We start from the raw sequence: 72,089 nt of genomic DNA on the forward strand, positions 1-72,089 counted from the left end.
CATGTGCTTGGATTGTGACCGTTTTGCTGATTTACTGAGTAACATGATGAAAGAGCATTAAAGTGTCAAGTTATTGAGTAACATAATTTATTGAGTAACATGATGAATAAGCATTAGTATAGAATTACATCTTATATATTATGTACTCCTAATGTACTCTATATAAAAATTATTTATTAAAAATATAGCAAAATAACATATTTCAATAAAAAAATTATTATTAAAAAATTATATCAATATTTTTTATATAAATATTTTATTAATTTTTTTTCTTTTGCAAGAATAAATTATAATATCATCGAGATATGATAAAATAAACATAAATATTTGGTTTTATTTTCTATTTGGTTTAAATATGGTCAATAATAAAATATAATATATATAGACATATATACACATATATAGATTAGAGTCATATAATATAGATTATTTAACATAACTTACATTATCATACATATATTTATATGAATGATAAATACATAAAATATTTAAAATATAGATCTTGTAAAAAACTATTTTGACAAACAAACGTATTGTGCGAAAAAAATCAATACTCATTATTCTATTTTTGTTAATTTTTGTTATTAGCTTTTTTTTAAGAAATTACGACAAAAACTTTAATAGAATGAAATTTAATTGCTGATCAGAGTATAATGTACTAAGAATAAAATAGTACAAAGTACAAACTAAAATTAACATAAACTTAAATACAATATAATTTAAATGAATATCTCAAAATATAATAAGATCTAAAAAAATTACTGATGATGATTGAACATTTTTTTTTATCATAATTATTCTTTTCTTCTTTTCATACATGACTAGAAAATCAACCTTTAGCATAATCATTATCTATTTTATGAAACTATCTAAAAAGTTATTCAAAGGTTGAAAATGTTAGAGTTGAGTAAGAGAAATAAATAAAATTAGAGAAATAATAAAAAATTTTTAAAAAATGTTGATTATTTGAGTGGAAGATTGAGAAAGAAGTTATGTGTAAATTTTTTTGTAACAATTAGTAAAATGTATAACTGCAAGGTTAGTTTTAAATTATGTTGGCAAAGTTAAAATAGAAAAAAATTGAACACTAAACATCATGTACTCACATTATATATTGACTGGCGGCTTAACGGGACTGCCGTAGTTGTTTAGCCACTTTTGTATTGAGTTAAAAAAATATTTTTATATTTTTATTTTTTAAATTATAAATTTAATATCAATAATTAAAAATAAATTATAAAAAAATAAAATATTTTAAGTTATTTAATATATATAAAAAATATAAAATAAATAAATTTAAATTAAAAAATTAAGAAAAAAATTTTGTTGTTATTATGTATAACAAAATCAAGATAAAAATTTATTAACATTATTTACAAATTAATTATTTATATATTAAATTTATTTATTTTTTCAATTCTATATAATTTAAAATAAATTTAAAAATTTATATTTATATGCAAAACATTCCTTTTCTTATACATAATTTTAATCGACAAAAAATTATTTCTGTAATCTAATATTGAACATCTTTAATTTTCTTTAATTTTATTATTATTTTAAAATTATTAATTTTTATTTTGATTATATTATCTCATCATATTATACACTATTATTTTCTCTTATTATTTTTTTACATATATAATTATTATTGTCTCGCCGTCACTATTATGCTGCGTTGTTTTAGTTTTTTTTTTCTTCTATTAACCCCAACCGCAATCAATTACCACCATATCATATTACCATTATCACAGCTCTTATTTTTGTTTGTTGATTCATACATATCTATTGTATTAACTTTTCAATTGTTAAAGATTTGTTAAAAGAATTATTTTTTTTGTTTGATTTAGATATCTAGATGTATTACTATTATAAAGATACTTATTTTTCATACTTACTTCTTAAGTCATATTTTATTATTTTAAAAAAATTAAGATATCAAGCATTCAAAAATTTTGTATAGAATAATTAAATTAAAAAATTTATTAGTTATTTAATTTATTTAATATATAGAATAATTGAATTTAAATTAATTTAGGTATAATACTAAAATTATTATATTATTACTATGTGTAACAGTGATGATAAAAAATTATAAATGTTTATAAATTTATTTATTTCTCAATTATATTTAATTTGAAGCAGATCTAAAAATTTATATTTAAATCACTCTTTCTCTCGTATAATTTTAATAGCTAAATAAATTTTATTTTTTATAATTTTATATTCAACATTTTAAATTATCTTTAGTCTTATTATTCTTTTAGAATTTTTAATTTTGTTTTCATTATTCTTTTTTTATCATTATCTGTTGAGTTAAGAAATTAACTAAATTAATTAGTGATGACAAACATTATTTTTAGGCAAAATAAATAATTAGTGTTGATTAATTATAAATTGCATATTACTAATTATTTATTGTTGCGGGCCAAAATCTGAAGTACAGCCCAAATGGAATGGAAAATAAAACAAGGCTGATGGGTTAATAAAATAAACAAAGCCCAAAAGGAAACAAACCGTGGAATCAAATGGGCCAAGCAAATCACTACCCGATCCAAGCCCGAGTCAAATTCAGCAAGCAAATCTCTCTCTTTTTCCTTACCAAAAGCAACGTTCACTTCTGCACCTTGGTCAGAGACTCAAAAAAGTGAGATAGAGAAAGAAAGAGCTTCATCACTAAGCAAATTGTCAAAGAAGCAAGAAAGAGAAAGATAAAGCTTGAAAGGCAGATGTCAAATTACCAAGTTCAAACCAAATCAAGATTAGGTTAAAGGCAACACATTTCCTCTTGCATGCATCAAAGCTTCTTCTCCTCTTCCCAACTCTCTGCTCGGTCCAAAATGGGATACAAAGGAATGTTGATCTCTATTCTTCACTGCTACAAATCCACGGTCACAAGAGATTCTTGGGGACCAAGTTGCATCTCTATGGTTCAGATTTGGTTGACCATTGGAAGACAATTTCGGTTACTCCTTCATGGCTTTCGGTCAAGTTGGATAAGTGAGAAGCAAAGTTTCTAATCTAAAGTTTAAGAAGAAAAAGTGAATATGTGGGTTGGTGAAACTCAAGGTGTTGACCTTGGAAAAAGAACCCAGCAACATGCAAGGAGTTAAAAGAAGACTTTCTGCACATTTAGAAGCAATGAGAGAAAACCAGAGTTTGTGAGTTGTGTTGTGAAGAAAAGTTCATCTACTTGGATAATGCTTTCTTTCAAAGAAGCATTCGGCCAATACTGAAGAACTCAATCTGAGGTTTGCGAATCTGGTTATGCACATAACTAAGAGGCTGTTGATGAAGTCAATCTCCTTCATGTTTTACAGATTGTGATGTACTTTTCTATGTTTATCTTTCTGTAATTTCTTGTGAGAAAAGACATTGTGAGAAAGCTCAAGTAAAAGTCATGAGTGGAAAAAGACTGAGTGATACACTTGAGAGAAAAGCCTAGAGTTATTTTCTGATTTCTTAAGGTTGGTTAAGTGTCTTGTATCTTGTACCTGTTAGGTATCCCTTTCTTAGTTGAGTTAGCACTAAAAGTGAATAGTTAGGTGTTAGCATAGCCAATGTCAAGTTAGGTTAGAACTTGAGTGTGAAATTGGTGTATGTAATACTTTTAACTATAGTGGAAATTCCTCCATTGTTGTGGAGGAGACTGGACGTAGGTTACATAGCACAAGGCAATCGAACCAGGATATATGCTGGTGTTAGCTTTTCTTTTCTCTGTTGTGTTTTGTTTTCTGATATTCATGAGACAAAAATAAATTGTCTCATAAATTTCCATTGCTGAGTACAAACAGAATCAGAATTGAAAGTTTTGATTTAAAAAGGTTATAACAGCAACTTAAAAGGAAGGCATAGATTCAACCCCCCTTCTTTAAGCCTACCACAACCTTCAATTGGTATCAGGAGCTAAGGTCTCAAGAATCAAGCTTAACCACTTGGAGCAAAGATCCAATGACGAACAACTTGGGCACAACCACAGTTGCCTACACCCTCACTGAAGGTCAGTCAAACAACCGGCCACCTTTCTTGAACGGGAAGAACTATGCCTACTGGAAAGAAAGGATAAGGATCTTCATCCAGTCCATTGACTACAACATATGGAAGATTGTTGTGAACGGTCCAAAGATCCCAACAAAAACAAGTGCTAATAGAATGGTAACTCCAAAAGAAGATGCTGAATGGAATGAAGATGATAAGAAAAAGATGGAGCTGAATACAAAAGCAATCAACCTTCTTCACTGTGCTATCAGCTTTGAAGAGTACCGGAAGGTGTCTAGATGTAAGACAGCCAAAGAAATCTGGGAAAAACTTCAGGTTACACACGAAGGCACTAAACAAGTCAAAGAAATGAGGATTGATATGCTGCGAAAAGAGTACGAGATGTTCAACATGAAGGATGGAGAAAGCATTGATGAAGCGTTTGAGAGATTCTCAATCATAATCAACAACCTTGATGCTATAGGTACAAACTATGCAGAATAAACCTTGGTGAGAAAACTCCTTAGAAGCCTCACAAAAAAATGGAAAACCACTGCCACTGTCCTAACCGAGAGCAACAACCTAAGCCCCATAACCTATGATGAGCTTAGAGGAAAACTCCTTGCCTATGAAACCACACACACAAACACCAACTCAAAGAAAAAGGGAATAGCCCTTAAGTCAAAAGTAGAACCAAAAGAGAGAGTCTAGTGATGGTATTTCAGATGATGAACTCTTATTTTTTGCTAGGAGATTTAGAAGGATGATGAAGAACAAGGGCAAGTACAAGGGTTCAAGCTCAAGGGAACATAAGATGGACTTAAGCAAGGTGACTTGTCATCATTGCAAGGAGGTTGGACACTTCAAGCTAAACTGTCCAAAGCTCAAGAAGGAGGACAAAGGCAAGAAAGAAAGGAAAAGAGTGCTCATGGCAGCTTGGGAAGATCTTGAGAATGACTCAAATGAGGAAGAAGATTCTGAAGGTGAAGACAAAGACTGTCTCATGGCTGAAAACAATAACTTTGATGAGGTAAATTACTTTGACTTGTCTATGGATAATTTACATGCTATTATTGATGATCTCACTTCAAACACCTCAAAACTGCTTGACAAGTACAATAAGTACAGATCTAAAAGAGATGTGTTAAGAGCTGAAAATGATTTTTTAAAAGAAAAATTGAAGGAAACTGAATGTACTTTGAACATTATTGAAGAAAACATATTTCTAAAATCTAAACTTGAAAAACTAAAAGGAAAGCACATTGTGGATCCTTCTCATGAGTTAATTGCTAAAAATGAAAGATTAAATGATATGATTAAAAGGCTGAATGGTGACTTAGCAAAATTTGCTCAAAGTTCTAGTAACTTGGACAAATTACTTGCAAGCCAAAGACCATTATTTGAAAAATCTGGTTTAGATTATATAGCCAAGGAAGATGCAGTTTTTAATGATTCCTCTATAAAATTTGTGGCTTCTTCATCAAATATTAAATTCATCAAATATTAAATTCACACCAATCAAATCTAGTCTTGGACATGTTGCAACATTTGAAAAAAAATTTGATGAGGTATACACAAGTGAAACTGAACATTCACCAAGAACTGAACCTAGTTCAAATAGACCAGGTTTGGGGTACATTTCGAAAAATGAGGTTGCTTTCAAGAAACCACTTTTTTACAACAAAACCTCATATTCGAAAAGTCCAAAAGTTCAAAAAAATTCTGGTGAAAATATTTTTACAAAGAGGAACAATTTTAATAAAAATCAATTTGTCAAAAGAAATGCACCTCCTCCAAAAACCAGAAAATTTCAACCTTTCTATCATTTCCAGCAAAGCAACTCACCTCAATTTCAGTGATACACATCAGAAAATCATTGTGTAAATTGCAAGAAATTTGGTCACTCATATGCACAATGTTTCATTGAAAAAAGAGTTGTATGAAATAAAATTTACAATGTTGTTTGTGATTTGAATGCACTTGGACAACCAAGATGGATTAACTTCAAAGGATCCAAATTAATTTGGATACCTAAGGCTGCTTGAAACTCTTCATACAGATTTGCCTAGCATCCAAAAACAAAAAGGACATGTGGTACATGGATAGTGGATGCTCAAGGCACATGATTGGAAGGTCAACTTATTTCATCAAACTAAACAAGTATGATGGAGGTTTTGTGACCTTTGGAGATGATGGTAAAGGTAAAATCATTACTGTTGGAAAAGTAGGCAATAAATAATCTACTTTAATTGATGATGTGTTTTTGGTATGTGGCTTGAAACACAATCTTTTGAGCATAAGTCAACTGTGTGATTTAGGATATTTAGTGATTTTCAAAAGACTTGAATGCTGTGTTGTTGATGAGAAAACAAATGAAGTGCTTTTTGTTGCCAAGCGTTTTAATAATGTGTATGGACTTACTCTTGATGAGCTAAAGGATCAAAATGTAGCTTATTTTCACTCTAAAAAATCTGAAAAGTGGTTATGGCACAAGAGATTGAGCCATGAAAGTATGTTTCAAATAAACAAACTTGTAAAGAAAGAATTAGTAAGAGGTCTTCCTTTGATAAAATTTGACAAAGACATCACATATGATGCTTGCCAAATGGGAAAATAAACAAAAAGTTCTTTTAAATCTAAGGAAGACATCTCTACTAAAAGACCACTTGAGTTGCTACACATTGATTTATTTGGTCCAACAAGAACTCAAAGCCTAGGTGGTAAACATTATGGTTTAGTGATTGTGGATAACTATACTAGGTTTGGTTGGGTTTTATTTCTTGCACACAAAAATGAAGCCTTTTCGGCCTTTGAACCTTTTTGCAAGAAAATTCAAAATGAAAAGGATTTAAAAATCTCTTCTATAAGAAGTGATCATGGAACTGAATTTGAAAACAATTTATTTGAATCCTTTTGTGAAGAATTTGGAATATCTCACAACTTCTCTTGTCCAAGGACACCACAACAAAATGGTGTTGTGAAAAGAAGAAATAGAAGCATACAAGAGATAAAAAGAGATATGCTTTGTGAGAGTAATGTTCTAAAATTCCTTTGGGCTGAAGCAGTTAACACGGCTTGCCACATTTTGAATCGAATAATCATAAGGAAATTTTTGAAGAAAACCCCTTATGAACTTTGGAAAGGCTACCCACCAAGCTTAGACTACTTACACATCTTTGGATGCAAATGTTTTTTTTTTAAATAACAAGAATAATTTAGGTAAATTTGATCCAAAGGCGTATGAGTGTTTGTTTGTAGGATATTCCACAACTAGTAAAGCATATAGGGTTTATCATCAAGATGCTAGAATTATTGAAGAGTCCATACATGTTACATTTTGTGATACTAACTTGGTACAAAGTATTTTGGAAGATTGTGATGCAGAGAATCAAGTTCAAAAGGACAATGAAACTGCTCTGAATAAAGAAAATGGAAATTCTGGACTAGCTGAACCAGATGCTGCAGCTGCGGAAAATTCGAGAGACAATTCCATTTGTCTCATGAATCTGAAGGAAATCCTGAAACCAGCAGTACCCAAAATCCCTTGGTGACTGAATCTGTCTCCAAGTCTACCAGACCTCGTGAATGGAGATTCTTGAAGAATTATCCTAAGGAATTTGTCATTGGGGACGTCTCTCATGGAGTGCAAACTAGGTCTTCCACTAGAAAGACAAATGAAGGATCAAACATTGCCCTTCTTTCACAAATAGAGCATCAAAATGTCAAGGAAGCCTTAGTGACCCTTCTTGGGTTAAAGCAATGGAGGATGAGCTTCTTGAGTTTGAGAAGAACCAAGTGTGGACTTTGGTTCCAAGGCCAAATAGAAAGAAAGTGACCGGCACCAAGTGGATATTTAGGAACAAGTTAGGAAAAGATGGCAGCATTGCAAGAAACAAGGCAAGGCTTGTGGCACAAGGATATGACCAAGAAGAAGGAATAGACTTTGATGAATCCTTTGCCCCTATTGCCCGAATAGAAGCCATAAGACTTCTCTTAGCCTATGCTGCATTTTGTGGTTTTAAATTATATCAAATGGATGTGAAATGTGCATTTTTGAATGGTGTGATAGATAGAGAAATGTATGTGGAACAACCACCTGGTTTTGAAAATAAAGAGCATTCTGATCATGTTTTCAAATTATCTAAAGCTCTCTATGGTTTAAGACAAGCTCCTAGAGTTTGGTATGAGAGACTTAGCTCTTTTCTTTTGAAAAATGGTTTTCAAAGAGGCACCATAGACACAACTCTATTTATCAAGAATTCTAATGATTCTTTTATTCTAGTCCAAATATATGTTGATGACATTATTTTTGGATCAGCCAATGAATTCCTTTGTTCTGAATTTGGAAAACTCATGACAAGTGAATTTGACATGAGTATGATGGGTGAACTTAATTTTTTCCTTGGGCTGCAAATTAAACAAACTGAAAATGGTATTTTCATTCATCAAGAGAAGTATGCCAAGGAATTAGTTAAGAAATTTGGTATGAAAAATGCCAAACCCATGGGAACTCCCATGCACCCTAATTCTAAATTAGATAAGGGAGAAACTGAGAAAGATGTAGATGAGACTAGGTATAGAGGAATGATTGGTTCTTTTATGTACTTAACTTCCTCTAGACCCGACATTGTGCAAAGTGTTGGATTGTATTCAAGGTTCCAATCCAAACCTAAAGAGTCACATCTTTCAGCAGTTAAAAGGATCATTAGATATGTTCATGACCCATCCAATTTTGGTCTTTGGTATCCTAAGATTGATGATTTTTCTGCAGTTGGTTATTGTGATGCAGATTTTGCTGGTGATAGAGTTTATAGAAGGAGCACTTCAGCCCTATGTTGTTTCCTTGGAAAGTCCTTAAATGTTTGGTCAAGCAAGAAGCAACCAACAGTGGCCTTATCCACTACAGAGGCTGAGTATATAGCTGCTTCTTCTTGTTGTTCTCAGCTTTTATGGTTAAAAACTCAGCTTGCCGATTACAAATTAAATGCTGAAAATATCCCCTTACTGTGTGATAACATGAGTGCCATTAACATTTCTAAAAACCCAGTTTTGCACTCTAGAACCAAGCATATTGAAGTGAAATTTCACTCAATAAGAGAACATGTTCAAAAGGGGATATTAGCATTCAATTTGTTAAATCGGAAGAGCAATTGGCAGACATTTTCACTAAACCCCTGCCTGAGGACAGATTCTGTATGCTTAGAACTAGTCTTGCAATTTTGAGCTATGATTCATTGTTTGAAAATTGCTAATATGTTTGCTGCAGCTTTTTGTCTCATAAACAGGTATGAGACAATTCTGGGCAGAAGAAGAACGTTCCCCTTAATCAGCGTGATCTGGGCTTACTTCAAGTGAAAAATGACTTGGGCCAACCTCAAAAATCAGATTTAGAGTGGTCCAATATATTTCCTTAAAACCAACCACCTCTGGGCCCAAATATGAATGTTACATTTTTGTTTGGTTGTTAACTATTGTTGGGCTGTGTGTTTAATTTTTTTGAAAGGATTTTCATTCTATGTTTTTCTGGTCCAAAAAAGATTTCAATTTGATTTCATTTTTAAGTTTTTCAAAATTTGAAATTAATTTGTTATTTTATTTTTAAATCAAATAAAATCTTTTTTTAATGAGGTCATGTCTTTTCAAAGTCAAATCAGTGGTGATACAGTTGCATGGTGTGAGAAATTTTCTTTTGGGTATGGTTACCAACACTCCCTCTCTTCCCTCCATAACTTCTCCCCAAACCCTTCAGTTTCTTTCCAATCACTCTAATGCTTCTCTTCCCTCAAAAGCATAAATCTAACCAAATGGAGAAGAAAGTTATTGCTAAAAGAGCACTGCGTGAAAAGATCCATAAGCTTCCAGGATATCCTAGACCATCAACTCGCTCTCAAGACCCTACTTTCACTCCCTCAACTTCTCCTCCTACCTCTCCTTCTCGCACTGCTCCCATGGCGCGGACCAAGACCATGACACGATTTCCAGCCCCTGCCAAGCCAACGCCACCACCAAAGACGACGCTTTCCAAACCAAGCTCCTTAAAACCTAGTTCTTCAAAGCCAAGCTCCTCCAAGGACAAACGTCCGGCGGTTGAGGAACCAGTTCCCAAACTAACACAACCCAAATCCAGGTCAGTTCCTGTGCGCTCTCAACAAGGTAAAACTCGAGTCTCTCTCAAAACTGTTAAAGAACCAGACATTGGACCTTTTGATCACAAAGTTTATTTTTTGACCTCTCATTTGAACTATAATCCCTATAGATTCAAATCTGCCATGAATCATGACTTCTATGATGGGGTTATCAAGTATCGTACCCTGTGTCCATATTTTCTAGCTGATTTGCAATCTTTGAAAAGAAAAGGTTTTCCATTTGTTGATAACTTGATTTTTCTGGACTGAAATTATCTTTTTGACATCAAAAAGCCTGTTTATCCCTTATTGGTCAAAGAATTTTATGCCAACATGACTTATCATGAAGGCACTGCACACTCATATGTAAAGGGCCGAGACATAGTTTTAAACAATGAAACTATCAGTGATGCTTTGAAGTATACTGACGTTAGGTCTTGTGCTTACACTTCGGTTAAGTGGGATGAAGGTGTTGGAATTTCTTACCATGATGCATTGGCTCACATTTGTGAACATGTTTCTTTGATTGATGGCATTACACCCACCCACAAAGCCTTAGGATATGAACGTGCTCAGTTGCACCGTATTATCAACCACATCATTCTCCCTCAAAGTGGTTCATATCAAAGGGTTTCCTACACTGATACTCTTGTTTTATATGTCCTTCTCACCAAAACTGAAATTTCATTTGCATACTTGATGGTTAGATATATGTTTGATTCTGTTAGAAGTAAAAAGGACAAAGCACTTGCTTATGGCATGTTTCTAACTTGTATATTTGAGTATTTTGGTGTTGACTTGACCAATGAGGAATATCAAAATAGACATTCATACCTAAAAGGGGGTGGTTCAGTGAAACAGCCCAAAGGACCTACTCGATCTGAACGGGTGATCTTAGATGATGAAGATGATGACTTTATTCCTGAGGAATCTCCTTCTCTCTCCACTGAGGGCACATCCATATCTACTGGGAAGAAATAAGCTCTGGTGAATGTAGTCAAAGATGTTGTTCAGGAGTTTGTTTCCCAATCCAATCATATGATTGCCATGAGCAAGGAACAACGGAAGCTAGCCAGCAAGCATGAGAATTTCCTAAAGAAGTCAAGGGATAGAGTGGCTGTGTTCATGACTTTCATTGATAACCTTCAAAAGGATGAAGACCCTACCATTGATGTTGAAGAGGAAGCTGACTCAGAGGGGAATGGTTCTGATGCCTAGAAATTGTCTCACAAAAACTGCTGCTGCTGCTCTCCTTTTTGTCTCATGAATTATGTTTCTTTTGCTACTGTTCAATTTTTTTCATTTTGGATGACTGTAATAACTCTTAATACTATTGAACTTTTGGTAGTTTAGTTAGTACTGTGCACTATGAACTGACTTTTTTCTGCAGGATCCAAGACACTGTTTGTTGATCATGCTTTTTATCCGTCCTTGATGACAAAAAGGGGAGTAATAGCAATAGGATACTAGATGATGATAAATGTGTCCTATGATTTTTTTGGCTTTTTGGCATTGATGCAGGCTACAAGTATTTCTTTTGGGATTTGTTGTCTGATTGCTGCATTAAAACTTGATTTCACATGCTGAATCTCTTGGCTACTAATATTAGCTTGATGTTGGGCTGATTATGTAATGTTGTCTGCTTGATATCCCTTAGACAAGATTAATGTGTACAGCTCTCTATTGTGTTCTCTTTAAGTACAATGTAAAACAGGAACAAAGAGGAAAGCATAAATCTAGGGGGAGCTACTCTTGAAAAGGAAAGGAGGAGCAACACTAAAGCAAGTAACATTAAAGGGAAGTTCTCTAAATTTATTAAATTTTAATTCCTTTTGGTTATTGCTTGATTATGTTTGTCATCAAGGGAGAGATTGTTGAGTTAAGAAATTAACTAAATTAATTAGTGATGACAAACATTATTTTTGGGCAGAATAAATAATTAGTGTTGATTAATTATAAATTGCATATTACTAATTATTTAATGTTACAGGCCAAAATCTGAAGTACAGCCCAAATAGAATGGAAAATAAAACAAGGCTGATGGGTTAATGGAATAAACAAAGCCCAAAAGGAAACAAAGCTGTGGAATCAAACGGGCCAAGAAAATCACTACCCGATCCAAGCCTGAGTCAAATTCAGCAAGAAAATCCCTCTCTTTTTCCTTACCAAAAGCAACGTTCACTTCTGCACCTTGGTCAGAGACTTAGAAAAGTGAGATAGAGAAAGAGAAAGCTTCTTCACTAAGCAAATTGTCAAAGAAGCAAGAAAGAGAAAGATAAAGCTTGAAAGGCAGATGTCAAATCACCAAGTTCAAACCAAATCAAGCTTAGGTTAAAGGTAACCCATTTTTTCTTGCATGTATCAAAGCTTCTTCTCCTCTTTCCAACTCTCTGTTCGGTCCAAAATGGGATACAAAGGAAAGTTGATCTCTGTTCTTCACGGTTACAAATCCACGGTCACAAGAGATTCTTGGGGACCAAGTTACATCTCTATGGTTCAGATTTGGTTGACCATTGGAAGATAATTTCGGTTACTCCTTCATGTCTTTCGGTCAAGTTGGATAAGTCAGAAGTAAAGTTTCTAATCTAAGGTTTAAGGAGAAAAAAGTGAATCTGTGGGTTGGTAAAATTCAAGGCTCAAGGTGTTGACCTTGGAAAAAGAACCCAGCAACATGCAAGGAGTTAAAAGAAGACTTTCTGCACATTTAGAAGCAATGAGAGAAAACCAGAGTTTGTGAGTTGTGTTGTGAAGAAAAGTTCATCTACTTGGATAATGCTTTCTTTCAAAGAAGCATTCGGCCAACACTGAAGAACTCAATCTGAGGTTTGCGAATCTGGTTATGCACATAACTAAGAGGCTGTTGATGAAGTCAATCTCCTTCATGTTTTACAGATTGTGATGTACTTTTCTATGTTTATCTTTCTGTAATTTCTTGTGAGAAAAGACATTGTGAGAAAGCTCAAGTAAAAGCCATGAGTAGAAAAAGACTGAGTGATACACTTGAGAGAAAAGCCTAGAGTTATTTTCTGATTTCTTAAGATTGGTTAAGTGTCTTGTATCTTGTACCTGTTAGGTATCCCTTTCTTAGTTGAGTTAGCACTAAAAGTGAATAGTTAGGTGTTAGCATAGCCAATGTCAAGTTAGGTTAGAACTTGAGTGTGAAATTGGTGTATGTAATACTTTTAACTATAGTGGAAATTTCTCCATTGTTGTGGAGGAGGCTGGACGTAGGTTGCATAGCACAAGGCAACTGAACCAGGATATATGCTGGTGTTAGCTTTTCTCTTCTCTGCTGTGTTCTGTTTTCTGATATTCATGAGACAAAAATAAATTGTCTCATAAATTTTCGCTGCTGAGTACAAACAGAATCAGAATTGAAAGTTTTTATTTAAAAAGGTTATAACAGCAACTTAAAAGGAAGGCATAGATTCAACCCCCTTCTCTAAACCTACCACAACCTTCATTATCTATCTAAGTATGTCTTACTACCACTCTTATATTAGCTTGTTCTCTCTTTCTTCCTCGGTTTTTATTCTCTTTCTATCTTCTCTTCAATCGCAATTAGTTACCAACATATATTAGTTCATAATTATTACACTTAAAAGTGAATACTACTTTAAAAATAAAAGTTCAAAAAAAATCTTGTAACTCTTATGTGAATCATTTATACTACTATAAATATAATAAATGAGTAAATTTAACTTTTTTTTATTATGAATTTTTTTATTATTTAATACATTCAAAATCACATATTTTTATTTATGATAAAATTAAAAATTAAAGTTAAATGACATTACTAATTTTTGGTTTAATAAAATTAAAATAAAGTACAAAAATAAGGATAAAAACTAAAAAAATAGAAGGCTCTAGAAAAGGATAATGTTAAATTTTATGTTATTATGTATGAGAACAATGATTTATTTTATTATATTATTTTTGTACCAAATAACAAAAAAATTAAATTTTATGTCCATTTTTTATTACTTATGTTACTTATCTATAGTTATTTAAATTATACTCTATAGTTATTGAGTCATGTTTTATTCCAATACAAAAATAGTTGTGAAGTCATTTTTATTTTTTTTAAATACATCCGTTATATCATAATTTTAATAATTAATGTAAAATTTAAAAAATTAAATATGTATTTCATTAAAATTTAAAAAATTAATTAGATATGTATTTATTTTGATTACATTCAAGAGTGAATTATATATATTCTTATAGTTAAGAAATAGACTTAACTTATTCTATAATAAATAGTTTTTTAATCATCAAATTTATAAAAAAAATTTCATCTTTTTATTTATCCTAAAAGTTAACGTTAAAACTAATGTTAATACCTTTTTATTAACAGAACTAAAATAAAATATAAAAATAAAGTTTGAATAAAAATAAAAATACAATATTTTAAAATCCAAAATATAAAATGGTTATAAGATAAAAAAAATTACTTAAATATAATTTTTATAAGATATTCCATGAATGAACTCATATGAATGAATATTATATGTAAAATTTATTCTGTGTGAATTCTTTTAAAAAAAGTATTGTCCTATTAAATTATTGTACTTTTATTCTTTTAAAATTATATCCATAATAAAAAAAATCTGCATGAATAATTTACATCCAATAAAAAATTCTTGATAAAGTTGCTGTAAAAAATATGTGAAATTTTTTTTTATTCAAACAGAAGTACGATAAAATTCTCTAGGATAATATTGAAACTTAAATTTAGATGCCAATTGACATTATATATTAAGTAAGTACCTATAGTGTTTTAGAAGAGTATGATAAGAGAAAAACTTAAATTTATTCCTTAAAAAATTATTCCTATTGAATTATTTTATTTTTATTCTTTAAAAATATATCCAAATAAAAAAAATACAACAATAATTTATATCCAATACAAAAATTTTAATCAGATTACTGTAAAAAAAGGATAAATTTTTTTATTTAATATAAAAGAATTTTTTAATAATAAATTTTTTTTAGGAGCAATATTGAAACTTAAATTTAGACACAAATTATCCTTATATTAGATTTTATGTTATATCTAAGTAAATTGAAAAAGAATTTTGGACACTAAATTTGAGTCGAAGTCCCCTACACTCACTCGTCAAAACACAGTATGCTAGGAAAATATATTCACACCCTTATAAGGCATGCTTCGTTTCCCTCCTCAATCGATGTGGGACCTTACAAAATCTATGTATTGGCATTATATATTATTATAGATTATAGATTATAGATATTAGGTTTTATGTTCTATCTAAGTAAAGTAAGAAGGATGCAGGAGAAAATGAATAAGAAAAGAAAATTTTTTTTCTATTATGCATTATAAATAGTAATCTGAGATGATAGATAGGAAGAGAAGAAAGAGATAATTATAGAAATTTCATGATTGTGAATTAATGAGATAAAGAAAAAACTTGAATATATGTGATAAGAGAGAAGATGAAATAGTAAAAAAATTTTAATATGAAATAACTGACATATAGTAGGATAGATTATTAGAAAGGGTAAAATTAGAAAAGAATTTTGAACACTAAACCTGTGTATTGGCATTATATATTATATTATATTATATTATATTATAGATATTTTATTTTATAATTTATATATAAATAATAATATTATTATTTATAAATCTTGTTATCCTACCATGATTTATTAAGAATATTATACTATATTTTAAGACGTAAATTGTGGTAGAATAATTGTTTTACAAAAACATACAAATCACTGCGGCATGTTATCACAATTTATTTACAAATTCAATAATATTCTTTAACACATAAATAATATAATGATAGAATATATTAGTAAAATTTTAAAGGGTCCATCTACTGTAAAGATGTAAATCTGTACAGATTTATAGATTTTTGTTTTATTGATTTAAAAGCGTATCACTAAAAAGTGTTACTTAAAGAGAAAGTGTTACCCTTAATCGTTAACTTGGCTCTGATACCAATTTTTAAAGTCGTCTTTTCTTTTAAATTCTTTTTCGAAATTTCTATTAACTCTTCAAATAATTTGCCAATTCATAATAAAAAGTATTGACCGTATTACTAGTATTTATAATTCTGATTTTTATAGTTTTTCAATCTTGTTTTAGTTTATAATATTCTTTTTTGCATGGATTATTGTATATAAAATCTTTTATCTGTTTGTATTTTTCTTTAATATAATTTCTTAAATCCTCAAAAACTTCTTTTATTTCTACACTTTCTGTTGTTTCTAAATATCTTTTTAATTTTTCAACTTCATTTTCCATTTTTTCTTTTAACAGCTTTAATTCTTTTAAGTCATAATATGGTTTTCCAGGCATTTATAAATTTTTTAAGTTTAACTCCAACTTGTTTATATTTACTCTTATTTCCATCCTTTTTATTATTTTGATCTGAAGATTATTTAATTCCCTTTTATACTCCTTTATTTTACTTTTTAATTTTTTCGCCCTTTTCCTTTTTATTTTATTTTCTGGTCTTTCAATCTTTGTATGCTCCATTATTTATCTTAGAATTTCTGCAAATTCTATCATCGATTCATCACTATTTTCTAGAGATTCTATTAATTTTTCTAGCTCTTCAACTTCTCTTTTTAACTTGTCATAGATTATTTTTAGAGCTTCAAATGCTCTTTGATTTATTTCAGAAGACTGTAAATAATTCAACCAATTTTCTCTTTCAAAGAGCTCTTGTTTCTTGTCTTGATAAGTTACATATATTTTTTCTTTATTTATTATCATAATTTAATGTTTAGGGTTTCATTTAATTTTTCGACCTTTTTTGTTAATTCTTTTATTTCAGAATTTTCTTTTTTAATCTTTAACTTGGATAAACTTAAAGGGCTATTAATTTTAGATTCTCTTATTTGAAAATTCGATGAAACTAATTTTCCTGATGGTTCTTTTAATAATAGAACTGGGTTTTCAATAGCTTTATATTTTGGTATTTTTGTTTTTACAATTTTCTGAAATAATTCATCAACATAAATTCTTTCTCTGTTTTTAAATATTATACTATGATGGCTATTTGTTAAAGCATAATTTATTGCATATGTAATTGAAAAAGGTTCATCTTCTTGTTCCATTAGATTCTTTCTATGAAATTTATAAGCCAAACATATAGATCTTCCAAGGTTTTCAGTTGATAAAGGTATAGCATATCCAAGATGGGCATTGAATTTAACATTTACGTTTGCCAAGTTTCCATGAACAATTCCAATTATTTGATCTATTGGGTCATCAGTAATTCTTTTGTCACAGATTGCTAAGCTTATTGGTGAATTAATTCATTTCATATATGTAGATTTGATTAAGACTTGTATAGTACTAATATGAATCCATCCAATTTTAGATCTTTTTTGTTGATCCTTAATTTTCTCAATCTATTTACTCAATTCTTCATCATTTATCAAAGCTATTTCAAGTTCTCCATTGGCAGATTTTATCTTTATAGGGGCTTCAAGTTGAATTTTTCCATAGTATATTATATTTTTTCTATTAAAAACTTCTTTTAAAAGATTTTGTTTATTAAAATTTTCATTTGATTTGATATTTAATTTTGTTTTTAGAACAGCCTGTTTTTCATTATCTAATAAAGCAGTTAATCTATAATAATCAGATTCTTCTGTTAATTCTAAGCTTTCTAAATAATTCATAACTAAGAGATTAGGATAAAGGCGTACCTTTCTGGAGAAAAACTTCGTTTATTTAGTATATTTTACATAAGATGTTTTTATCTCCAGAGGGGAGATTGTAGATACTAACTCCAGAGGGGAGTTTAGAATTGGTTTTCCCTAAAGGAATTCTTCTTCAGACTATAGAATCGCCTCAGCAGCTTCCTCCTTGCTCTCCTAGCATATGAGTACTCTTAGCCTCCTGCTTTCTATTGTCTGATGCCTTCTACAATTGCCTAAGCAACCTATTTATAATAGTTGGGTTTGATGGACAATTCCCATCCTTACCCTTCTTATGACGTCATTGCTTACGTCATTGTTTGCTATCTTGCACCAGCTACATTGTTGGTGCTTTATGACCTAAGTGCTTACGTCACTATGCAATAATGTTGAGAGATGCTTCAGATGTGCTGTCCTCCTCTTTCATCATGTGACCTTCAGATGTATTGTCTTCTTCCTTTATCATGTGGGTTGATTCCGTTTCATTATTGCTTTCTTCATATATCTCTGAGGCACATAGCTGGCACTTGTGGTCTTCTCTGTCTTTTATTAAATAGCAGAGATTCTTCTTTATCCCTTCAGGGAGCTTTTCTAAAAGTCCAGATAAGTTGTAGAATGCTGATTTAAATTCCACCAAGAGTCTCATCTCTCTTTCTTCAATTTCATTTCTTTTACTGGACACAAGTAGAGTATTTCTACTTTTATAATTAATCCTTGTGTGAGATTCCTTCGTTATTTTTTGAGTTCTTTCAAAGACCCTTGCTAATGTGCTGGCTAGCCTTCCTTCATGACTGTAAATTGTTAAATCTTGAATCTGATCAATTAGTTGAAAATTTCCTGGGAAGACGGACATGAATATTACTTGGTGTGCTGGAACCAAGCATTCTTCTTCTTCATTAAAAATAGGTTGACTGTTTGTAAATTTTAGGGATATATCCCTTGGATTTACATCGTCAATCATATTTTTAAATCTCTTTACTGCATCAATGAATCCTGCAGGAAACTCACTAATAATTTTTAGATCATTAAAAATTAAAATTGTATCAATTAATCCATACTGAAAAAACTGATAGGTGTCAGATGGGGAAGCATCTGGAAATATAATATAACCAGCTTTGTTAGCTGTTCTTTGGCAATAGGATAATATCCCAAGATTGCCCTTTTTTCTTCAGTTCAATTCAGGACTATGTTAAGGGTTTCTCTGAGATTTGATCTACAGACCCTTTTCTTTTCCTTGATTTCAGCCCTTGTAGGAATGTTTCTTATGATTCCTGTTCTTTGGGCTTGAACTGGAGCTTTATCTGCTCTTTTTAGGGTTTGCTCTGGATGAAGAGCTTCATATTCCCTGAAGGATTCCTTTGCCTCTTCTAGTGTTAAAAATCCTCCTTTATGAATTATCCTTGATTGATGTGTGAATGGTGCTGCTTTTTCTCAGGCATCATATACTCCTTTCATGGGGCCATTATAGATTACATAATATTTTTTATCTTGGGTGGATTTTTTAATAATTTCAGCAATTGTTTTATTTTCTGAAATTTTCTCTTCACCTGATTTGTCCACCATGCTTAGCTGGCTGAACTCTGATGGTTTTGCTTGTTGTGTTGATTTCATTGCCTCAATGGCCTTCTTTAGGGATTGGATCTGTGTCCTTATTTGCTGACAATGCTTGCATTTTTCGAGCTCTTGCTCATATTTGTGAATTTCTTGATCTAATGCGTTGTAGATGAACTCCATTCTCTTGTTAATGTATCTGCAATAACATTTTTGTCACCCTTAATATATTCAATTTTTATTGGATATTGTAACAAAAATAATTGCCATCTTACCAATCGTCCATGATTATAATCAACTTTTAAATTATATCGTATGAAACCTGTTAGGTAACTTGAATCTGTCCTTAATGTAAATTCTCTGGGTAGTAAATCAATTTTCCATTTCTTAAGAGATTTAATTGCTGCTAGAGTTTCCTTTTCATGAGTGGTATATCTCTGTTCTGTTGGTGTAAAAGTCCCTGAAATATACCTGCAAAGTAATTCCTTTGGGAAATATTTAGAATCTAGTGATTTTTTTTCTTGTTCCAAACTTTTTATAGTTTTCTTAGCTTTTAGACATCCTGACCAGGTTATGTCTGAAGCATCTGTTTCCACTATTAAGTAGTCATTTTCTTCTGGAATATAAAGTTCTGGAAGTTTTTCACATAATTCTTTAATTCTTTGAATTTGCATACTATCTTTTTCATCTCATTTCCATTCTTTTTTAGTACTTATTTTTGGAAACAAGCTTTTAGTATATTCTGTTATATTCTTTAAAAATCCTTGATCAGAAATATAATTTATACACCCTAAAAATCTTTGTAATTGTTTTCTATCTTCTATTTTATTAGGAAATAAATTTACCTTTTCTAAAATATTTGGTTGAAGTTTTAGCTTTCCTTGAGTGGATAGAATTAATCCAAGAAACTCTATTTCTTGTTTTGCTATTCTTGCTTTCTTTTTGCTAAGAACTAATCCTTTTTCTTTACATCTTTCTAAAACTATTAATAATTTTTGAAGATGATCTTCTTTATCCTGTTTTGTAAAAATTAGTATATCATCAATGTACACTAAAACAAATTCATTTAACTCTTTTAGATTTTCTTCCATAAATCTTTGATAAATACCTGGGGCTTGTTTTAATCCGAATGGTAATACATTCCATTCGTAGAGCAACACACTTGTCGATTCTTTTGTTGGGCAAGTGAAAGCAGTTAGTTTCTTTGTTTCTTCGTCTAAACGAAGTTGCCAATATCCTGATTTTGCATCAAGAGATGAAAACCAAGTTGCTCCTTTGATTTTTTCTAAAATAGAATCTTTTCTTGGAAGTTTATGAGTATCACCAATAGTTGCTTCATTCATCTTCTTATAGTTAATAACCATTCTTCGTTTTCCCCTTTTAATTTCATTATTGTTTTCGACATAAAAGGCTGGAGCCGCATGAGGACTTTTACTTAATCTTATAATTCCTTTTTCCAAAAGATCTTTACATTCTAATGAGAACTCTTCTCTATCTCTTGCGGAATAAGAAATTTTATTTGGAACATTTATCTCTTTTGTAGGATCTTTTAATTTAATGCTTACTAATTCGTTATTTGTATTCTTAATATCTAAAGGATTTTCAGCACAAATTTCATCCAAAAGTTCTTCTATTTTTATTTCAAGATTATTCTTTGGAATATTTATCTGAAAGTATAAATTTAAATAACATGTTTCTAATATAGAAAATATTTTAAATTTTAAGATCTTATCTATAGTAGTAGTTGGTATTTTTATACGTTTTGATTTTTGATTTATTGAAAAATCGTGTGGAGCTTTTAAAACTATATATGTTAATTCTTGAATGAATGGATGATATAGTTTTAAAAAGTTGTTGCCTATGATAAAATCCATTCCAGAATCTAACATATATATAGATGGAACAATGAACCTATAATTTTGAATAAAAATTTCAGCCATCTCTGCTTTTTTGTCAATTTTATGTATTGATTTGTCAGCTATTCTAACTCTTAATGGTTTCTTTAATTTTTTCCAATCAAGTTTTATATTTGTACTAGCAAAACATTGTGTTGCTCCAGTATCTATGAAAGCATTTATAAACTTTTCTGTTATTTTTATAGTAATAAATGTGGCATTATTACTCAATCTCTGAGTCTGTTTCTGAGACATATTCAAAAATATAGTCTAAGTTATCATCAGATTCTTCTAATGGTTCCATGAAACAAGACTTAGCAATTTCTATTTGTTTGGTAAGATCATTTTTATCCTTCTTTTTTGGACATTCATTTGCATAGTGTCCTTCTTCTTGGCAATACCAACACCTTACAATTTTCTTTTTTATTTGGGCAATAGTTATTTTTTTGTCTTTTGTTTTTATTGTTATTACTCTTTCTAAAATACATCTTTTTTCTCCAGTTTGGATAGTATTTTCTTTTTCTAAATTGATATTTTCTTTTTCTTTGAAATTTTTTATTAAGACCATATTTTTGAGGTATCTCTTCATTATCCTGACAGCAAATTCTAATTATATTTGCAAATCTTTTTTGAGTCGCTTCTTGCATACAACGTTCTTTTATTTCCTCTCTTATTGCAGAGGTTGCTCCACCAAAATTATTTTCAATTGTCCCTCTATTTATTTCTCTTATAAATCTTCCCATTATAAATTCATTAGCAGGATATGGAAGCTTTGTTATATACATACTAAGATAATGATTTTTATCTTCTTCTTTTAATTTGTAATAATGTATTCTATATTCACATATATAAGACTCCACATTACATAAATCATATATCTGAATATTAGCTAAATGGTTTTTTGCTTCTTGATATTCTTTATTATAGACTTCTTGTCTATGATCTATAATATTTTTTCCAAAAAATTCTTTATATAGAATCATCATTATATATAATATCTTATCATAAGCTATTGTTTTTGTTGCTAATTCTTCTATTATTTGGTTTTCTATTGATGTCATATAATCTCTTATAGTTCCTTTAGTATGAAACCCTATGTAATTCCAAATGTCTTTTCCAGACAATTCACTAAATTTTGGATTAGTAAAGGCTTCTAATAAGAAGGAATTCAACCAGTTTTCGAAAATTTCTTTTTCATTCTTTTTACAGTCTAAATCGAGCATTCTTTCTCCTTCCATTTCCTGAATTTTAGGGACGTATTTTGATGGTATTTTTGTATACTTTGAATCTTTATTTATAAACCCTTTTTTAAAAGTATAATTATCAAAATCTGTTTCCCATTTAAATTGAGATTGATTATCCTTAGATGTTCCAGCTTCATTTTTTACTTGTATTGGAATTGCTGGTTCTTCGTCGCTTGAATAATCTAGAATGTGTTCTTCATTTTCTATATTTTCAGAATTTACTAATTCTTCTTCTATTTGAAATCCCTGTTTCATAATATTATTTTCTTGAGCCATTTTTAATTGTTTAAAAAGCATTGTAACTTCTTCTAATTTTTCTTCAATATTCATAATTTTAGTGGTGGTTTTACTTTTAAATCTGTTATGTTGATTATATTTTGAAATTTTTCTTCTTTGGGATTCTCTTTTTCCTTATTTCTTTGAAATTTTATGGATACTAATATTTCTTCAAGCATATCTACTATAGAATTTAATTGTGGGTTAAAAGTATGATAAAGATGTGGGGAATCATTTCCATGGTAACATTTTTTAGAAATTCTGTGTGAAAAATAAGTTTTTTCAGGTTTTTGAAGTCCTTCAATAAAACTTATAGTAAAATAAAGATTTTGAGAAAAATCATTTTGTATTGATTTTAAGAATTCGGTGTCATTACAGTTGACATTAGTTAAAATCATTAATTTTTGATCTATTAATTTTGATAATTTAATTATTTCTTCTCCTAAATCTTCTAATTTACTTTTTTCCATTAGGTGATGCTTTTCTTTGTGAAGAGTTACGATTTTAAGTGAAAAGTGTGGCTTTAAAATGTGTGGTTTGAATTTTGCCACGTAAGCATATCTTTAAATCTGTATAACTTTTTCCTCTGTACACTATAATTCACCAATTTTAAAATTGTATATAAAACTCACCAATCTAACACAATTTATGTACAAAAGAACAAATACTCAATAATCTATCATGATTTATGTATAAACAACCAAGATCTAACACATCAAATTTTATTAAGCAAAAATTAAACAACACATAAAAAATTAACACTTATGAATAATATTCCTGTAAAAAAAGTATCCTAATGATAATATGAAGTTTTAACTAATAATATAAAAATTTTCCTAATGAAAAAAAATTCATAATGCAGTTCATACAAAAGAATTATATATATATATATATATATATATATATATATATATATATATATATATATATATATAATGATCCTAATATTTCATTTTTAAACAAAAATAAATAAAAAATATTATAATTATTTGCAAAGAAGAATTTAAAAAATACTATTCTTTGACTGATTAATATCTCCAACATGTATGATCACATTTGTGAAATGAAAAAAATTAAACTTACTGAATTTTCGATGTATCTACAAACACAAAATTTTAACGATTTTTTTCTGCAAACCATAAATATTTTTCTAATCATAATATTTCTATGATCTTAAGTTTTTTAATAATCACATAAAATTCTTCTAATAATAAAATCTTGGTATTATAGTAGTATTTTTAATCTGAAAAAAAATATACTCAAACATAATCCAACAACTAGTTTATCATGAAAATAATTAGACAAAATACGATATTTAAAAATACTAGATTGCGAGTAATTTTAAACTTTATTCCTGTTAAATTTATCCAGAAATACAATAATAGTATAATAATCTTCATATACAATATTAGTATAATAGTCTTCATCATAATTTTTTTCATTAGGATAATTTTTATGCTATTAAAATAAAATTTTTAATAAACTTTTTATTATTATTTAATATTTTATTATTATAAATTTATGAATGTTACTTTTTACAAGAATGTTATTCACAATTTATATTTTATGTTTTGTTTGATTTTTACTCAAAAAATTTGACGTGCTAGATTTTTATTATTTAATTTATACATAAATTATAACAGGGATATTGAGTGCTTGTATTTTTTTTAACATAAATTATGATAGACTAATAAATTTTATGTATAATTTTAAAAATCTATTATTTTATTATTATTTAGTGATAGAGCACTACAATTGATATATTTTTGTAAAACACATCACACTTCCACGATTTATGTGTTAAAAGATACTATAATATTTTAAATAAATTATGCTGCTTAGCTTAATATAATTTATCATCAACAAATAGCAATATTTATTATCATGTAGCAATTATATAAATTATAAAAAATAACATATATGAAGTTAATATTTTAAGAACTAATTTGAATATTAACTCAACATAATCTAATAAATATAATTTTTTAAATTTATTTTAGTAAAAAGCCTGGTATTTATTCTCATTTTTCTTTGTTGAAACAAATTTTTATCACCTACTTTAATTTTTCAGTATAACCTCTAAACCCACAACCCACACATTGCTAGTTATTAGCTTCCAAATGGATTGGACATAGAAGATTGGTTCAAATTTTGTAAGCTCACAAAAGGATGGAAAGATGTCACGCCCACCATATGCCTCTCAAGTTGCAGTTCATAACAATGATTTCCAGTTATTTTAACCATTGATTTTAATTAATATATATTATATATATTTTTTATAATTTAGATCAACGGTTAAAATAATTAGAATATTGGTATTCTCCATGCACTTAAAACTCTTCCAATAGTATATAATACTGCCAATTTTTTTATTTAATTAATAAAAGAGGCACGTGAGGTATAAGCTCCAAATCTTTCGGATTATTTTAAGCGAGAATGCAAGAGATGTAAGAATAGGTTCCTTTCACTATAAAGCGATGAATCATCACATACATATACATGGGGATGGCCTTCACTGAGTAGCCATTGCTGACCATGATGCTTATCTACTCATCATTCTCACTATACTCAGGTGCATGGTGATTCATTTTGAGAACAGCTCCAATTTGCATGCATCATAATATTACTATTTTTTATGGAGAGTCAAAACCATCAAGTCCAAGTTTCCTATTCATCAGGAGAATCCCTTAGAGGAGGAACATCCTTCTTCAAAACATGTTTGAACGGACTCAATGCCTTGTCAGGTACTATATCTATCATATCAAACTATATAACTTTGTGCCAGCTATATTAATTATTCTAATCTCTTCTCTTTCTTTTCCATAGGTGTTGGGATACTCTCAATGCCATATGCAGTGTCTCAAGGAGGGTGGATGAGTTTAATTTTGCTCCTCATTGTTGCTACTGTGTGTTGGTACACAGGATTGCTTCTTCAAAGGTGCATGGACGCACATCCATTAATCAAATCCTACCCTGACATAGGCGAGGTTGCTTTCGGTTACAAAGGAAGAACCATGGTAGCCATCTTCATGTACTTAGAGCTCTATTTAGTTGCGGTAGAGTTTCTCATACTAGAAGGTGACAACCTTGAGAAGTTGTTTCCAAACATGGATTTCAAGATTGGTAGCCTTAGAATTGGAGGCAAAGCCGGTTTTGTGTTGCTAACTGCGCTGGCAATACTACCCACAACATGGTTGAAAAGTTTGGGAGTTCTGGCCTACATTTCTATTGGTGGGGTTGTGGCTTCTCTTATTTTGATTGCTTGTGTTGTGTGTGTTGGTGAAGTTGATGGAATTGGGTTTCATCAGAAAGGAGAGTTAGTTAATTGGAAAGGGTTGCCTTCTGCTGTTAGTCTCTTTGCATTTTGTTACTGTGGACATGCAGTCTTTCCTACACTGCGCAATTCCATGAAAGATAGAACTCAATTCTACAAGGTATTAACTTTTGACTTTTCCTTACCATTACTATAAAATAGTTTAGATAATTACTAAAAAACAAGGTGTACAAAAGAAACAATATCACTCGTTATTATAAAACTAAATAATTATATAAAATAATTATAACAAAAAAATAATTAATATATGTGATTTAAATATTTTTAATAACCACTAATATAAAGTTTAACAAAATATAATTCACATATTTTTTATTTATGTGTATGTATAAAATTATTTATGTATATGTATATATTAAAAAAAACTACCATAATATATATATATATATAACAAAATTAATATATAAGGTTATGAAAAGTTCTATTCAAATTTGACCAGAAAAAAATGATTTACATAGAAATGGTTCTAATTGATAATAAGATAAGTTGATTATTTTTTATAATTCTTTCAAGTGATGTTAGGTCTATTTTATAAATATTTTTTGTTCATATTTTAATGTTTTTAATAACCGATAACATAGAATTTAATAAAATATAATTCATATACTTTTTTATTTATGTATATGTATAGAATTTTTTATGTATATATATATAATTATTTCACAAAATTAATATATAAGGTTATGAAAAGTCTCATCTAAATTTGACAAGAACAAGACGACATTTGTCATTATTCTTTCAAGTGATACTAGGTCCAATTTATAAATATTTTTGGTTCATATTTTAAGTTTATCTGATAAGTAAATCCTTGCATGCAAATCAATTTTATAGATTTATAAGTGCTAATAGCCTTTATATTTAATTTATTTTATAGTGTGATAATAACCAATATATTTATTGATGGATTTAATTATTACTATATTATTTATGATCATATTCAGTATATATGTCTGATTTATTGAAAAAAAGTAAATTATTAAAATCGATTAATAACTATTTTAGAGTTAATCGATCCAATTAACACTAAATTAAAAAAAACAAACAATATATAACATGTTACTTTTTTATTAATCAAATTATTATAATTAAAAATAATTTAAAATTATAATTTCAATCTTATTATGTGCATAGCACGGGTAATTATACTTGTTATTTTGCTAAATGCAGGTTTTGATGGTATGCTTCATCACAAGCACTATAACCTATGGGTCCATGGCTATTATAGGGTACAAGATGTTTGGAGAACATGTGAACTCTCAAGTAACCTTAAATCTTCCAACAAAAAAAATAAGCACTAAGATAGCAATTTACACAACATTAATTAACCCTTTTACCAAGTATGCTGTTATAATCACCCCAATAACCAATGCGATTGAAGAAACATTACCTCTTTTATATAAGGGTAGACCTGTTGTCATCCTCATCAGAACAATCATTGTGCTAAGCACCTTGCTTGTGGCATTATTCATTCCTTTTTTTGCCTATGTTATGGCGTTTATCGGAGCATTCTTGAGTGTGGCAGGTTCATGGATTTTTCCATGTTTATGCTACTTGAAGATGAATAAAGCAGCTCAAAAGTTTGGAATGGAATTGGTTATTATCATAGGAATTCTGTTTACAGGGTCAATTATTGCTCTAGTTGGTACCTATATCTCCATAATTCAGATAATACATGACATCAAGCTATGAAGATGGAGAGTTCAAAGTTTCTAAAATACTAATTAAGCAAATCTGATCTATTAATCATGTGTATAGTATCAAATCAAATAATTATAATAATGGGCCATACGGTTAGTATTGTATTTGAGCCCAGAAGTGTTTGAATGGATGAAATGTATGTTTGTCCCAAAGCTAGCTCAATAATCTTCAACATCTCAAAGGTTCTTTATGATTGTATTTAGCAGGAGATTAAAACTGAGACATAGAAATTAAGATATTTGGTATAAAATGTACTACTCTTAATATTATATTTAGTTTAAAATAAATATAAAAAATTAGAAACAAATTTAAAAAATTAAATAAAAATAATTAAAAAAATATTATTAAAATTTTAGTTTTCGTCTTTAAAAATTTTAATACTTTGTTTCTATTTTTGTTAAAAAAATGGAAGAGACTAAAAATTTGTATATCAAAACTAAAATTTTAATTTCAATTAAGAACAGAATACTTGATCCTAGAATTGCAGTCTGAGTCCCAGTCTCCTATCAATTTGATCTCAATCGAACTTGGCCCAAACTTACGTACATCTAAACATTACTATTATTTTTTACGAGACAGAGGAGTAAGGCTCAAAGGTCCAAACAAAATTCCAACCTAATCTAAACGTGTTGTCGCAATCTAATAAAATAACACTCTAGCTGTTCACCTTTTAATTAAAAAAAAAAATCACTGTAGCTGTACATTTCGTAACCAAAGCATTCTTAGCTAGCTCACCGTTTTGGATTATCCTTCTTGTAAACCATTTAATTAGTTAAACTACTTAATTACCTCGTGATTTACATATAAATATTCCACACAAAAACATGATTCAGGTCAAACATGGTGTGATCTCCCTTTCAAATATAGGTTTCACTTTTATATTGCACATGCTCCACGAAAATAGAAAAGAATGAAATTGAGGTGTTGCACTTGCACCTTCCCCACACACACTGCTTCGTTGCCTATAAAAGGACCTATCATTAATACTAATTAACATCTCCCATTAAAAGGAAATAGTTAAGACCAAAGAGAGATGAAAATGGCAAACAGCTCCATTATTCCCATCAAGTTTTTGATACTTGTAGCTCTTGCAAACATTTGTGTTTCACAGGATTTTGATTTTTTCTACTTTGTACAACAGGTAGCTGATTAGCCTAAGCCATTTAATTTTCTTCTACCTCTTCGTTTTTGGGCAAAGTAATTAATTAAGATTAATGATCCTTATCACTGTTGCAGTGGCCAGGCTCATCCTGTGACACAAAGCAAGGTTGCTGCTTTCCTCAGACAGGAAAACCAGCCTCCAATTTCACCGTTCATGGCCTTTGGCCTAATTTCAACAATGGATCATTTCCATCCAATTGCAAATCTGTAGAAAACTCCTTCGACGAATCCAAGGTACATACATGCTTACTACTTCAGTTAGGTTATTATCCGCATTGATGGCTGCTTTATTATATATATAGTTGGTTCACAAACACACGATATTATACAATAGGATACCAATATGAAGATCAATATATAGTTTGGTGAATGCTATAGTGCCTAAGAGTGGTACCTATTTACCAAAAAAAAGTTAAAAATTAATATTTAATTTAAAAGATATAATAATAAATTATTTTTAAAAAATTAAAATTTACCACAAAAGGTAACTTAGGCAAAAATTAGACAACAATTAATAGATACCATAGAATTGGCCAAATAGTTTAACCTATAGAATTAAGAGAAACATTTGAAAGTAAGGAGTATTGATTTTAAGATTAACATAAATCAGTATTAACATTAACATAGACTAAAACTTACATAAATAATGTGTTATTTGTGATGTACCGTACCATGTCATCAGATGAGTGACATAGTTCCAAGAGCAGAAACAAGTTGGGCAGCATTCTCTTGTCCAAGCAAGAAGAAGACAAACAGCACAAACAGCGACAACATGAAGCTCTGGAAACATGAATGGGACAAACATGGCACTTGCTCCCACTCTGTTCTTCACCAACATGCATACTTTGACTTCACTTTGAACCTCAAGGACCACATTGACCTCCTTCAAATCCTTCTAAATAATGGTAATTAACCACTTTTATGGACCAATTATATATAAAAATACATCTTTCAATTGTATTGATGCATTGATGCATGCAGGAATCAAACCAGATGGAAAGAACTACAGCGTTGAAAAGATAAGACAAGTTATAAAAGAAGCAACAGGGTTTGAAGCTGGCATAAGATGCAATACAGATGCTTCTGGTAATAGCCAGCTTAATGAGATAGTTCTTTGTGTTGATAAATCAGCAGCCTCCAGAAGCTTCATTGAATGTCCAATACTACCAGATGCAAATTGTCCAGACAATGTTGAGTTCCCCATCTTCTAGTTTAAGGATTCACTTCAGGAATTCTGTTCTATTCTTCTTGTTTGTTATTGTCAATTGTTAATATGAATAATTTTTTTTATTTATTTAGAAATCATGAAAATAAGTGAAGTCTTTTAATTATTTTTCTTAAAATGATGTGCTCTATTATTCTCATTTTTTTCATCTCCTCTAGGTTTTTTTTCTGTTTTAAGAAATGCTACATTAACAATTGTATTGAACAACTATGTCAATAATTATTTAAAAAAAAATTGAAAATACACACCAAATACCAGTACCATGTAGCATACTTGCACAATCAAATTAAAATATTAAACTTTGCACTCTTTTTTTTTTTTTTACTCACCCTAGAAAGCTTATTATTTTTTGACAAGAAAAGTACAAGAGTCTAGGGGTCTGCATATAGACAGGATCGGGATCAAGTTTAGTCACCTGAATAGGATATACCAACTCCAATATTTTTTTTTGTCAGTAGTTAGTTATAGAACTTGATGAATAAAAATTTAGGCTGTCTTTGGGTTTCAGCTTTTAGCCCACACTACTGCTCTGCTGTCTCCGCTCTATTGGGCAGACCCTAAAAAGGTTACAAGTTTATACATTATTGTATGAATTTAATTTTGATATATCCTGTAAAATAATTTTTTACAATGTATCCAATTACATTATATTAACAAAAAATAATTATTTTTTATATTAAATATATAAATAATCATTTAAAAGATCAAATATAATTATATAATTGTATAAAATATTTTACATTAATAACCTATTAAAATTAAACTCTCATTGGGAGTCACTGACCCTCCACGTACCCAACTACTCTTCTCATGTATCCCTCTCCGTGACCACCAACTCTTCCATCTCATGCATCCTTCATTGTCCTTACCCTTATACGCTTATAGCTATCCACCAAAAACGTTTTTAAATTATTCAATTTAAAAATACAATAATAATATCCAACAATAAATATATATTTTAAAAAAATATTGTAAAGATTAAATTTTAATATAATTTTTATATATAATAATATCTTACTTTTATAATTATGCTAAAAAAAATTGCTGGGAAGCTGCTGATCATGTTAGACGCACCGGTTCTTGAACATGGGGTAGCAGTTCATGTTGTTCTTAAACATGGGGAAGCCCTCGTTCTTGAAGAGCAACCAATTGCATTGCCGCTTTTTCTTCTGAATCCTGAAGATGACAATCATAAACCTATTCCATAAAATTCAGTTGTTGTTTCTCAAAACGCTGTTGATGGTCACCATTTCAATGCACTGGTTCTTAATCTTGAGACTCAGGATGTGAATAATGGATCTGGAGACGAGGAGAGTATTCCTGCGTACACTGTGTTTTTAGTTCCTTTGGTGCTGTCTTTAGTTCATTAGTATTTTTGTGATAAAATTTATGCGTATTTTTGTGATCAAATGTGTCTCTAGTGCTTGTGTATAAAATTTCCAGAACTGAAACAACATTTGAGTTGCCTAAGGAATATACCTTATATGTGTGCTGTGATTAGTCATAAACTAATATAGATGGCATATATATAGAGAGATATTTTAAGTGTCAATTCTGGTGGAAACTCACTTGCACTCAATTTTACATAAAATTGCTTGATGGCTGTTATGAGTTATCATATGGTTTAAAAAAAAATCAATTTATTTTATACAAATAATTTTTTTAAAAAATAGGTTTAAATAGATCAAATAACTACTTTTAAAATAGTTTCAATTTTTTGTGCGTATTATTCCTAAATTTTTAACGGATGAATTTGGGACGTTCTTCTTCTTCATTATTATTGACCAATTTTTCTTTAAATAAACTAAATTCATGTTTTTTTGTATAGGAATAGCAAAAATGGTACCATCTGTTTTTTTGTTTTTGTTTCTATCTTCTTGACGAGCTTTGTTTTGTTTTCCATGCTTACATTTTCAGTTGCTAAATTTTTTCTCTAACACAGATTTTAAATTAAGCTGTAAAAATATGTTCAATTATAAATTTACCATTAAATTAAATGTCATGATAATCAATCAATTAACTTTTATTTTACTAATAAATTATTTTCATGCAAATTATTGTTGATTTTTTAAGATTATTCTATAAATAAATTATTTTTTGAAGATAATAAAATAATAATTTATTTGTCTAGAAATTATAATTTCACTGTCATGTACGTTTTTGTGTTTTTACTAACAAACTAAAATTTATTTTTAATGAAACTAGAATTTATTTTCAATAAAACAAAAGTATTTAATCAATATATTAATTTGGTCTCCTTGAATAATTGAACATAATATTATTAATTTTGTCTACAACAATATTTTTTAAAAATTTTTCAAAATAAAATCGACTCAAAAATAGAGAAAAAAAACAACTAATAAAAATATTTATTTTGGCATTCCATCAAGAATAGGATAGACATAGAAAAAATTCAATCAAATAAAAGGACCACACTCATACAATTAAACTATTATCATATCATCAAAATAAACTATAATACCACCAACTAAAGAGACATGTAACAAATATGAAAGATATCATACTAAAATTTTAACTATACTCATGTTATCTCCACAATATACCATAATTATATTTTTGTCTTCCATCATATGAAATTGCCATAAATTACCTTAGCATTTATGATATCTTCCTTATACTTGTTCTAACCAACTATGTTAAGCACAATCCCCACAAAATCATTGACGCCAAATTTCAAAGCTAATATTTTTCATGTATTTCATTTGCTAATAAAATAAAGAGGAATTAATTTTACTTGATTCTCTTAGATTAAATTAAAAAACGTAAATTTCTAAATCTATTAATATATTAATCGTACTAAAGTAGTGTGTATTAAATATTATATTAAACACCACAATCTAAGATAATTTATGCATCAAATTCCTTCAAAAAATACTCAAAATACATATATATATTTATCTCACACTCTCTAACACGATTAACATCCAACTACCTATCCTACACACTATCCTAATATACGATTAAGAGAACATGCCTACATTTATTTAAATACATTCATATTATTTTTAAATTAAAAAAATATATTTATTTAAAATTCTAAAATTTTGAATCAATCTACTTGTGTTAATTTCAAAATATTTAAAATAAGATGAGTACGTTTATTTAAATTTTAAAAATTTTAAAATAATAAGAGTATGTTTATTTAAAATATTAAAATTTAAAATAATATAAATATATTTATTTAAAATAAAAAATTAAAATAATAAAAGTACATTTATTTAATAAATTTTAAGTTAAAAATAATACGAGCGTATTTATGTTTTAGTGAAGAATTAACGGTTTCAACTCGTTATTTTTTTCGAATTGAAAAATATAATTAATCATATGAGTATAATAATATAAATACATATAATTTTATAAAATTAAATTTAATTATTAATTTAAATTATATCTATTTAAATTTTAAATTTTTAAATAATACAAATTTTGTAATTTAAAATTCAAATTATTTAAATAAAATTAAATTAATTAAAAAAAATATATCAATACAATTTAAATCAGATTAAAACATAAGCAAGTTTATTGAGTTTATAAATAAAGTTTACGTAAATAAATAAGTTCAGTCAATATAACAGATAAATTTTATACAAATTTTATGAAAATATTATAAAAAATTAAATCCTAAAAAATAACTAATTTTAATTTGTTTTGAGAATAAAAATTTTATTATATTTTATAATAAAAAAATAAAATGTGATTAACATTGAGTTGGTCTCAATATATTAAATAATTTTGTTTCTTTTTAATAATTTTTCAATTATAATTTTAGTTTAAAAAAATTTATAATAATCAATTAACTACAATTTCTCAATTTAAATTAATCAATTTATTTTTATAATAAAATTCAACCACGAAAAATCTAATATCATGGCGATATCATATATCCTATATACTTAAATCACCGGCCCCAATTAAGTTTTGTAATTAATCTAAAAATTTGTTCCTCAAGTTTATATTAAAAAAATAATTACAATTTTTTAATTTAAAGTAATCAATTATATATACGCAAGTGCTTTCTCCCTTCTTATTTCAAAATATACCATAGGTTAAGTATGTTTTTTTATAAAAGTATACGCTTTTCATCAATTTAAATAATTTATTTTTTGATGTCGGTGTTATGTATGAAATAATACATTTGCATATTTTATCAATAAAATAGTATATTTTTTATTATTAAAAACAATAAAAAAATCTAGAAAATAATCGTTGTTAACGAAAGTTTAATAAAAACTTATTTATTTAGATTTTTTTCAGAGGTCATGGTCATCAAAATTATTATCTTTTTTATTATACTACTATATTTAACTTCTTTTTTATTGTCTAGCGTGCAGTCACTTAATTTTCATGAGTAGTTCTATTCTTATATACTCTAATTTTGTACTCTAATTATATACTTTTTGATCCGTCACCGTATAATTCGGTTTTTATTGTGCATTATGAGTTATAAATCGGCGTTAATTATCATTCATTATTTGCTTGTAACTGACACCTTCATTATCGACTTAATGACCATCATTTCAATCTTAATAACCAAACGGACATAACATGAATATCATTCATCAATTCTATGCCTATAAAAGGAATCTTCTATATCTAATCTCAAGGAGTAACATGATAAGTTCTATATCATGTCTTACATTCTATATTCATAGAATTATTACACACAACACATGATAATTTCTATTTCATGTCTTACATTCTATATTCATAGAATTATTCTTATACCTCTTAAACACTTACTGACTTGACTTGAGCGTCGGAGTGTCTTTTTCAGGTACCCATCCCTTGTTCTCTCCTTACCGACGTATAACTCATCCCAACGAGAAGCTTGAAGACATTCATCGACGGACGAGCTATACACCGGCCAAACTCAGCAAGAACAATTGGCGCCGTCTGTGGGGACGAGTAAAATAATTCTCACTCCCCTTAGGTTTATAAAATTTGATTTACATTCAAATTTTTGAACCAATCTTAACAATCTTTTTTAAGATTTTATTTAATACCTCTTATCAAAATATAATCTATCGTAACTTTTCATAAAGTACGTACTTTATATATTTAAATTGTTTTATTTTTACGTATCATACTATTTCACATCTCATAATCGATCAATGAACCAATTCGAGAACAAACTCGGCTTTCAATCAATTCTAAAACAAACTCGATTTTCAATCAATTTGAGCACAAACTCATTTATCAATTTTGCTTACTTTTTCAAAGTTTTCTATTTACACAAGTAAAATTATATATTTTATTCAACATACTTTTGCATTTATATTTTGTATAACTAATATTTACTGATTTATTAGTTATATTCAAATCTCAATATATGTTCTATACAATAATTGCATATAAACAACCATGTCAATTGCATTTTTATTTCATTATGTATTATATTTTTATTGTTTAATGATTTCATTTATACAATTAAATGACGGTAATGATGAGTTCAAATCTTAAAATTGGATTCCATCAAATATTAATTGTATATAACTATTACACTATTTATTTTATGCTGTTAAATTTTATTTTACTATTTGTTTAATGTAAAAAATTATTAAACAAAAAATAATTACAAACATGCAAATTTGTTACTTTTGCACAAAGAATATATCTCATAGCTAAACAAAATTTATTATATTACTATATGACTATTATCTTATTGCTTTATTATCAAATTAAAGCATGTCCTATAAAACAAAATTCAGATATTCACATTTGACATGTATGACATTCATATATGTCATATTCTTCTCTATAACTATCAACTTTCAAGGTATATTTTTCTACTTTGAACTCTTTTACTTTTATAATATATATTATTCAATATACGTTGCGATTTTGTATATATTCATTTTCTCAATTTATCTTATTCATGTCAGACCTTCGTTATAAATTATAAATATTCAAATAACTAATTGCTTTGAGCGAGAAATTCATCAATAAGCTGTTGTGGGCCGGAAAAATTCCCAAGAAAATTAACCATTATATCCTCGGATAATACAATCGATTTCGTCAATAGATATCCATCTCTAAACTTTTCAGTTCACATACAATCAAATGCTAAAATTGTTCTTAAGCGAAAAAGTATCCTCCACGCAACTATCTTGATTGAATGACTCTTATCACTCAATTATTTTTTGAATAAGTGCCGATATAATAACCCGACTAAGCTTGGGGGCTCATTATATCATTATTCAGTTATCTTTTAACTGAGTTATAAATTATTTTATTGTCTAAGTTTAGCCTAGCTCATATGATTGGCAGACAAAGTTTGGGGGTTGTGATCTTCATTACCGACTTAATGACCATCATTTCAATCTTAATGACCAAATGGTCATAACATTAATATCATTCATCAATTCTATGCCTATAAAAAGAATCTTCTATATCTAATCTCAGGGAGTAACATGATAAGTTCTATATCATGTCTTACATTCTATATTCATAGAATTATTACACACAACACATGATAATTTCTATTTCATGTTTTACATTCTATATTCATAGAATTATTCTTATACCTCTTAAACACTTACTAATTTGAGCGTCAAAGTGTCTTTTGCAGGTACCCACCCCCTTGTTCTCTCTTTACCGATGTATAACTCATCCCAACAAGAAGCTTAAAGACATTCATCGACGAACGAGCTATACACCGGCCAAACTCAGCAAGAACACTTTTAATTGCAAAATATAATATTTTTGTTTAATATCATCTTTGTCAATAGTGATATATTCCCACTTTTGTTTATTCTAGAGTAATACTATAATTATGGATGAAGAAGATAAAGGTAAGAATGGTAGAAATCTAAATTAGAGTATTTCAAGAATACAAAGCTTAAATATTAAAAAATGAACAATTACCTATTATATTTAATTGATGTAGTTCTATTGAAAAAATTTATCTCTATTTTTACAATAGAGTTAAATCTTATACAATTACCTATTATATTTAATTGGCTATTTGTATGGATAACATTAATAATGTTAATTTTTACATATTGTTGATATCAAATCAACACTTATTACAATTATATTTCACAAATTATTTATAAAAAAACATAACTCAGTAATTCAATATTTATAGTATAAAGGTACTAACTTTACCTATAATTACTTGAATCTGAGAAGTAACGACAATCCAATTAATCTTTGTATTGACTCTAGACAAAGATGTAAACAGTAAAATTCTCAAAATTATTGTTTAACGTTCAATTAATTTCATCATAAATATCAAAATGGTGTGATAATATAAACAGTTACGTATTTATTAAATAATTTTTATCATTCACAGAGAAGTGAATAAAAACATAAATTAAGAAATATACTTAAAATAATAAATTTGATTAAGAAATATAAATAAGAGGAACATAACTAATTGAAGGTTTGATATTAGTTCTGAAAAAGGAATTGAAAGAAAACAAATTTTAAGTGCGAAACAAAGAAAAAGGGAATAAAAATAATTTAAAATGATTTTTAAAAAAATCATTTGTATAAAATAAATTTATTTTTTTTAAACCATACGGTAACAGGTAACATCCATCCAGAAGCAACTTCATATGAAGTGAACTGTAAATAAATTTCTGCGGTCAATTAAATAATTTTCAGATGCACATATTTATTAAGTTATCAAGTCAAGTAAATAATAAATATAAATAAATAAAATACATATTTTTCTTATGATTATAATCTTGGACATAGAGAATCTTCATGTATAGCTTGACATCGTCCGCTTTGCACTTTACCAATTCCACAATTTATACCCCAATCTTCTCCTTCAACTATCTTATTTCCTATTAAAAGTTAACGATACATATAGTCAATGTTATAGCATCTAATATTTAAAATTTGTATTATGAAATAATGTTGGACATGTAAAAAAAAGAAATAGTTCTACATATCATGGAGAGAACGGAAATGAGGATCAAGGGAAGCAATTTAGCAACAAAGTTGGTTACTTTTGTGGGATTTACCAAATCAACTTTGCAATAATTTTATTTTCAGTTCTAAAAAATTAATTAAGAGTGTAGTCAAACTAATTAAAAAACAGAAAATCTGTTATAAAAAATAAAAAACAACTCTCCATTATTTTAATTTTTTGAATTTTAAAATTAAAAATATAAAAAACTGATTTGAGTTGATTTATTTTATAGTTGGTTCTCTAATTTTTTTTATTTTTGTTTCAAAATCCACTACTATTTATATATGTTTATATCTATTAATTCATATATCTTTTAACTGAATAATTATCTACTAAAATAATATCTAATAAATCAATAATTTAATTTATTTAGTATGGTATAATAAAAAGTTTATGACATACCAAATAATAAATGTTTTTATAATATATTAAATGATTAGTAACTGAATTTACAACAAAAAAAATCATAAAGTACTACTATTACCGTTATTATGTAGAGCCGAAACCATCAAGTCTAAGTTTTTAATTAGGGAAGTATATTGGGATATGTCTAAAACGAGCTCAATCATTATGTGCTTATTGAATGAGCCATATTTATATAGATCATTAGATTTTATTAGATAAAAATTAAAGGCTAATATAAAACAAGAGCATTGATAGACTCTAATAAATATAGAATATCCTAGTACATAAATAAATACTTTAAATAACAATACTTTAATACACAATACTTTAAATGGCAACAAAATCTTTTATTCTTAAATAACTAAATATAAAATACATAAATATAAAATATATGAGTATTTTTTATTTAATAAAATTAATTATTATGCAAAACTTTTTTATAATATTAAAAAATTATATTAAAATAATATTTTAAATAGTAACATAAAACTATAAAATCATTAAAATTTATTTTATATTACCTGATAAATAATTAGATTATTATATTCAAAATTTATTAACTAACTACTTTTATCAAAGATATTATTATATAATATAATTTTTTATAAAAATATTTTTAAAAAATAATTTATTTAAAATATTATATATAATACATGAAAATATTATTTTTTTATTTTTTTATTTTTTTAGAAAAACAAAATAAATAATATAATTTTAAATACATATCTAAATAAAAAAGTAATATTTTCATGTATTATATATAACATTTTAAATAAATTTTACTTTTACAAATATTTTGATAAAAAATTATATTATATAATAATATATTTAACAAAGTAATTAGTTAATAAATTTTAAATATAATAAACTAATTATTTGTCAAGTAATATAAAATAAATTTTATTTATTTTATATTTTTATGTTATAGTTTAAAATATCATTTTAATATTATAAAAAAAGTTTGTATATAATAATTAATCTTAATGAATAAAAAAATTTATATTTTTTGTATTTATATTTTATATTTTTTAAAATAAATTTTTTTATCTTTATATAATAAAATAAGTGATAATCTTTTTATATATATATATATATATATTAGGGTGGTAAAACGGGTCGAATTCGTCGGGCCGACCCGCCGAACTCGCTAAAAAATGTGGGTTGGGTTAGAATTTGAAACCTGTCAAATTAAAAAATTCGCTAAATTATGTATATATATTCTAACTTCTAATTATGTGACTTTATTTATTTTATTTTATAATTTCGTATATATGTTCAAATTATGTGACTTATTTTTTAAAATAAAGATGGTTCTATTGACAAATATTATTTTAAACAAATTTATTGAAGTTAAAAATTTTAAAAATAATAATAAAAAATTATATTATAATTTGACTATTTTTTATTTGTAATTAATTGTTTAATTATTTTTTTTAGTTAATTTTAATTAATTTTATTTAAAAAAAAACAAAGTCAAACGACTAGCATTTTGTACCAATTTTAGTTGGCTGGATGGGCTAGCCCGTCCCGCTTAAGGTGCAGGCCTAGGTGAGGCGGGGCGGGTTGGGGCGAGCCAGCCCGCATTGCCAACCCTAATATATATATATATATATATATATATATATATATATATATATATATATATATATATATATATATATATATATATATATATATAGGGGTGGCAAGCGGGGAAGCCCGCCCCTCCCCGCCTAACGGTAGGCATAACCCGCCAAATATCCTCTTGTTTTTTTACTTTTAACTATTAAATAATATATATAAAGGGATAAAAAAATCTCTCTTATTTTTTACTTTTAACTATTATAATTTCTAAAAGTTATAAACAAATTATAATTTTTATATTCACAAATATTAAAGTCTTTGTAATTATAAATATCTAATAAATATAAGTATAAACCAAATTTTCATCCAAAACATAATTATAAATATTGTTCCCAAAGCAAAATAAACATAATCTAAAACATAATTATAAATATTGTCTCTAAAACAAAATAAATATAATCCAAAACACACAATTTTCATCTTCATTCTCTTATAAGTTAGGTTGGGGGAAGTTGGGTTTTGGCAAAAAAATTGTAAAAATACCCCTTGCTAAAAATAATAAGCCCGGCGGGGAAACCCACCCCGCCCCGCTAAAACCCGTGGTTTAAGCGGTGCGAGTTAGACGGTCCTAATTTTTCAGCCCAACCCGCTTTTTTGGCGGGTTACGCGGGCCGACTCGGCGGGTTTAGACCCGTTTGCCACCCCTATATATATATACTATTTAGTAATTTTTTTATATATTAAATAGTTATAATCATATAATAACATTAAAATCAGAAAATATATTAAATCTATTACAGTATAACTTTTTAAAATATCATTTTTATATAATCTTTTAATATTATAAAAAAATTGTGTGCATAAAAATTTTATGGGTTTGGCAAATTGTTTTAATTTGACCGGTTTTAAATTCTAGTCCGACCCACTTTTTTAGCGAGCTCGGCGGGTCAGCCCGACGGACTCGACCCGTTTTGTCACCCCTAACATATATTAAGAAAATTATCACATATTTTACTAAATAAAGGTAGAAACTTTTTGTTCTAAAAAATATAAATTAAATAAATACAAAAAATATAAATTTTTTTATTCATTAAGAATAATTATTATGTAAATTTTTTATAATATTAAAATAATATTTTAAGTTATAATATAAAAATATAAAATAATTAAAATTTATTTTATATTACTTGACAAATAATTAGATTATTATATTTAAAATTTATTAACTAATTACTTTATTAAATATATTATTATATTATATAATTTTTTATCAAAATATTTGTAAAAATAAAATTTATTTAAAAAATTATATAAAATACATAAAAATATTAACTTTTTTATTTAGGTATGTATTTAAAATTATATTATTTATTATGTTTTTTTAAAAAAAATTTAAAAAATAAAAAATTAATATTTTCATGTATTATATATAATATTTTAAATAAATTATATTTTTAAAATATTTTTATAAAAAATTATATTATATAATAATATATTTAATAAACTTAGTTAGTTAATAAATTTTAAATATAATAATCTAATTATTTGTCAAGTAATATAAAATAAAATTTTAATTATTTTATATTTTTATGTTAGTTATAGTTTAAAATATTATTTTAATATAATTTTTTAATGTTATAAATTTTTTTTGCAATAATTAATTTTAATGAATAAAAAATACTCATATATTTTATATTTAATTATTTAAGAATAAAAGATTTTGTTGCCATTTAAAGTATTGTATATTAAAGTATTACCATTTAAAGCATTTATTTATGTACTAGGATATTCTATATTTATTAGAGTCCATTAATGTTCTTGTTTTATATTAGCCTTTGATTTTTATCTAATAAAATAAAAAATGATCTAAAATAAAATTGATCTATATCTCTGTGATTCAAATAATAATATCATATGAAGTAACAAAGATGTATTCTGATTCAAAATTTCTAAGATACTAATTAATTAAATTTAATAATTTATAGATGTGAGCAATAATTTCTATTGTGATTAATAATTAAAAAAATATTTGAAATAATGTTTACTAGTATTTGAAGACATATGTTTACTCTTTCTTTTTTCTTTCCTCTATTTTTTATTTATTCCTATCTTGAGAAATGCTACATTTACAATTGTATTGAACAACTATATCAACAGTTATAAAAAAGAGAATAATAAAGAAAGACACCAAGTACTACACCATGTATGATACAACATACAACCAATTAAATTAAATTAAAAGTATTAAACTTTGCACTCATTTTTTTCCTTTTTTTTTCAGTTTGAGTAAGAGTTTTTATTTTTTATTATATAACTGGTTTTTTTTCCAATTTAAAATGATTTTGGCTCAATTTTATTCATTTAAAAATTTAATTCATTAAATGAAGTTGTTCTCATCTATTTATTCAAACTTCTGTCTCTCAAGGGTGCTAAATTAATTTAAGAATAAAATCTATTAATTTGGTAATATCATTGTAAAAGAAACAACAAATAATAATATTATTATAAAAGAACAACAAATAAGAATTCGTCTGCTATTGATAATTATTTTAATTTATAACCTTTCTTAAATCAAATCCTATTTTTTTGTTTTAGTTTTTTACAGTATTTCTCACCCAACAGACCAATAACTAATTCGTTCCAAATCTAAAATTCATTTAAGAATCCATCTTCGGTCAATGAATCGCTACATATATCTAATAATAAAACATACCATAATCATTTTATCATATCTTTTATATTAAAAAATGTGAATCTTGCTTCGACTATAGTTAATAACTTAATATTATGCTTTATACGATATTTATGAGAAATTAAAATAAATAAATATATAATGGTACAAAAAGAATTTTTCCTCCTAAAACAAAATCATATTTGTATTTTTTTGGAGGTTAAATTTTGTTTGTGAAATTTAAATAAATAAGAAAAATTAATTTAATTGTCATATTCTATATAAAATGTATGAATTATGGTATTTATATACAAATAAAAAATTTATAAGTAGTTGAACGATGAGAATAAGAATCCTACCAATCTCATATTTGGAGAAATAAAACCTGAAAAATTGGAAAAAGAATGATAGAAGTTATGCCACTACTTATAGAGAGATTGTTTTGGTTGTTGAGGAATATTTTAAGGAAATGTTCACTTCAATTAACAATACTGATCGAGGCCATCTATTTGAAAATTTTTGTACTAAAGTTACTTCTGTCATGAATTGTAAACTGTTACGTCCAGCCTTAACGGAAGAAGTTAAAAGAGTAATTTTTAATGTCCATCCCAGAGTGCCTCAAGTGATGACGGATTCACTTCTAAATTCTTTCAATTTTATTGGAATATTATAGTGGAAGATGTTTTTAAAGCAGTCCAAGATTTTTTTGTTAGTGGTCGAATATTAAAAAGTTTCAACCACACTCACATTTACCTAATTCCTAAGATCCCAAATACAAAGGTAATGGCCTAGGTTAGACCTATAAGCCTTTCTTCAATTGTGTACAAATTTATTTTTAAAGTATTGGTTCATCGGCTCCACTGCTCCAGAGTTTCATGAATTGTCAAATTAGTCCAACAAAGAGCGCATTTGTGAAAGGCTAGCTAATTTTTGACAATATTCTTATAGTTCATGAACTACTTGAAAACTAAGAAGAAGGGTTTGGTGAATGAAATGGCTTTGAAACTTGATATGGACAAAGCATTTGATAAAACTGAGTGACAATTCCTATGATTTATACTAGAGAAGCTTGGTTTTGATTCAAGATAGATTGGTTGGATACAAGAAATGGTGACAACTATTTCTTACTCTGTCGTTGTTGAAGGATAACCCTATAATTTTTTCAAGTCAAATAGAGGTATCCGTTAAGGTGACCCTCTATATATCTCTATCTTTTCCTATTTTGTGCGGAAGATTTTTTGGTTTTTCCTACCTTCTGAACAAGGTAGAGCAAGATGGTATCCTCTCAGGTATTCAAATTAATCAAAGATGCCCAACAACGAATCACCTTCTCTTTGTAGATGACTCAATTCTATTTTGTAAGGTGAATGAAGATAGTTGTGACAGAATTATGGAGCTGCTTTTGAATTATGAGAATGTGAGTGGCCAAAAGGTGAATTTGGATAAATCATCTTTATTTTTCAGCAATAACACTCCTAGAGAGGTTCAATTGAACTTGGCGGATAGACTGCATATTAACTATATAGAAGCCCAAGATAAATACTTGGAACTACCCTCGGTTATCCAATGTTATAAGAAAGTAACCTTCAGTTTCATTAAAGAGAAAATAAGAAAGAGGGTTCAAGGATAAAAAAGGAGACTCCTTTCATCAGTTGACAAACACGTTTTGATAAAAGCAGTGGGAGAGGCGACTCTTTGTCTTGTTTTAAACTCTCTGACTCTCTAATAAGAGAAATTCATAGTATTTTATCTCAATTTTGGTGGGATAAAAAAGGTTCAGAAAGAAAAATGACTTGGGTGAGTTATGATCTTATGTCAATGCTTAAAAAAGAAGGCGATATTGGATTTAAAGACCTACGAACCCATAATCTGGCATTGCTCGCTAAACAATGCTAGAAACTAGCTACCCAACCAGATTCTCTTATAGCCATGGTCTATAAAAAAATACTATAAATACAGTTCTATCATAAAAGCAGAGGCGGATAACTTACCTTCTTGGGAATGACGGAATGTTCTAGAAGGTCGTTTAGTTCTAGAAAAACAGCTTATTTGATAGGTTGGCAATGACAAAAACATTCAAATTTTCATTGACCCTTAGCTCCCTCTCAATCATCCATTCCTAATCCCTCTTTCAGCTGTCACAGATATTCAGAGACACAACATTATGTGAGTAAAAGATTTAATGTTACCCAATAAAAGCTGGAATCAGAATCTAATTAACCAACTATTCTTACTTGAAATTAGTCAGAAAATTCTATCAATTACAATCTCAGAAGGTGAAGACAAACTTCAATGGAATGCAACTCGAAGCAGGAAATATGAGGCAAGCTCTGGCTATGAAGTGGTGTATCATTTCAACAAACACTCTTCAATAGAGTTTTGCCCAGAAATTCTCTGACGTAAAGCAATCTGGTGCCAAATGTGGAGACTTTCTCGTCTTCCAAAGTTAAAGATTTTCCTATGGAGAAGTATGCACGAGAAGCTCCCTGTCCTTATCTTGCTCAACCAGCGCTTCCCTTTCATTTTTCTATTATGTCGTCGCTACCAACAAGATACAGAATCGATCAATCATTGTCTATTCTTATGCGAGAAAGCAAAAGAGGTATGGAATAAAAGTCTCATCACCATAAATTTTGTCAACAATAACTTACCTTTCTTTTGGTCGGTCTGGTCAGAGAGATCTGAGCACTTCAGAGTTTGACATGGTGGGTTATCACAGTTGGTGTTGTTAGCAACATTGTGCTGGAGATTGGGAAATATGAAAATCCAGAAACAACATGATCTTTGAACAAGAATTGATCTCTTCAGAAGCAACAGTGAAGTCATATTTGAAGCTTGTGAATGAGTCATCTTCTAATTCTTAGTTCTGTATTCACTTTCTTTTTTCTAATCTATTTTCTCTCTTATTCATGTTTTGTTGCTGTATTCATACTTTAGCGAACTTTAGAAATATCTTCTTTCTTTTGTTATGTGTTTTAGTATGGATCCCATTGTATTTTGCTTCAATCAATGAATAAAATACATCTATTTTTGAGAAAAAAAAAACGATGAGAATAAGAATTATGCGAGTGACGATGAAATAGAATAATTTATTATTATTGTTATTAACAAAACTGAATTTAAATTTATTTTATAAAAAATATCTATCTATGTTATTTAATTGGATAATAATTATTATTATTGAGTTAAAACCTTTCAAACACGCTCAATGAACGAAATATACAGGCTTAAAAGTATTTATAATTGTTTTTTCTTTCTAATTGCATTCTAACATGAGTTAACAAGTTATTAGAAATATATTTTATTAGATATTTCAGAAATAAATCTAATTTATTTTTTCATTGCTAAATTTAAAATTAATATATTAAAAATAATGAATGATAAATGATTTGAAATATATTTTCTTTTTATGTAGTTATAAGCGTTGCTAAATTGGACTAATATATTTTCCTAAAACGATTTAGGTGACAATATTGAAATTCATTTCAGGTAAAACGAATTACAATAATTAAAAGAAGAGAACATGCATGTATGCAAATTTCAAAAAGCACAATCATGTAACGTCTCTTTTCATTTATTTTAAACATGTAAATTAACCTAAATTTTGTATTTTTTATTATGTTTAATATTTTTGTATTGCATCACAATCATAAATATTTTTTATTATTTTAATATTTTTGCATTGCATCACAATCATAAATATTAAAAAATATTAATGACCATACACATATATTTAAAGAAAAAATTAGTTAAAACTTCTAGGAACCAAAATCCTATAAGTTAAAACCTTTTTGGTCTTTCCGAAACTAAAGCTACACATTTTATCATTTAAAAAGTAAATCGTTAAAATAAAATATTCTAGGATTGAAGTATATATGTGCTTTTTCTCTTTTTGAAATTAGTTAAAAACTTATAATCTTATATCATAAATAATCTCACCAAAATAAATAAAAAAAAGTATGGAGAGACAATGAGAATATTAAACAATATAAACAATAGATATGTCGGATATTCAATTTAATAGGTATGCAGATAATTATGTCGATTCTTAATTAGATGATTATTTCTTTTAATTCGGTTACTCATGTATAGTTAATAATTACTGAATGTTTAATTCACTAGGTATGCGGATAGTTATACTAATGTTAGGATTTATGAGGTAATTTGGGGTAGAATATCATTTTATTTTATTGAAAAATTTCTAAAACCTATTATTTACATTGTTCACAAAAATCATTGTATACCTAACAAAACTGAAATAAAAAACATGGACGTTTACAAACACCTAATGCATGTAGAAGGATAACCCCACAAAAGTGTGCACTATCAAATTTCCGATCCTCTTCTAATTAGAGCAACGGTTGTCTATGTGAACACATTTGAGTTGAAACGCATACATTATTAGCAGACTAACAGTATTTATTATTGGTCCCAAATATGAATGTGGAAAAAAACAAATATGAGTAATAAACAAAGGAGAACCATACCACGCAATCCCAATTCCCATCTCTATTATTTGGCTTTTGAAAATTAAATAAATTAAAATAAAACAAAAATAGTTCATCTCAGTTTTATCTCTCAAGTGGGGTTCGTTGTCAAATTTAATCTCTTACTATAATCTTTTTAAGGGAGATTAAAAAAAATGTAAAAATAAAAATGTTAAAAAATTAATACTATAGCCACTAATTTTACCTAACATTATAATAAGTTGCTAAAATAAATTCAATATAAATTATAAAAAATTATTAAATTTTAATTTTATTTTTTTAATTAAATTTTGGATAATTTTATTTTTAATAATTTCAATTGTTTTATATTAAATATTTGTTGTAATGTTGGCAGTAGTAGTGTGAAACGAAAATAATATGGACCGACATGGCAGTGTTATTATTGTGCAGTGACAGTTACACACGTAAACAGTTATCATTGGATGATTAAGATACGTGAGAAGCATATACTGTCCTTGATCCCAAACCTTTTCAAATATTAACCTTTGAATTCCTACTCTATAAATAATTCATCAGAATCCACCACTACTCTCCACATCTCATAATCATAACTACTCTGCACTCCACTCCCTAGAAGTAACCTCAACTTCTAATCAAAAGTTGCAGTAACATTATTGTTATCCTTAGAGATAGTAACAAATTAAAGAATGGAATCTAAGGGGTCGATATTGATGTTGATGAAGCTTGTGGTGCTTCAGTACTTGGCAGTTGTGTGTGTCTCACAGGATTTTGATTTCTTCTACTTTGTTCAGCAGGTTAATAATTAATTATTGGACTCATTATTTATTACTGAATAATTTGGTGATTAGGTTTCTGATGAATGATTGAATAATATATATTGCAGTGGCCAGGATCTTACTGTGACACAAAGAGCAGTTGCTGCTACCCAACAAGCGGGAAGCCCGCTGCAGATTTCGGCATTCATGGCCTCTGGCCTAACAACAATGATGGGTCTTACCCTTCTAACTGTGACTCTAACAATGCTTTTCAACCATCTCTGGTATCAGATCTGACAAGCAGCTTACAAAGAAACTGGGCGACACTGGCATGTCCAAGTGGGAATGGGATACAATTCTGGAGCCATGAATGGGAGAAGCATGGAACTTGCTCAGAGTCAACGTTGAAGCAACATGACTACTTCCAAACAGCTCTGAATCTGAAACAGAGAGCCAATATCCTGAGAGCCCTTACAAATGCAGGAATAGCGCCAAATGGGAATGCTTACAGCTTGAGCAGCATAAAGGGAGCCATCAAGCAAGGAGTAGGGTACACTCCATACATAGAGTGCAACGTGGACTCCTCAGGGAACAGCCAGCTGTACCAAGTGTACCTGTGTGTCGATGCATCTGCTTCACGCTTCATTGAGTGCCCTGTCTTCCCCAACGCCAAATGTGCTTCCCAGATTCAGTTCCCTCCATTCTAGATCACTAGCATTGTTATTCCCTTTCATAATCAATAATGGCGTGTATTCTATGTTTTATTTAATGTGTCAAATTAAGGGTTATTCATCGGAAATGGGACAAAATTTAATAAAGATTACATGCATGCATGTATGAACACGGAAGCACGAGGATTACACGTCAATCTCCATCAACTTGCCGACACGTGTATGTGTTGAGTTTTGATTAACGTACAACAATCACCGTCCAAGCAAAGCGATGTTTTCCTTCAACCGTTTGCTATATGCCTATATGCCACATACACATCAATAGAAATTTCAAAGGTCCTTCTCAAATTGACTTGCTAGAACGCAAGTCCACCAAACCTTTCCACTAAATAAAACACACAAAAATATACTAATTTAAATGAATTCACTGTTAATTTTATTTCATCTTTGGTAAACTGAATGCTACCTATTGAGAGCTCGGTAAAAATTAGATGGAGAATGCCTGATTGATTAAATTTGGAATATCCGGGATTGAAGCAGATGTTGGAGTGGATTTTTTTTTTGGTTAGGACGACCCCCAATCTTAGCATTACATCCATGTACTACATACTTACACACACTACATGAATATACTACTACTAACATGGGTTCTATATTCTTTACCAAGGATTCGAACGTGATGCTGACATTGATCTGGATTTTATTTACAGGATTTAGATCTTCTAAAATTTAAATTTTACTTTAGTGAATAAAGTATGATCTTTTACTCTTAAATAATTTTTATTTCATATTTATTATTGATCACACCTATAAAATTAATGATAAAAAATTATATTTTATTTTTTAAAATGAAATTAAAACTTTAAAAGAATACAAATCCTTATTTACAGCCTAGAGAGCAGGCTACAAAGGAGGCTACTGGGTTTATTCCTTGAAGAATTCATCCCATAACAGCCACCTGATTTGGACTTAATCCATCATTGGATATTGAGTCCAAAATCAATAATATAAAAACCTCCCAAACTGCAGCCCATATTTTATAATTAATAAGTCTCTCGGACCTCCTCGGCTCTGGTCTCATTGGATTATTTGATATTGGGGGTTTTATGGGGTTTATTTTATGGGCTTAGGCCTTGTCCATGTAATGGGCAATGACGAAAATAAATGCTTCGACTCTGACCAAGAAAACAAATGCTTCGACGAATCCACAAAGAGGATATATTGTAATATAATATTTTTTCAGAAGGGCCTGTGGTATTCTTTCTATCTTTTTTTTTTTTTTTTGAAAGACTGCTACTTCTTTTCAATATCAGGAATTACAGAAAAAAAAAAAAAAGAAATCATGAGTATTGCGTAACGCGGTAACGGTCGTCGGCAGAGTATTGTTTCATCCAATTGCTAAGGCCATTTGGAGCTAGGTATCACAGCAACCGTTGAAGGCGACGCGGTGGCGAATGATACCTGGGTCAGGGGAGGAGGAACCGAGGAAGGGTGATTCGATGATTAGGTCTCGGGTCGGGTGGGTCACAGGTTGCTTTCCGGGCTGCTCTGGTCTGTCAGCCTTGACCCGTGATAAAAAAAAAGAAAAAACTATTCCTAAATCCTAGGAATAAAGTCAACATGAATTTAATACCAACAAAAATGACAACATGAATTTAATATCAGTTTTAATTTTTGGGTTCTTAACGTAAAAATTTGCGACATAATGAAAGTAAATAGTCAAAATAATTTCTCAAATTATGAAACACTATGACCATTTACTCGACATAGTGCATCAACTTTTAGGAAATGAACTTTTGTTCCCTTCATACAAATTTAAATGGACACAGAATACCATTAAGCTAGTATCATATTGACGATGAAATTTTTAACTATATTTCTCTGCAGTCTGCACTATGAACTGTTAGCAGGTAATAAATTATAATAAGTAATTATTAATTTAACATTTTCTTGCAATTTTAATTGCTGACTGTTAATGATAAAGCAGTAATTAACATATGTTTTCTTATGCATATATAGGTGATGAAAGCAGGCGAACTAATCAAGATTTGCGCTTCCTAACTACCGAAACAGAAAATTGCAAAACCAAATAACCAATACATGAAAAGATGAAAAAGCTACTGAGAAAGGCTTTTGGTTATTGGAGGTTGATACCTTGATATATACTTCATGTGACCACCATAAAACTCTTTCTATCTCTCCTTTAATTTCCACCAACAAAATCATTAAACCACTACGCTTTTAATTTGCTTCGTAGGAAAGCCAATAGAATGTATGAATAATAATGGACGGCATGACCAAGTCACTGATTCTGAAAAATTAAAACTCTCTTTTAATTATGGCGGAGCAAATTAAAGACTTTTCCCTCAAATTTCTTAATTATTATTACTATTAAATAACAAAGCTGAATAATTTGTCATTACATAATCATTTTTATAAGAGTTTACAGTTCATCGTCTAATTATTATGCTTTACTTAATTATAAACTCTGATCGATTCTTATAACAATTATCTCAAAAAATAAAGTTAATTGTAAATATATATATAAGTCATCCCTCTCCCTCCCTCCACTCCCTTTTCCTTTTATCGAAGTGTTAATTTTAGAGAAGATTCTTTTAAAATTTAAAAGTTTTAAGATGATAATATTATATATAGAATAATATTACGACCTACACGACCAATAAAAATTCTTATTTTTCATCAATTTTAAATATAAAAATTAAATATTGTCAATTATTGATAAAAAAAATATTGACCTTCTCGTATTTCTGTAATATAAAATCGTTTTCTTAACAAAACTTGATATCATTTAAAGTGAAACTTTGTAAAATAAAACAATTTTTACATATAAAGTTGTAAAGTAGTAGTCTCATACAAAAAAGAAAAAAACAATTACTAATAATCCAAAATGAAGAAGAAACTCCACTACTACGTTGCTTCATAAAAATTTTCATCTATGTAGAATCTTAATGCTCTCATGAGAGGAGTTATATTACTTGACAAAGAACTAGTATGATAAGTTGATTATCTTAAGGAATGGCGTAGAAAAGGCAACAAGGTCAACAAGAAAAAGTTAGGCCGGAATTCCGTTCTTTGTTCGTTGTTTGTGGCAGTCCATTCAGGTGCCGCCATATGTCAACTCAACAATATTTTCTAAAATAATTTTTTTATTAATTTTTAAATTTAAATTAAAAATTAATAGTAAAATTACAATACTATTAGTTGACTTAGACTATAAGGCTTCACATATCACATATGAGTTTTCTTTTCACGCTGTAGCACCATTCAAACTTCAAATTTCAAAGCAATTAAGCTATCCTCTCACACAGTCACACATGTTATGTTCTCAACGAACCAAAAAGCTCAATGTCCGACTTTCTTCTTCTTCTTTGTTTTTAAAAAAAATAGTTTATGAATAGATTATATTAAAGTTACGTTGTTTACTTTTCTTTTGGCTGCTGTTTTTTCTTTATTCCGTGTGGAACTGCTTTGAATTGAAACTTGAAAGCCTCGAAGCCTATGAAAACCAACACTGATCAGCACTTGTTTCCTCCTTACATACATTTTCTCGAGAAAATCCCATCACCAGGTAATTAAGCACTTCTTCATGATTATTATATTAATTACTTCTTACTCTTCCACTTTGCGCGCTCTCTCTTCCCCTCCCTGCTTTTATATGCTGCTCTTGCCTCCTGCTGCTGCTGCTTTTTTGTTCTCCTTCCGTGTTCTTTTATAAATGATAAGATACGTGAGAATTATTATTCTACGTTTTTACGATCTTTGCAACTTTTCAGTAATTCCTTATATATATGGTTTTATAATTAATCCTGAAATTATGTTTATGATTCATCCTGCATCGTCATTTAAGTGTAAGATAGGAATGCTTAGAGTTCAATATAGGTATCGGTGATTATTATTAATGTTGAATAAACCATAAATTAAAAAAATATTACCGGTAATCAGAATTTATTGTTTTTGACCTTACTTATCTATCAACTTAATTTTTTTAGTTTAGTAATCTAGTAATATATTTTATCCCATATTTTTAAATATTAATAGCTAATTGATATAAAAAAATAATAAATTCTGATGTATATATGATATCTGTTTAGCTATGTTGACCAAATGGCGTTTTACAGGGGACACCTTTGACTGCTAGCTAATATAGCTAACCACTTTTGTTAATCTTATTATTTGTTGTTCGTTTGAATATTTTGCTACTAAGAAACCATTTACTGCTAGAGAATGATTTTACTTACCCCTAATAATCATCTTATATCATTTTGTTTATTTGTTTGTTTCCGTTGCCGTTTGTAATTGAGTTATTTTATGCATATATATGAATGCCGGCTTTTTAATGACCTATTTTCTGTTTTTCTCTATATACAGGTCAGCTCCAGCATGGAAATATTATATTATATTCTTTCCTAGTAACTATTATGGTGGATATCTCAAAGCTCACTGATATTTGGTGGAGTGATTTTTTACTATTTTATATTTTTCACCAATTAATTTCATTCTTTATTGGTTTCTAGTTCTAGCATACTGTTAAAGTATAGGATATTTCACTTCAGCAACTTCATTGTTCATAGGATCATTAAAAAAAATGAAAAAGTGGTATGGCAGGATTGTGATAGCATCATTGTTCATGTTGTTCATGGTTTTGCTCCTTAGATACAGTTTTATGAAATACCCTAACAGGACAACATATCTCACTCTAGTTCCGGTTTCTTTGAACAACAAAACTGATCCTATAAAGTGGATTGATCCTATGGTCTCACCTGTTCAGAGTCCAAACAATGATTCTCAAGTTGTTCCTTCAGACATTGTAGTATCTAGCCTCTTTTCCATGAACAATTTCACCAAACAAGAGCAACAAACTATGCAGACATGGAACAAGCTAAAACACTTGCTTGATCATACTAAAGGATTGCCTAATGCTGTGGAAGCTGTTAAAGAAGCTAAAGGTGCATGGAATAGTCTTGTTTGCTTAATAGAAGAACAAAGGGAAGGTTATAGGAATGAGAGTTTAAGATTGAAGGAGAAACAATGTCCTTATTTTCTTAACAATATGAATTCCACAGAACTTGGTAGTGGTAGTTACAAGCTGAGGTTTCCATGTGGCCTCACACAAGGTTCTTCCATATCTGTTATTGGTGTTCCCAAAGGGCTACTAGGCGATTTTCGGATCGACTTGACTGGAGAACCCCTTGCCGGAGAACCTGATCCTCCAATTGTTTTGCATTACAATGTTAGGCTCCATGGCGATAAGATCACCCAAGATCCTGTGATTGTTCAGAATACTTGGACAAAAGATCAAGATTGGGGTGCAGAGGAACGTTGCCCTTCTCCTACTCCTGAAAATGCTAAGAAAGGTGAGGAAAAAATGCTATATTCTTGTTATCTGTTTCAACATCACTATGAATTAATTATAATTGAAATTAAACACTTCCTCGTGATTATGTTATCGATTATTGAAAGTTTAATCCCCCAATGAATGACTACTACTGGTTTGGTTATTATCTCAGAAAAACACGTCTGATTGAAGAGAACAAACAAATTTCTAAATTTCTGAGACTTAGACACAAGTTTTCTATCTTAATTTTGTTATTGCCTTGATGTCTTTGTATTTTATGTCCTAAAACACTTACCAAACACAGCCTTGTCGAAAATTACTCTGTTTTATCAGTTGATGAGTTGGAGCAGTGCAATAAGATTGTGGGAAAGAACATGGAGGGAAATGGCATGCAGTCCCACACTTCTAGGAAACTTTCAGCACCAAAAGAGGAACAATTGAAAAACAGAAAATATTTTCCTTTTAAGCAAGGCGATCCATTTGTTGCAACTATTAGAGTTGGATCAGAGGGAATCCAAATGACTGTTGATGGAAAACACATAACTTCATTCGCTTTTCGCCAAGTACTTCCTTTGACTCTTACCTTATTCTCAAATTAAGCATTGAAGCCTTGTATGATTGACTAACATAGTTTCAGACTTTGGAGGCATGGCTTGTGAGTGAGATGAGAATTTCAGGAGATGTTGAGTTAATTTCTGTCCTTGCCAGTGGTCTTCCTACATCAGAGGATTCAGAGCATATTGCTGATATAGAATCACTGAAATCTACTCCTATATCTTCCAATACCCCATTGGATCTCTTCATTGGTGTTTTCTCTACAGCTAACAATTTTGAGCGTAGGATGGCTGTTAGAAGAACATGGATGCAGTACAATGCAATTCGATCCAATCAAACCGCGGCCGTGCGCTTCTTCGTTGGTTTGGTAGGCACTACTAGTAATATACTTCTTCTGTTTCACAAAATTAATGTATCTAACATACATATAATATGCCTTTTATACAGCATAAGAACCAAATTGTAAATGAAGAACTGTGGAAAGAATCACAAACCTATGGTGACATTCAGCTAATGCCATTTGTTGACTACTATAGCATCATCTCATGGAAAACTTTAGCAATCTGCATTTTTGGGGTAATGTTTTGTTCTTTCCTTCAACTTGGATATTCCTTCATTCCTGTCTGTGCCTTACAATCAGGCTCTTGTCTTTGACAGACAGAGATTGTTTCAGCAAGGTTTGTGATGAAGACAGACGATGATTCATTTGTTCGTGTGGATCAAGTTCTGGACAATTTGTATCGGATCAATGTGGATCATGGCTTGCTGTATGGACTCATCAATTCAGATTCTCGACCTCATCGAAGTGCTGATAGTAAATGGTACATCAGCCGGGAGGTAGAGACATACAAAACTGCTCTTCATTAAGAATGATGTGACGGTGTTTTACACTAACAAGTTTGTTTTTAAGGAATGGAGTGAAGAAACATATCCTCCATGGGCACACGGTCCGGGGTATGTGGTCTCACATGACATAGCAAGCATGGTGTACAAGAAATACACGCAAGGCCAATTAAAGGTAATCCATAATAATAATAATTATAACATAAAGTGTGTTATGAATATAAACATTTATATTGTTATATGTGGGAAACAGATGTTCAAACTAGAAGACGTGGCAATGGGAATATGGATATCAGAGATGAAGAAGGGAGGGCTAGAAGTTCGGTACGAGAAAGAAAGCAGAGTCTATAATGTGGGTTGCAAGGATGGCTATGTGGTTGCACATTACCAAGATCCTAGGCAGATGCTTTGTTTGTGGCAGAAACTTGAGCTTCTTCAAGGTCCAAAATGCTGTGCTAATCGTAGAAGAAGATGACTAATGGGATTTATGAGGGAGATTTATTATTATTATTATTATTATTATTATTATTATTATTATTATTATTATTATTTCTCATGTTATTTCCAACTCGGTAGATCATCACTAATCCATCGTAGAATAGATTGTTATATGTACAATAAAATATTTAAATTTTTAGATACTTATTTAAATAGACAAATGAAACAAAAAAATTTTGTATAGAGTTTTAATGAAAAATATGTGAAAATTTCAATAGTTAGTTCATATTTTTTGAAAATAATATAGTATATAGCGAATAAATGAATAAATAAAAAAATAAATTTAAAAAATTCTACAACTGAACACTCACCATTATTGTTAGAACATGGATATGTCTCACTAGATTTATACTGAGACCCTATCAACAGAGGGTATGTGTACTAATTGAGGTAGAGATACTTCAACCACGTTATAAATTTTGGCAAATGTTGAAGAAAGCATCTCGCTGAAAGCATGAAAATTAGCATGACCGCTGCGGCCAATGTAGCCTGTAGCCATAGATTTCATAGCCATCACGATGCCGTCGATGGCAAGGGGAATCCCTTGCAAGATTAACACGTGGAACTAAATTTTAAGAATATTATGACTGTAAAAAATTACAAACTCTCACTTATAAGAAAAAAATTATAACAATTGTTTATTAGAAATGCTTTCTATTCAATTGATTTCACTAACCAAGTTGAATCAAGTGATTTAGAATTATGTATCACTTATAATAAATTTTTAATGTAAATCTTTTTTTGTTTGTTCCTCTTCAACGTAAATTTTTTTTTTCTCTGAATTTTCTGTGTCTGATTGTCTTTTTTTTTTCAGATTTTCGTTTTTTCTTTGATTTCCTTGTATTCTTCTAGAATTTTATTCTCTCTCTTCAGATTTTCGATTTGCATTATTTGTTTTTTTGAAATTGAACAATATAATTAATATCGTTTAGGTTTTGCATATTTTAAAATAATGAATGATTTAAGTTCAAATTAAATGAATAAAGGTGACTTGAATTATTCTTTTGAATAGAATCAAGTGAACAATGTTTGGATCGTTCTTAATTTTATCTATTTTCATTCTTCAACAATTTTGAATTGAATAGAATCTAATGCAATTTAATAAAGTGATAATGAATAATTTCATTCTTCTTTGCTAAAATTCGTGTTGTTTATGAATTTGAATTTGGATAGAATGCAGCAATTTCTGAATTTATAGAATGTACAGTTTTTGGTTTATTTGTTATTACACGATGGTATTGTTATAATAATAATATTTTGGTACATTTGCAGTTTAGGAGTGTTGTCGATGAACAATTTATCCCAAATGTTGGAATGACTTTCAAGACAAATTGAATGTAATGAAATCTAATGCAATTGAATAAAGTGATATCTTTTTTGCTAAAATCAGTGTTGTTTATGAATTTAAATTTGGATATAATGCATGAGTTTCTGAATTTATAAAATGCAAAATTTTCGGTTCATTTATTATTACATAATGGTGTTGTTATAATAATATTTCGGTTCATTTGTAGTCTAGTTGTGTCGTCCATGAACAATTTGTCCCAAAGGTTGGGATAACTTTCAAGACAAATTGAATGGAATCTAATGCAATTGAATAAAGCGATAATGAATAATTTTATTTTTCCTTATTAAAATTAGTGTTGTCTATGAATTTGAATTTGAATAAAATGCAGGAGTTTCTCAATTTATAGAATGTACAATTTTCGATTCATTTGTTATTACACAATAGTATTGTTATAATAATATTTCTCATAGCGCATCTCCAAGAATCCTTTATAGAGTTTGAAGGAAAGTATCAATTCCTTCTAGAGCTTGTGTGAGACATTTAATAATGGGATATGTCTTGGTGCACCAAATCTCATTTTTTGGTCGATATCTTTCTTCTTATTAAGCATCTCAAATCGTGAACTTTCTGTAAGAATTTGAAAAATTATATTATATGATATATTTATAATACAAAAATAGAATTGATTTAATTTGTATATGCTTACATCGTAGTGGCTTATCTTTTTTTGGGATGGCCTTCTTTGTTATTTTGCTGGAAGGAATAAAAAATTTGGTCAATACTTAATAATAGCATCAAGTGAACCTTAGTTAATTTAAAAATGAATTGAAATTAGTTCAGATTTGAACAAGCAGTAAAAAATACTCAATTATCAACAAAAACATATTGAATTTATTTCTAAATCCAAATGAATTTTAAATAAACTAAGAAATAAACCGAAATTACTTAATGATGACACCAGAGAAAATTAGAACTAATAAAGATATTAGCGAAATGTTACAAGGAAAAAAAACCTTTATATCCTAACATTCATTAAAGAAGAGAACAAAAATAGTTACCAAGTACTAAACATATTTCTTGACAAAACACAATTAGAGTAATGACTAATGAGTGATAAGAAAATCACAACCAACACATATACCATAAGGATAATTGCATCTGATTATAAATTATTCAAGTGTATACCGTTGACAAATATCAGAACTATAACTAATTAAATAAGTTCATCAAATTCAAGCGAAACAAAACTAAACGAACCTCAATTAAATTGAAAAATGAACTGAAATTACTTAATGAAACCTTTTGCTGTTGAACCTTTTAGATGGTGGATTAATGATTCAGTCAAGCTCTAGCCTTTATCATGCACAGGATATGAATTATCCTGGAGAGGATATGACGTATATGATAGAAGTTTTGGTGTTTAGTAAAATAAATTTCGATTCATTTATGTTTTACTCATATAATATTTTCCTCTTTGATAAAAATGAGGATTAATTTTTTATTTTTGTTATGTTTTATTGAATAGTCATTTTTTATTTTTTTAAATTAGTTTTTGTAATTGTGTTGTGGTAAATAGTTTAGGTGTTTATAGAATAAATTTCAGTTTATTTGCGTCTAAATTTCGGTTTATTTGTGTTTTTATCGCTGTTGAGGTTCAATTAAGATGCAGCACAACTACTACATTTTTATTCGATGTCTTAGTTATAGAGAAAAATAAGAAAAAATTGAATCAGAGAAATTCGATTTACTAAATAAATGAACTCAATCCATTAAACCCTAAACCAAACTAGTAGAAATACAAGAAATGCGAAAGAAAAAACTGAACATAATTAACAAATAATTTTGTCAGTATCTTGAGAAATTTTTGTTGTTTTTTTTCTATATTTTTTGTTGATGATCTCAAATGCAGTACTGGATTTTTTTTTGTAGTTTTCGCATAGAATTTAAAAGATTTTTGAGAAATTTTGAGAAAATTTTCAAAATTTTTTGTTACGATTTTGAGTATGAGATATGAATGGTTTTTCTATATTAGAGCGCGAAATGAGAAATAATATTTATTTAAAGTTTTGGATGTGTATTATATGCTCTTTTAACGAGAGTGATTTTTATTATTATTAAACCTATTTGATTAAATTTAAATGATAATAAGATTTGAACGTGTAAGAAATCTCTTCTAATGAATATTTTTTATATGGGTATAAAATATAACACGCACTTACTAAAAGTGTATTAAAGTATTACACTCCCTAACTCGCTTAGTTACACTCTCTCATTCTGACAAATGCGCACACTTGGTTATTATATACACACACACTCTTTTATAATTGTTGCTCAACCAACTTCTTTGCACTACTTGATTCTTAAGTCCTGTGCACTGCGTGTGCACTATACATAATAGATAATACACACACTATATATGAAGAGTAAGACGGTGATGATTACAAATATCATATCTATATTTTTATTACAACCACTACTTTTTAAATATCTAAACTATGCAATATGCATGCATCATCATTATTGTTTTTAATTAATTTCTTAAAATATTCATTGCCAACTCTTTAATTTGATGATAACTCAATACTTTCTTGTCATGGTATAATTATTATGCTTTAAATCCATCTCTTTTTTTTATTAAAATAATAATTTTGTTCTTCACATACTGCATATCCAAAATAACAAAATGCAAAGAGGCTCCTAAAGACAAGCCTTTCTAATTAGCTATCTCTCCTTTCAGACGAAACCCAACTTCACCAAAACAGAACACAAATATGAAAATAATAGTGATAGTAATGTATGTGATCCTCTGCTTATCTTCTGATGCACCTGAGTATAGTGAGAATGATGAATATACAGATAACCGTCATTGGATGCTGAGAAGTGAAGATTTTGATTTTCAATTCCCAGCAACAATGTCAATGGGAAAGGGAACACAATAATAGTTGCATTATTCGTTCATATATATAATATATGTGTGTAGTTAAACTTCAATCTATGCATTTGCCAAGGATGTTGTAAAACAAAAGTCCTTAAAATTAAGTGTATTTAAATATAAATTGACTTAAATAAAACTGCTCATATAGTTTAATTTAAATTGAAAACCGATCAAAACCAAACTAATTTAGGTTTTATTAGATTCTATTTTTGGCGAGCAACGGATCGGATTTCAAAATCTACTTCTCAAAATTGATCCAACACAATCTAAATAGTCGACCTATAATTTTGTCCAATGATGAAATTTAATATCTTTCTTTAGTACATGGCGAAGTTTGATGATTGCAGCTAATGGACAAGTGCTTGTGCCCTACCCAACAAAAGTGGCTGCTATTTCCTTAACTTATTATCAACTCATGATGCCTACACGAGGCAAGAACCAATTGAAACTATCCATTGCTTTACACGACCGAGTGATGTTATAGCTTACCTTAAACCCTAATGGACGATAAAAGATGTTGTTTGCTTCATTATAATTGAGATCTATCACCGTTATAAAGAATATGTCACATAAAAGAGTGAAAGACTAATTAATTAGTTAGGAAGATTTTTCGGTCAAGCGACCTACTAATAGACGAAACCTAGGAGAAATTACAAAGACTAAATTATTATTTAAACAAGAATTCAATGGGTAAGAACATTTTTTTATCTTAGACAGTGATGCCAATCACTTAAGGAAAAATCACTACTCATTTTTATTTGAACTATCTTTTTCTTTTTCTTTTTTTTCTCTTTTCCTTTTTGTCTAGATAATGAAAAAATCCTTACACTGTTAAGCAATCTTTTTCAATTTAAAGAAATAAAAATTTCATAGGTTTGACACCTAAAAGTTATTATAACTACTAAGTGTGTCCTACCCATCAATCTCCTCCTGGTACATTTTTTCATGCTGGTAAAACTAGGGTCACAACAGAATCATGCTCTATAGTTTGATGTCACCAACTGATAGATATTCCGGTAGGGTCTTGAGAAACCTCAAAAGCATAATAATATAATATAATTTATTTTAAAGAAGCAAGGTACCATGTTGTCACAGTAGAAATTTGTTGCACTATGGCCCAATATCAGCAACACAAGAGAAGGAATAGTGAAAGAGATGTGTCACACAATATATGACCATATATGTATATTATAACTTTTTCATGACCAGATAGATATACAGTCAATTTTTTTTTTTTTTTTGCTTTCTTACTTTTCATTATATAAAATATACATAAGTTTATAAACAAATATTTTCATCTTCTTTATATGTGATGCTCATTGTTCCCAGAAGCTTGAACTGCAATTTAAATCTATTTGTTCTGAATTCAAGTCAATGATATCTGACACTAATTCAGATCTGCTCATCTTTGATGGCTGATCAACACAGCAGCTTGAACTCCTCTTTCTCCCAATAATAGATTCATCTTCCTGTTCCTTAGATTCTTTAAAGAGTGGCAACAATTCAAGTGAAGCAGTATTAGTAGTGTTAGTACTATTAGGCCTTTGATCCATTGAACTTTCAGAAGATGTCAAAGAACTTTCAATTTCAAGTGAACACATGGTTCCTCTGTTCTGTTTCCTCTGCCCACAGCTCCAACTGAACCCTCCTCTTGTTTCTGTCAGTTCCGAAATCGGAGGAGATCCCGGGCTGCCATTGTTGATCATTCCTGCAAGTGTTTCTTGTGCCTTGTGTAGTACTGATTGCAAGTACTTCCCTTGTGCTTCAATCTTAAGCTGCAAATGTCTCTGCACCTGAAAAATCATTATCCAAATTGATCTTTAACATATCCTTTGTTATGCTTCAATTTTAATTTAGCTACCTACCTCAATTTGCTCATAAAGTTTCTTCTGCACTTCCATTTGCATTTGGAGAGCCTCAGCAATTTGCATGCTTCTGTTGAACACAACATTTGATCAATGAAATGTTTAATACCAATTACAAAAGCATTCAACTAGTTTGATCAATTTTCTAACTAATATAATTATTACTCAGTCATCTCATTCTGTGTCCCAATACTTTCTTCCCTGCTGCTACAAGGACCTTCACTGTTCTTCATTTCTCTGCAATCTGCACCAAATGGGAAAAATGATCATTCATCGGAACAAGTTATAATAACTGAGAAACCATAACCAAGTTACCTTCATGTTTGTTGTTGCCAGAACAGATTTCAAGTTGTGGTTGGCTTTTCCCAAGTCTATATTTCTGCAATGACCAGAAAAACACAGAAAAAATGTTGGTAAAAGAAAAGAAGTCCATGATATTTGGAATGAGTGAAAGCAAGAAGAAGAAAGGGAAATGCCTGTAAATGGCTCTTGAGATGGTACAAAGTGAGTCCAGGAATCCCCATCACCCTCATAAGACTCTTTGGTGTTGCTTCTGCCACATGCACAGAAAATTATAATACAGACACATTAGCCTAACTCAAAAATACTAAAATAGAAAGGTATTGTTTTGTAGTTTGTACTATACAGTATACACTCACTTTCTGAACCTCCAAGCTGATTAATTGCCTCAATGAATCTTTGGTGAAGTTCAGGAGTCCATTTGAGCCTTGGCTTTGCATCAGTTGAGAGAATCAAGTGCATGCTACTTTGCACATTTTCCATTGTTTGTTGCTTCTTTTAGGAAAGAAAGAGTTACACTGTAACATGTAATGTAAGCAAACACAAGAGAGACTTTTCAGTTTTCAATGAATGAATGAATCCTTTTTTAGCTATGTATGAATCCTATACGATCTTATATATAAATTGGAGTAGTTGCTATGTCCCATGATCTCATTCTCATATCAGGAAGCATGAGTGGGGTTATGTTGGCGGAATATATGCCATCACCTCTTTCTCTTCCCTCACTCATTCCATTTTCATACACACTTTTCTCTTCTTCTTTTTTCATTTTATTTTCCTCTTATTTTTTGAATTTTAACTATTTTCTACCGATGCCAAATTGTCAAATAGTAGATAGGCCCGTTTATTGACTATAAAAAATATTAAATATATACAAAAAATTAGCTAATATGTATTTGATATAAATATATGTATTATTTAACTTATTTTTAATATGTATTTTGTGTTTTAATATGTATTATATACGAATAAGTAATTTAGTGGTTGATTTTTTATATATATGTAGTATGACTGATTTGTTTTTTAATAGTTTCGAATTTGGATTTAGAAAAATTCTATTAGAAGAGATAATCACATATTTTCAAATCGAATCATTCAAATTTTTTATAATGTAAAAAAAATACTTTTAAATAAAAAAATACAGTAAGAATCTCTGGTACAGCAAAAACAAAGAAAGGAAAACAGCTCAATATTTGAGTCTTAAAAGGAGAGAAAAGAGGAAAAGTGTAAGGTTTGTTTTTATCTTGCTGTTTTCCCACTTCCCCTCTCTTTCTCTATGGGAGATTCCCCCATAGAATTGGCTTGACCCCACCATGATGAATAATGGGTGCAACTTTCAGGTAAAAAATGAGAATTAAATAAATATGTAATTTTGAAAAAATAAATTGAAAAAAGGATGACAATAATTGGTGGGGGTGAAATTATTATCATGAAAAAATAATTACATTTCTCTTGTGTTGGTGTGATTAAAGTGTAAACCTTAACTAATCAATCTTTCTTTTCCTTCAAATTTGATTTCCCCTTTTTAACAACCTTTTTTTTCTTTTTAATGAAGAAGGGGTGTGTCTTTAATGCAATTGGCAGATTCTTTTTGTTCCTTGTAGGGATGGAGGAATCAAGGAATCTAGGATTAGATTTTTGGACCCATAATGAGCTTCCTCATATTTATTCTATATAAATGAAGTGTGCTATAGAAGAAACATAGCTAATCAAGCAATGTCAAAGAGATAAAGATGCACCCTCTTATCAAATCAACACCCACACCAATAAAAGCATGTGTCTGTTCAAGACATTCAACAAGTCTTCATTTCTTAGACTATCCTAACAATTTGAATTTTCAAACCCATCCACCCCCACCAAAAAAAAAAAAAAAATTGTTCTATAAAGGGGTTATTATTGGGTTTAAGTCATAGCTAAGCACAAATTAGCCTTATCATCAGTTATCATCCATCAACATGTCATGTATAATAACTAATAAGACATATATGTAAAGCTTTATTCCTTCAAGTGGAGAATTTCACCAAAAACATGATGATTATTATATGAGTGTTGTGGTTCAAAAAAAAAAAAAGGGAAAGGAAAGAAAAGAAAAGGATAAAAGCAATTTAATGTGAGATTAATAATATAATGTCACAAGGATATGCAAAGAACAATCACTAGAATATGTGGGCATGCACTTTTCTTTGCAATTTGAAAGCACAAAAGTCCCATAAAGAAAAATATTCCATAAGGAATAATGTTTACTTTAATATTATATATATAGAAGAAAAGAAATTTTCACCATAAAAATAAAAGGGAAAAAAAAAAGAAAGAAAGAAGACTATAATGGCCAACAACAAATCTTAAAAAGCCAAGTTGATCAAGTCACTCCTCAAGATTTTCCTTGGGTTGCGGTATAGGGCTTGATCACAAGAATCAAAATCCAATCATTATTGGTCTTCAAAGCTCTGCCATTTCAAGCACCATGGTTCCCAGCTAATTAGTGTTAGTTCCTCAACACATGAACAATTTCCCATGTTTTTTCTTTAAAACTAGTATCCAATAGTTATCAATAATTGAATACGATTATCTCTTTGATTAGATGATTTATTTATTTTTTAATTCGAGAGGTACTAGATTATAAACATGTGGTTTGGTGGGTCCAACGAAAGGTTGTGGTTCTTCATCTGCAAGCATATGCTCGGTGTTTGTGTGTGTCTTGAAATTCAATTGCTTAAGTGGCAGGCTTTGTTCACATTGAAAGAAAGGAATATTATTATTGATTATTGACATGCATGCATTTTCATTATTTTATGGTATAAGTGGCCCAAATGTTTGAAAAACAAGTAAAGAAACAAGGGAGAGGGCTTAGTGTAATTGTAGTACTATTTCCCCCTCTTTATTAACAGATAATGTACTTGATATTTGAAGGTACTTTATTACTATTATTATCATTAAGGTTTAGTTCACATGTATTCTATAGATATTTATTAAAATTTTAATTATATTTTTTAATGTATTTATTAAAATAAAAAATTTATTAATAGCAACTTCAAATATATATTTTTAAAAACATATTAATTAAATGTTTATTATTATTATTATTATATTCCATAACTGGTAAAGGAGATTCCAGGATGATGCCAAAGCCAAAGTGGACCCGATCCCTCATCACAGATCACACACAGTATATTTATTTTTATCATCAACAAGATTATATATATAGTGAGTAGGAGAAGGTCCGTTGAATAAAAAAGTCATCACCTAATTAAGCAAAGTTGTTCTCTCATCAAAATTATTATTATTCTTGCTTGTAATATAATGGACCCATGCATCAGTAAGGGGGATATCTCTTTCTCATAAATCCAAATAAAAGCATGTAAAAGAAAGATGAGAAGAATAATATGGCCTCATCAGGAATCAGAAAAAGAGAAACAAAAGGAACTTGTCAACATCCCACCAAAGAATAATTATTGAATTGTTAATTGTTCAAAAGTAAATATATATATGTATATATTATTTCAACCATGATTTAATTTACTTGCACAATATGACGCTAGCATTATGTCATCATTAAGTAATTCTAGGATTTTTCTAGTTAGTTAGTTATATTATTGAGTCAAGGTAAAAATAAAATAAAATAAATTTTGGTCTCTGAAAATTACAATGCAAATCAATTGTTATAAAATATTTTTTTTTCAAAAGTTTAAATTAATAGAAAGAGATATACATGGATTGTTATATCTCTAAGATACCTTCTAATTAAAGCAAGAGTCTCTTTTAAGTTTATTTGAATTTTTGCATAATTTTTTTTGTCTTATGCTAATTATTTATTTATTTATTTTTTTTGAGAATAATAAAGATCAAATTCTAAAACTTTTGATTATAGAAGTTCTGATACTATGTAATAAAACTATTTTTTTCAAATTAAAAACTAAAAAAATAAAAAGTACAGTGACATATAAATGATTATATTTTTAATATTAATGATTAGTATTTAGTCTAAAAAATTATGGGTGAAAATTCAGATGTAATCAATTTCATGTAAAGTTTATAGTTGAGAATCATTAAATAATTTAACAGATTTAATTAAATTATCATCTCTAAACTATCAACTTTACATGAAATTCACTATACTTAAATTTTTACCAAAATTATATTGTATTTATTTATATATATCACTCGTCCATTTAATGTAAATGTTTCGCTTATACGTAACATCAAATGATATGTCAGTTGTAATGTTAAAAATGATACTTTTATGTGTTGCTAATTAATAATAAGCTAACAATATAATTAATTAAAATTATATTAAAATAACTTTTATATATATATATATATATATATATATATATATATATATATATATATATATATATATATATATATATGATTTATAATAAGTTTATGGCATGCAGCATATGTGTGTGTATGGGGATTGTTAAATGCATGCTATGCTTGATCGATCATTTGTGGCAAGAGACATGAGACATATTCCTGAGAATAGACAAAATTGGGAATACCCTATATATCCATCAATGAGGTGTCATATACTTGTAACATAGGGTACTAATAGGGTATCGAAAGCCATGCATGGTGTCTCAATTTATTCTTTGGTGGGTATTGTCGTATTGATATTTGGCTAACCATAAAATCCGTTGCATATATGCACCTAATAAGTTATTAATTTCCTCATATATGCACCTAAGTTACCCCTCTACGATTTGATTTAGTGCTTACATTACTAATTCAAATTAAAGCTACACTTGATGAAAATTGTTTAGTTTGTTTGCTTTTTGGCTAAATTTTCTCTAATCTTAATCATGTGTCTAATATAAAGGTCTATTTTCATTATAGATGTCATAAAAAAAAGATCAGATGTTAAATTCATTAAATTTAAGAGTGACATTTCTTAAATTAAACTGTTATGCTTTCTTTTCTTTTTGGCACGCTCTATTTTCCATAAGACACTGAAAAAAAAAACGTTGTTGTCTAAATTGTCCGAGCCAAGCCTCTCTCTCTCTCTCTCTCTCTCTCTCTCTCTCTCTCTCTCTCTCTCTCTCTCTCTCTCTCTCTCTCTCTCTCTCTCTCTCTCTCTCTCTCTCTCTCTCTCTCTCTCTCTCTCTCTCTCTCTCTCTCTGAGCTTGTCACGGTTAACAGAAAATCTCAATTGAATTAATATTTTAGTGGTAGATAGAAGTATAAAAAGACCTTAATTGAAAATTATGTGGACTCCGTATATGTTAATAAATTCACCAGACCCTCAACACAACAAGAAACAATGCTCTGATCTTAAACCTGAAAAATCACCCTAGTCAAAGAGGTGTGGTTGGATGCATGGTGAAATCAGCAGGAACATCTCTGTGAACCCACGTGGGGATTTTGTTTGAACAATGAAAATTATATTTTAGTATTTGTTTATTATGTCATTCTGTTGCCAAACGCAATTTTCATAACCAAAACGATGTATCAAACTTATTAGAACGTTCTCTATAAAGTATGTATCAATACATTTTCGTAATTGCAGATATAACGATATCATAAATTAGGAATTTGGATATACTAAGTGTATATATATGTATATACTTGCATTGCAATGTTTGATTCTATATGTTCTGTTAACTTAGCTTGAATTTTTTATACACGTGACATGTCGTTGTGTCCCTACTTCATACAATCTCGTATTTGCCTCAAAATTCTATAATAATAACATAAAAAGAAGGTTAAGTGCTTTAGATTATTATCTTTACCACTGATCAATATATGCAATGCAATGCAATGCTATCTTAGAAATGAAGGAACACAAAAATGCAGTTAATTAACATAACAACACGTGGTTCACTGCTACACCTTATGCTAGTTACCGTATTGGACTATTGGACACCAAACACGAGACACCGGTGTTGAATATCCAAGATTTTATCATCAATGATTTGATTTCTATATATGTAGTATACTATATACTATATATACTGATATGCACCATTTACTCTCGTGTTACACGAATTTAGAAATTTTATAATAAGTTGGTGCGAAAAGATGCCAATTCAGAAAAAAAAAAGATATTTATACTTTTTTATATTTTTAAAAATATGAAAAATAACTTTTTCTTACTTTTCATCAATTATTTTTAATATTAAATAAAATTCATGAAAATATACATAAAAATAATAAATATCTTTTTTTTCTACTAGGTGACATATTAAAGAAGCTAACAGAAGTACAGTAGTACACGTATATATACATATAAATAAATCGGGCACGGTCCTCTGCCATAGATTCATATGAATACCTTACTAGAACCATTAAACTATGCTTGTTCTTTAATTTTAGAAGAGAACTACACTCATTACTATTAAATTTTTGCAATTGAAAAATTTGACATAATAGAGGTTCCTGCATTTTCGGCAATTTACAATTTCACCTCTCGCATAGACTTTGAAATTTGGGCACATTAATATTATTGTGAGTTTGTGATGAGAAATTCCTTGTAGCCTTTTGAGTTTTGACATTATTTATTTGTAGTTTTTGAACAATTGAATGCTATATTATAACTTTGAGCACTGGATTAAAGTATGTATGTATTAACATAGAATCCTGTAACCAAATTTAATTTGTTGCCCTTTTGCTAAGGTGGTCCCTGTAATTTCTATAAACATTATATATATGTAATGCAACTTTAATTTAATTTAAAGTTGATATAAATCTTATATGTAGCAAACTTTGAAATAGCTGGGTTTCTTTCTTATGCGATAAGAAAAATGAATTGCCATCGGCACTAATAAATTAATAAGAAAAGGGAACATAAAGTGATGGGATATCATATTAAAGCAGTGAGCAACACCTAACACCCACTTTCTCCACCAATGCTGCATGCTCTTCTATTTCTATTTCATATTTATGCTTGCTTTCAGTAATCCTTTGCTAGATACCCTCTTGTGTAGGAGTGATAACGGGTAGAATATATATAAGAAATAAGTTAATAATCAAAATTGTTCTTGAAAGATACTCTGATTTTTATTTAATTTTTAAAAGATAAAATTAATTGAAATCATCTCTAAAAGATATACAATTTAGTTACGTTAGTCCTCCCATCATTTGGATAATGACATGTCATATTAAGTACCATGTGGCATGATGACATGGTAGATTAATGCCATGTGTCACAAGATGATTGGTTGACGTGTCAGATCAGTGACACATGGCACGCCACATGTCACTTGACATGTAAAAAAGTTATTTATAATTAAAATAGTTTTTGAAAGTTCAGACATAAATCATTTTCATCCCTAAAATTTTAAAAATTAATCGAATTAGTCCTTATATATATATTTTTTATTTTTTCTTGATAATATTAAATTTATAATATTTTTTATACTACTAATTTTAATAGAAATATAATTGACAAACAAAAAATTAGTAATTATATATTTTCTTCTTAAAAATTTTTTCAATAAAATTATCTCTCTCCTTTAATTCTTTTCAAAATCTCTCATTATTTTCTATTCTAAAATATTTTTCTTACATTATTACATTTTGCTGGAATATATATATATATATATATATATATATATATATATATATATATATATATATATATATACTCAAAATTGAAATATATGTATTTGTTAACCTAAACAAAGTTACATGCTCAAAATCAAAATTTATGTATGTTAACCTAAATAAAGTTATACCATTATTTATTTTTTACTACATCTTTTTTTTTTCATTACGGTATTACTTACATATAGGATGTAATGGTAGTGATATTAAAAGAAAAATTATATAATCTATCTCAAATATATGAAACACACAAAAAAAGTTATGATATTTGCATGCAGTATGCTTAAGAAGCAATTCGTTTAGCATATATAATAATAATAATAATTAAGCAACAAATTTTTAATATTTTGTAAATTTTGAAATTGAAGCAAAATTTGTGGATCTTCTTGAATTTTGACTTTTAATATCACTACCAGCATTACATCTTATATGTAAGTAATACCGTAATGAAAAAAAAAAAGATGTAGTAGAAAAAAAATAGTGGTATAATTTTGTTTAGGTTAACATACATAAATTTTGATTTTGAGCATATAACTTTGTTTAGGCTAACATACATAAATTTTTATTTTGAGCATATAACTTTGTTTAGGTTAACAAATACATACATTTTAATTTTGAGTATATATATATATATATATATATATATATATATATATATATATATATATATATATATATATATATATATATATTCCAGCAAAATATAATAATGTAAAAAAAAGGTTTTAGAATAGAAAAGAATAAGAGAGATTTGAAAAGAATTAAAGGAGATAATTTTATTGAAAAAATTTTTAAGAAGAAAAGACACAATTACTAATTTTTTGTTTGTCAATTACATTTTTGTTAAAATTAGTAGTATCAAAAAAATAAAAAAAATTATATAAGGACTAATTTGATTAATTTTTAAAATTTTAGGGATGAAAATGACTTACGTCTAAACTTTCAAGAATTATTTGGATTATAAATAACTTTTTTACATGTTAAGTGACACATGGTGTGGCAGATGTTACTGATCTGACACGTGAACCAATCATCTTGTGACACGTGGTATTAACCCACCACGTCATCATCCAACTGACGGAAGGATTAACGTGATAAAGTCGTGTATCTTTCGAGGACGATTTCGATTAATTTTGTTGTTCGAAGACTAAAATGAAAATCGAGATATCTTTTAGAAACGATTTTGACTATTAACTCATGGTTTAGATCCGATTCTTTTTTTTATAAGTTGATTTTGTTTATTAAAATTTAATTCTATTCTATTCGTGAATTTATAATATGCCAACTTTAATTCTATTTATCTTCATTCTATAGGTATTTAATTCTATTTGTGAATCATAAAAAATATATATAATATTTAATAATTTAATAACATTTTAGTGTTGCAATTTAATTTTTATATATCATTAAATAGATTTATTTTTTATATAAATAAAAGTGTTAAATTTTTAATTAAAGATTTTAGTTTAACTAATGATTAAAAGATTTTTATATGAATGAAAGGATCTTAGTTCGACAATAATTCCTAACACATTATATATATATATATATATATATATATATATATATATATATATATATATATATATATATATATAATATGCTAAACCCGTGTTTATATTTTATCTGACATGTTAAATAAAAAATATTTTATAATCATAAATTTTTCGAATTTAGTATAACACTATTATTGTCATTATATAATAAACGTACTGAATATACTTTTTTAATCTTTATTCAAAGTAAAATGCAAATGAAACCGTTTAAAATTTATAATATTCTTGAACCATAAAGAAAGATACTTAAAAATATTAAGAACATATATAACGATAATAGTAGCATGTCAGTTTTACATTAAATTTTATATCAAAAGGCTAACGAGAATTTATCAATAACCTAACATTTTACGAACCTCGTTAGAAAAATAATTGGCATATGATGTTGTGCTCTCTGTTACACATTTTATTTCAAGTCTGAAAGTAGAGTTATAGATAAATTAATTATATCTACAGTAAATATTTATACAAAAGTGTAATCATAACATGTTATTAAAATGAAAATGCTATTTTTCTTACCTAAATATTATTAAAAACTTCTTTGAACATGACATTTGTTGTTGATGACTTTAAATTTAGATCTGCACACGGATTGGATCGGATCGGATCAGATATAGCCTATAATTCTATCTGATCCGCACTACATTTATCGAATCAGATCGGATACGATATCCGTATTTTTTCAGGTCGTCATATCCGATCCGA

At 28.5% G+C, this 72,089-nt stretch overlaps 5 protein-coding genes across 5 annotated transcripts; 4 read left to right on the top strand and 1 right to left on the bottom strand.

Moving 5' to 3' along the window:
• Positions 1 to 25,245: 25,245 nt before the first annotated feature.
• LOC112791939 (amino acid transporter AVT1I) lies at positions 25,246 to 27,974 on the top strand. Its single transcript, XM_025834989.3, has 3 exons — positions 25,246 to 25,496; positions 25,579 to 26,186; positions 27,254 to 27,974. The coding sequence occupies exons 1-3, from the start codon at positions 25,388 to 25,390 to the stop codon at positions 27,773 to 27,775; spliced, it is 1,239 nt and encodes a 412-aa protein (XP_025690774.1). The 5' UTR covers positions 25,246 to 25,387; the 3' UTR covers positions 27,776 to 27,974.
• Positions 27,975 to 28,767: 793 nt separating this feature from the next.
• LOC112771552 (ribonuclease 1-like) lies at positions 28,768 to 30,687 on the top strand. Its single transcript, XM_025816329.2, has 4 exons — positions 28,768 to 28,925; positions 29,021 to 29,179; positions 29,628 to 29,850; positions 29,927 to 30,687. The coding sequence occupies exons 1-4, from the start codon at positions 28,818 to 28,820 to the stop codon at positions 30,154 to 30,156; spliced, it is 720 nt and encodes a 239-aa protein (XP_025672114.1). The 5' UTR covers positions 28,768 to 28,817; the 3' UTR covers positions 30,157 to 30,687.
• A 16,983-nt stretch (positions 30,688 to 47,670) lies between these two features.
• Positions 47,671 to 48,774, top strand: LOC112791941 (ribonuclease 1). The gene is made up of 2 exons (XM_025834990.3): positions 47,671 to 48,014; positions 48,104 to 48,774. The coding sequence occupies exons 1-2, from the start codon at positions 47,907 to 47,909 to the stop codon at positions 48,680 to 48,682; spliced, it is 687 nt and encodes a 228-aa protein (XP_025690775.1). The 5' UTR covers positions 47,671 to 47,906; the 3' UTR covers positions 48,683 to 48,774.
• A 3,115-nt stretch (positions 48,775 to 51,889) lies between these two features.
• Positions 51,890 to 56,124, top strand: LOC112791942 (beta-1,3-galactosyltransferase GALT1). Its single transcript, XM_025834991.3, has 8 exons — positions 51,890 to 52,235; positions 53,036 to 54,021; positions 54,336 to 54,565; positions 54,640 to 54,924; positions 55,005 to 55,133; positions 55,215 to 55,394; positions 55,468 to 55,575; positions 55,654 to 56,124. The coding sequence occupies exons 2-8, from the start codon at positions 53,253 to 53,255 to the stop codon at positions 55,873 to 55,875; spliced, it is 1,923 nt and encodes a 640-aa protein (XP_025690776.1). The 5' UTR covers positions 51,890 to 52,235; positions 53,036 to 53,252; the 3' UTR covers positions 55,876 to 56,124.
• A 5,141-nt stretch (positions 56,125 to 61,265) lies between these two features.
• On the bottom strand, positions 61,266 to 63,051 carry LOC112791943 (myb family transcription factor PHL8). The gene is made up of 6 exons (XM_025834992.3): positions 62,646 to 63,051; positions 62,463 to 62,539; positions 62,302 to 62,365; positions 62,152 to 62,230; positions 61,987 to 62,056; positions 61,266 to 61,914 (listed from the first exon to the last, which is right to left on the bottom strand). Exons 1-6 carry the CDS (start codon positions 62,767 to 62,769, stop codon positions 61,438 to 61,440), a joined length of 891 nt encoding a protein of 296 aa, XP_025690777.1. The 5' UTR covers positions 62,770 to 63,051; the 3' UTR covers positions 61,266 to 61,437.
• Positions 63,052 to 72,089: the final 9,038 nt, after the last annotated feature.

Source organism: Arachis hypogaea, chromosome 13 (assembly GCF_003086295.3).
Source record: "Arachis hypogaea cultivar Tifrunner chromosome 13, arahy.Tifrunner.gnm2.J5K5, whole genome shotgun sequence".
NCBI classification, from domain to species: Eukaryota; Viridiplantae; Streptophyta; class Magnoliopsida; order Fabales; family Fabaceae; genus Arachis; species Arachis hypogaea.

Bases quoted from the DNA above. Each gene is read 5' to 3' on its own strand.
- LOC112771552 (XM_025816329.2), top strand. From the start codon at position 28,818: ATGAAAATGGCAAACAGCTCCATTATTCCCATCAAGTTTTTGATACTT. The intron at 28,926-29,020 runs GTAGCTGATTAG...TCACTGTTGCAG, and splicing joins TTTTCTACTTTGTACAACAG to TGGCCAGGCTCATCCTGTGA. The intron at 29,180-29,627 runs GTACATACATGC...CCATGTCATCAG, and splicing joins ACTCCTTCGACGAATCCAAG to ATGAGTGACATAGTTCCAAG.
- LOC112791939 (XM_025834989.3), top strand. From the start codon at position 25,388: ATGGAGAGTCAAAACCATCAAGTCCAAGTTTCCTATTCATCAGGAGAA. The intron at 25,497-25,578 runs GTACTATATCTA...TCTTTTCCATAG, and splicing joins CGGACTCAATGCCTTGTCAG to GTGTTGGGATACTCTCAATG. The intron at 26,187-27,253 runs GTATTAACTTTT...TGCTAAATGCAG, and splicing joins ATAGAACTCAATTCTACAAG to GTTTTGATGGTATGCTTCAT.
- LOC112791943 (XM_025834992.3), bottom strand. From the start codon at position 62,769: ATGGAAAATGTGCAAAGTAGCATGCACTTGATTCTCTCAACTGATGCA. The intron at 62,366-62,462 runs GCATTTCCCTTT...TGGTCATTGCAG, and splicing joins ATCTCAAGAGCCATTTACAG to AAATATAGACTTGGGAAAAG. The intron at 61,915-61,986 runs GTAGGTAGCTAA...ATGATTTTTCAG, and splicing joins AACTTTATGAGCAAATTGAG to GTGCAGAGACATTTGCAGCT.
- LOC112791942 (XM_025834991.3), top strand. From the start codon at position 53,253: ATGAAAAAGTGGTATGGCAGGATTGTGATAGCATCATTGTTCATGTTG. The intron at 54,925-55,004 runs GTAGGCACTACT...CCTTTTATACAG, and splicing joins TGCGCTTCTTCGTTGGTTTG to CATAAGAACCAAATTGTAAA. The intron at 55,395-55,467 runs GTAGAGACATAC...TTTGTTTTTAAG, and splicing joins AATGGTACATCAGCCGGGAG to GAATGGAGTGAAGAAACATA.
- LOC112791941 (XM_025834990.3), top strand. From the start codon at position 47,907: ATGGAATCTAAGGGGTCGATATTGATGTTGATGAAGCTTGTGGTGCTT. The intron at 48,015-48,103 runs GTTAATAATTAA...TATATATTGCAG, and splicing joins TCTTCTACTTTGTTCAGCAG to TGGCCAGGATCTTACTGTGA.